Source organism: Vipera berus, assembly GCF_964194415.1.
Source record: "Vipera berus genome assembly, chromosome: W".
NCBI lineage: Eukaryota > Metazoa > Chordata > Lepidosauria > Squamata > Viperidae > Vipera > Vipera berus.
Window position 1 is genome coordinate 2041689 of NC_138210.1, and position 72089 is coordinate 2113777.

The window sequence follows — 72089 nt, forward strand, 5'->3', positions numbered from 1 at the left end:
CAACATCTTTTTTACATCGTGGTGACCAAAACTGGATGCAGTATTCCAAGTGTGGCCTTACCAAGGCATTGTAAAGTGGTATTAACACTTCGTGTGATCTTGATTCTATCCCTCTGTTAATGCAGCCTAGCACTGTTGGCTTTTTTGGCAGCTGCAGCACACTGCTGGCTCATATTTAAGTGATTGTCCACTAGGACTCCGAGATCCCTCTCACAGTTACTATTATTGAGCAAGGTACCCCCCCTATACTATACCTGTACATTTGGTTTTTCTTGCCTAAATGTAGAACCTTACTTTTTTCACCATTGAATTTCATTTTGTTAGATAGTGCCCAGTGTTCAAGTCTGTCCAGATCCTCCTGTATCTTAAACCAGGTATTGAGGTCAGGCTGATAGGTCTGTAATTTCCTGGATCCATTTTTTTCCTTTTTTGAAGATGGGAACTACATCAGCTCTTTTCCAGTCCTCTGGTAGTTCCCTAGTGCTCCAGAATCTTTAAAAAATATAGTTCAGTGGTTCTGAGATCACATCTGCCAGTTCCTTGAGAACTTTGGGGTGTAATCCATCTGGTCCTGGTGATTTGAACTCGTCTAGGCTGGGCAGGTGTTCACTTACCATTTTTTTGCCTATCTTAACTTGCGTTTCTATTCTGTTTTTTACGGCACTATTTTTGATAGGTTGGTCTGTTTTTTTCCCTTTGTGTAAAGACAAATGCAAAAATTGAGTTAAATAGTTCTGCTTTCTCCCTGCTGCTTGTCACCTTTTTGCCACTTTCACCCACTAATGGACCAATCATTTCCTTAACTTTTTTCTTGTTTTTTATATGTTGAAAGAATTTATCAGAGAGTTCTTTATACAGCCATTCTGGTTTCTTTTGAGAGCTGTTATTTTTCCTCTTTGTTGCTATTGTGCTAGACTCGGCGTTTATTATCTCACTTTTCAAAATTTGCCAAGCTTCTTGAGTTGTTTTCCCCTTCAGGATTCTCATCCATGGAATCCTTCCCAAGCCCTCTCTAAGTTTATTGAAATTAGCTCTCTTAAAGTCCAAGACTCTAGTTTGACTGTGTTCTATTGCTTGTGCTTCCATAATGTTGAATTCCAATATTGCACGATCACTTCCTCCCAAGGTTCCTGTGGCTTCAACACCTTCTATCATTTCATCTCTGTTAGTGAGAATTAGACCCAAAATGGCTAATCCCCTAGTTCCCTTCTCTACTTTTTGGGAGACAAAGTTGTCTGCTATGTTTGTCAGGAATCTGTTTGATCTTCCACTTGGTGCAAAGTTTGTCTCCCAGTTGATGTCAGGGTAGTTAAAGTCTCCCATTACTATTGTGATGTGCTTCCTACATACCTTAGTTAGCTGACTAGCAAAAAGTTCATCTATTTCCAATATATAAATCACTATATTAGAAATGCTTTGATAACAGTATGGCAAAAAATTAAAACTAAAATATGTCACTGCACGTTTTTTTTGTTCGTCAGAAAAGTTCATTTCTAACTGTACATTTCCCCTGCTCTCTGCACCTGTTGTGATAACTTATCTGGTAACCATAGTGAATCCCATATGACTAGTTATGTTATGGTTTCAGTCTGTTTAGTGCGCATGTCTAGAAAAAGTTCTCACAGTGTTTTCTTTATTGTCTTTCACTTTGCTGTTACTGTCTGTTACGTTAGGATGTAGTCAGCTAGCTCTCTTTATAATATATATTTAGTTTTTATATTTTAGTTTTTATATTTTTGTAATTAAAAGGTATTTAGTAAGATTATGCGTCGTGTTTTATTTCCTTCCTTCATGCACATCATGCATTCTCTGAAGCACGGTCCTTCGCCCTCTACTAAGGTGATTTATACCTTAACAAAATATATGTAAAAATTCCAGGGTGGCTTTCAACGATGGAAGCTTTCTCACATACAAACCTGGTAGACTTTGAAAAAATTTGGACATACAGAGATATTCTAAATACTGATGGGACATTAAAATCGAGGCAGGACAAGAACTGGAAAATCAGGGTATCAACCTGTCATGGTGGGTACAGCTACAAATGCAAAATAGATATGAGAAAGATGTGAAACTGTATGGGTTTTATAAAGAACAAACTGTATTTGATAAGATATTGTTAACCTCTGATGAGAAACTAATTAAGAAAATGTATACTTTTTTGTTAATTTTGGAGATGGAAAGTGAACAAAATAAAGAAACAATGACAAGGTGGGCGAAAAACTTTGGTTATAATATAGAACTAGAAAAATGGCAAAAATTATGGGAGAGAAATTATAAATTGACAATGTCAACTTCATATAAAGAAAATCTATATAAAATGTTTTATAGATGGCATTTGCCGCCAGCAAGATTAGCAAAAATGTTTAAAAATATGTCAGATAGATGTTGGAAATGTAAACATAACTCAGGCACGTATTATGATATCTGGTGGACATGTGGTAAAGCAAAGGCTTATTGGAAAAAAATACATGCCTGGTTAGAAAAAATGTTGGGAGAACATGTAGAATTTAATCCTGAACTTTTTCTATTAGGTATGATACCAGAAAAGATTAATAAACAAAGTTTATGTTTGGTTCTGCACATTATAACAGCAGGAAGAATAACCTGCGCGCAATACTGGAAAAATGAAGGAATACCACCAGAGGAAGAAGTAATTAAAAAAATATTGGAATGCGCAGAGATGGACAGATTAACTATGAGATTGAAAGATAAACAAGAAACAGAATACTACCAAACCTGGGAGTCATTCTACAAATGGCTAGTGGAAAGAACCAAAGATTAGGACTTGACTATGTATTAGCTCTTTTGAACCCAGACTACACGCTGGTTGAAAAACTAACATATGTATGTAAAGAAAAAAAACTAATAAAATCTCTAAAAAAAAAGTTCATCTATTTCCTCTGTTTGGTTGGGTGGCCTATAGTATACACCTATGGCAATGTCATTTTTTCTCCCTTTTATATTGACCCAAATGCATTCAAGTTTACAGTTTTCATCATTGTTGTGCTCTATTTCTGTAGAGATGTAGTTATTTCTTATAGAGAGAGCAACTCCATCTCCTCTTTTATATGGTCTGTTTCTTTTAAATAATTTAAATCCCTCTAGCTGTGTGTTCCATTTGTGGGTTTCATCCCACCATGTTTCCATAATGGCAACAATATCATATCTGCCCTCATTGACCTGAATTTCTAGTTCACCCTGTTTGCTGTTCATGCATTGGTGTATAGACATTTGAGTCCTTTATGACTGGCCCTGTGTTTACTTTCTACATAACCTGTGTGGTGCCTGAGTTCCCCTATTGTCTTACCACCTGTTTGGTTAGTGCACTTTGTGTGGCACTGGCTATTAGAAGCTTGATTTTGCTTGACAGCAAGGTTGATATTCTTGTCCACACACACATCTATGTTACATGCACTGATAGCCCTATAATTTTTAGATTGCCAGGGACAGGGATGTTCTGTATCAATTAACTCACTGTCCCCATTGTTCAGTTTAAATATTTCTCCAGAAAATCTGTGAATTTATTTCCAAGTAACTCAGTCCCTTTCTTTGATGTATGCAAACCATCTCTTTTGTACACTTTTTAATTGGACCAGCTACAGACATCATGACTAATATATCCAAAGCCTTCCCCTTTACACCACTCCTTTAGCCACATATTGAATTATGTTATATGCTGGCCTTTTCCATTTTGCTCCTTATACACTGGTAAAACCTCTGAAAAAGTAAGCCTACAGCCTATTCTGCTAAGTTCCTGCCCCAAACTCTGGAAATCATTCTGCACAGAGACTACATCTTTTTGGGACAAATTGTTAGTGCCAAGATGTACAATAGCCTCCACATCACAGTCCTTGCTGACATTCTTGATTATTTTAGAAATACGCTTCTTGTCCCTACTGGCAGTAGCACCTGGAAGACACCTGACCTCTTTCGAAACCTCTGTGTCCTTTCCTAAATTTACATCACTTATAATTGAATCACCAACCAGAAGGTGGCTTCTCTTTTTGTATGCCTTTCTATACTTGCATGACTGATGTGTAATACCTGATTCACACTTCTCCCTGTCAAAAACAAGTTCTTCATCTTGAACCACGATCCCCTGCTTATTTGAGTTATCATCACAGATACCTTTACCTGTCTCCTGTCAAGCCCTGTGGGCTTGCCACTTCAGGGAGGGGGGAGGTAGGCAGCCAAGGGAGCCTGCAGCCTGGTGGCAAGCTGCTGACATCACTGCCAAACTCCCGGGGTCTCCCTCATTTCGCCGCCGAGCAGCTGAGGCTCCTGGCGCCACGCTTTACTTCATTTCGGCCGCCGAACAGCTGAGGCTCCCAACGCTGCGTTAAACTGCCACGGGTGACGCCGGAACAGCCAGAGAGCCCCTGAAGCCTGGTTGCTGCCCAGATGGAGCCCTGTTAGCAGCAGCAGGAACGGTCCTACCTGGGTTGTCACGCTACTAGACAGCCGGGTGGTCGCGTTGCCAGCACACAGCTGATGACATGGACACAGGGGATTCTACAGCCAGCAGGAGGAAAGAGGAAGAGGCCAGGGTTGCTGTTTTTTAAAAAAAAAAGATTTATTGATTTTTTAATATTTACATATACATGTATTTGTGAAACAATATGGTGGTTGGGTAGTTGAAATAAGAAATAACCAGTTGTAAATAGTTCAGGTTACATCAACAGAGATTTATTTATTTATTTATTTATTTATTTATTTATTTATTTATTTATTTATTTAATTTCTATACCGCCCTTCTCCCGAAGGACTCAGGGCGGTGAACAGGGCAATACATAAAAACAAGATACAAAAATTAAAAATTATTAAAAAGTAATTAAACAGTGCCCATAATAAATTAATACAGATTAACAGTTAAAATCCATTTATAAAATCCAACCCCATCCCATCAGGCCAGGCCAGCTTGTTCAAAGAGATGGGTTTTAAGATCGCGCCGGAAGGAGCGGAGATCGGGCGCCATCCGGAGCTCGACCGGAAGATGGTTCCAAAGATCCGGTGCACCCACAGAGAACGCCCTCCCCCTGGGGGCCACCAGTCGGCATTCTTTGACTGGTGGCACCCTGAGGAGGCCCTCTCTGTGGGAGCGTACTGGGCGGAGGGAAGTTGACGCCGGCCGCAGGTGCTCCCCAAGGTATTCCGGACCCATGCCATGTAGGGCTTTATAGGTCATTACTAACACCTTGAACCTCACCCGGAAGACAACTGGAAGCCAATGCAGCTCGCGGAGCAAAGGTGTGACATGGGAGTGTCGGGAAACTCCCAACACAACTCTCGCGGCTGCATTCTGTACCAGTTGGAGCCTCCGAGTGGTCTTCAAGGGTAGCCCCATGTAGAGAGCGTTGCAGTAGTCGAGACGAGAGGTCACGAGCGCATGAGTGACCGTACGTAAGGCATCCCGGTCTAGATAGGGCCGCAACTGGCACACCAGGCGAACCTGGGCGAAGGCCCCCCTAGTCACAGCTACTATATGGTCTTATAAGGAAAGCTGTGAATCTAGGAGGACTCCCAAGTTGCGAGCCCTATCTACAGGGGGTAATGACTCAGCCCCCCATAGTGAGGGGTGGGATATCCTGAATATCCCGAGATGCCGGTACGCACAGCCACTCAGTCTTGTCAGGGTTGAGACAAAGCCTGTTCCTCCCCATCCAGACCCGGACCGCCTCCAGGCATCGGGACATCACGTCGAGGGCATCACTGGGGTGGTTTGGGGTCGAAATGAAAAGCTGGGTATCATCAGCATACTGATGATACCCAACTCCAAAACCACGAATGATCTCACCCAGCGGTTTCATGAAGATGTTGAACAGGAGAGGCGAGAGGACCGACCCCTGAGGAACTCCACAAACGAGAGGCCTCGCGGTCGACCTCTGCCCCCCTGCCAACACCGACTGTGAGCGTCCCAGGAGATAGGAGGAGAACCACTGAAGAACCGTGCCTCCCACTCCCAATCCCCTGAGGCGCCGCAGCAGGATACCATGATCGATGGTATCGAAAGCCGCTGAGAGGTCTAATAGGACTAGGACAGAGGAATATCCCCTGTCCCGAGCCCTCCAGAGATCATTCACCAGCGCGACCAATGCCGTCTCCATGCTGTACCCGGGCCTGAAGCCCGATTGGTACGGGTCTAGATAATCCGCTTCATCCAGGGCCAGAGGGAGCTGATGTGCCACCACACTCTCAACAACCTTCGCAAGGAAGCGAAGGTTGGAGACTGGACAAAAGTTAAGCACAGCCGGGTCCAAGGCAGGCTTCTTGAGGAGAGGTCTTACCACCGCCTCTTTCAAGGCGGCGGAAAAACTACCCTCACTCAAAGAGGCAGATATAACTGCCTGGAACCAGCCTCGTGTCCCCTCCCGGGCTGCATAAACCAGCCAGGAAGGGCACGGGTCCAATAAACATGTGGTGGAGCTCAGCCTCCCCATAATCCTGTCCACTTCCTCCGGAGTTACAGGATCGAACTCCTCCCAGGTAACATTGACAAGACCGCTCGTGTCCTGATCGTCCGACGCTGCCCAGTCGGAGTCCAAACCGGTCCGAATCCGAGCGATTTTGTCCGACAGATGTTGACTAAACTCCTCGGCACGCCCCTGCAAGGGTTCCTTACTCACCTCCTGATTAAGGAGGGAGCGGGTCACCCTAAACAGGGCGATTATCTGCGGACGCGATGAGGGCAGCGAAGTAGTTAGACCTCGCCACCCTTATCGCTGCGAGATAAGACCTAATATGGGTTCTTAGTCGCAATCGGTCGGATTCAGATCGGCTGGACCTCCAACCGCTCTCTAGGCCCCGTCTCCGACGCTTCATCTCCCGGAGCTCCGCGGAGAACCATGGAGCCCATTGGGATCTGCGCCGGGTCAGGGGCCGCAAGGGTACAACTCGGTCAAGTGCCTCCGTGGCCGTCCTTTCCCAGGCTTCCACTAAGGCATCTGCCGAGCTGTGAGCAAAGGAGGCAGGTGGGGACCCCAGTGCTGCCTGGAACCTCTCAGGGTCCATTAAGCCCGTGGGATGGAACCATCTAGTTGGCTCAACACCCCCACGGTGGGGAGTGGCAAAACGGAAGACCAGCCGTAGGAGATGATGATCGGTCCATGACAGGGGCATAACAATTGGGGAGCCCCCACCAAGATCATCTAACCACCGTCCAGATAAGAAAACCAAGTCAAGGGTGTGGCCTCCCTCATGAGTCGGTCCATGAATTACTTGCGTCAGGTCCATGGCCATCATGGAAGCCATGAACTCCCGAGCTAACTCAGATGATCCTCCCAGGGATGGTAGATTGAAGTCTCCCAAAACCATAAGTTTGGGGAACTCAATCACCAGCCCTGAGAGGATATCAAGGAGCTCAGGCAGGGCTGCTGCTGCGCGACTAGGCGAAAGGTACACCAGCAGCAAGCCCAACTGCGCCCTAGGACCAAACCTCAATAAGAGAGATTCGCACCCGACTATCTGAAGAACGGTGGCCTCCTGCGGACATAAGGTCTCCCTCATAACCACAGCCACTCCCCCACCCCTACCCTGAGTCCGAGGCCGGTGTAGCACCCGGAAGCCAGGTGGGCAAAGATCAACCAGGGGGATACCGCCCTTTGGGCCCAACCAGGTCTCCGTGATGCAGGCCAGGTCCGCATGCTCACCCTCGGCCAGATCCCGGACGAGAGGAGCCTTATTAGCGACGGACCTGGCATTCAGGTAAACCAGCCGGAGCTCAGGTGGCTGCACATCCCCGCTCCCGGGACCTCGGGTCGAAGACAGAGGGTCGGAGCGCCTCACCGCTTGTAAATAGCGGAGATGCCCTCCCGGAGGTCGGTACGGCCCTCTGATCTTACACCTGCTGCCATTCCCTATCGTCGTGGGAATAGGCACTCCCACGACCCGCTCCGGAGCTCCGGAGGTGGCGGACCCCGGCTCCCTCTCTATGCGATCTATCCTGGACCTGGCCTGAACAACAGTTGGTGGATTACCCCCCATCTCCAACCAACCACAACCCTCCCCCCTCCCTAACCCTACAAAAAAATTGGCTAAAAAAGTAACCAGGGGCCTCTTATTGAATTTATGTCTGAGGCCCCTGTTCCTGCCCAGCCATCTCTCAGGGTCCCGACAATCGGGCCCGTCATCAAGAGGTAGAGTAGAAGGTAAGGCGGGTCGCACCCAGGATGGGGGGGCACCCCTGAGGGCGAACAAAACCGTGCTGGGGTAACTCAGGCCCATGATAATAATTAGAAATCCAGCAAAAAGCAGACCCAGATCAGAATAAATAAAATGGGAGGATCTTAAAGTGGAAGGAAAATATCCAGACTGCAAACCCAGCTCCGCTGCCACTAGAGCTGGGTAACCCCGGAACAATCCCCGTCCTCTCACAACGGTCAGGACCGGGGAGCAGCCTGGAATATACAGCCGGGGAAAGAGATACCGCCTAGAGCTCTCACCTCTAGGATGGTAACAGGTGGAAACTCTAACTCTTAACCACTCTCCCACAGTGGTTATACACCCGGAACCTTCCAGAACCCAAGGGGAAAGGAAAAAGGGGGGACAATAGGGCAAACAAGTCAGCGAGATGAATTAGGGCTAAAAACCCATAAAGCCACAGAGTGGTAAGAGAAGCTCCGGTTTCAAGTTCCTTTTCGCGTCATGGAGGGGACCAGATGATAGTCGACCGATAGGGAGGAAACCAGGGCCCCATAGTACTTCAGTGGGGCCCAAAAAACATGGTCCAGTCAATTACAGTAGTTTATGCCTCCAAATTTCCAGGCATAGACGTCCACACTCCACCACCCGGCCATAGTCACCATACCAAAGCGGCCGCGGCGCTCCAACTCCCACACCGCCAACCGTCCCAGACGCCAACCAGGACCATCTCCACCACTCCACCACTTCAAACGCTGATGCTGCTCCAAGCCATGGTTCATAGTAACAGTCATAAATCGACCAGCATCCGGCTCCTCAAGCAGCTGGAAAGTTCTCCCCAGAGCCGCCAAGCTCCGTCGAGTTATCCCGGGCTCCGCAAGACTCCACCAGACTCCCGCAACAGCATAACAGCAACCACGGTCAGCCGGTTGGCGGGGCGCGGGGCGCGGGTCTCCCAAGATCTTCCAGGACCTCCACCAAACTCCTCCAGACTTCACTGGGTTCCCGCAACTCCGACAGCCAGCCGGTCGGTGCTGCACAAAGCAGGGCTCTGCCGGGTTCTTCCGGGTTCTTCCAGAGCCTCCGGAGGACTCCATCAGGCTTCGCTGTGCTCCCGCGGCCCGACAATCAGCTGGTCGGCGTGGCAGAGCACAGCACGGGGCCCAGCCAACTCCTCCTGGCCTGCACGGCCCTCCCAAACTCCTCCGAACAGCCGAGGGTCTTACAGAGCCAACGACAGGCAGCACAGCCGCTCCATCAGGCTTCGCTGAGCTCCCGCGGCCCCAACAGTCAGCTGGTCGGTGCGGCAGAGCACAGCACGGAGCTCAGCCAATTCTTCCGGGCCTGCACGGCCCTCCCAAACTCCTCGAACAGCCGAGGGCCCTCAGAAAATCCGGGCTTACAGAGCCAACGACAGGCAGCACAGCCGCTCCAGAAATAACTGCCAGAAGCTTTTCCTCGACCCTAATCCGAACCCCCGGCACAGAGAGAGTAACATTCCTGTGGGGCTCCCAGGGTCGCTAAAATTGCCAGAGCTCCTCGCGGAGCTCAGCCAAGCACATCCGCCATCTTGGGCATGCGCAGGTAGGAGGCCAGGTAGCGCTCCTACACACCCCCAATATGGAGGAGGAGGAGGAGCAGCCCTCTCTACTTCCCTTAGTTATTACATAGTCAAAATAGGCGAGTTAGTACATTTCTAGTTATAACCTAATCAATCAACAAAACTAAAAATATATTTTCAGTAATACATATCAATATCCTGTTTTTAAATTTTATCTAATTGCAATAGGATATTCTAGAGTGGCCTATAGTATATAGGAAAAAGCTTATTTTTTGGGTAAGCCACAATTCCCTATTTCAATAAAGAATAATTCTTTTGTCTACAAAACTTATACTGTATTGTTCATTACAAAGCATTCTTATGTTTTACCATTGAAGTCTAATTTTCATCTTAAGAAATCACCAGTTATTAGAAATATGTTTTTTGCCTTAACCATTCAACAATTATTAAAATACTATCTTTTATATATAAGATTCTAGATTCTATACTTCATGGATTACTGCCTTGTCGTGGCGAAGGGGCTTGCGTAATTCAATGAAGCTATGAGCTATACCGTGCAGGGCCACCCAAGACGGAAAGGTCATAGCAGAGAGTTCTGACAAAACGTGATCCACTGGAGAAGAAAATGGCAACCAACTCCAGTATCTTTGCCATGAAAACCCTATGGACAGTACTAAAAGGCAAAATGATATGACCCTGGAAGAAGAGCCCCTCAGGTCGGAAGGCGTCCAATATGCTACTGGGGAAGAGCAGAGGGCTAGTACTAGTAGCGCCAGAAAGAATGAAGCGACTGGGCCAAAGCCAAAAGGACGCTCAGCTGTGGATGTGTCTGGTGGTGAAAGGAAAGTCTGATGCTGTAAAGATATTTTCTCCATAGGAACCTGGAATGTAAGATCCATAAATCAAGGAAAGCTGGACGTGGTCAAACAAGAGATGACAAGACTGAACATTGACATCTTAGGAATCAGCGAATTAAAATGGACAGGAATGGGTGAATTTAATTCAGATGACCATCAGGTATACTACTGCGGGCAAGAATCCCTCAGAAGAAATGGAGTAGCCTTCATAGTCAATAAAAGAATAGGAAAAGCAATACTGGGATACAATCCTCAAAATGACAGAATGATCTCAGTTCGAATCCAAGGCAAACCATTCAATAAAACAGTAGTCCAAGTCTATGCCCCAACCACCAGTGCTGAAGAGGATGAAATTGACTGGTTCTATGAAGCCCTACAGCACCTTATAAAACTAACACCAAAAAATGATGTCCTTATCATCATGGGGAATTGGAATGCTAAAGTAGGAAGCCAAAAGATAACTGGAATAACAGGCAAGTTTGGCCTTGGAGTACAAAATGAAGCAGGGCACAGGCTGATAGAATTTTGTCAAGAGAATACGATGGTCATAGCAAACACTCTTTTCCAACAACCCAAGAAACGGCTCTACACATGGACATCACCAGACGGTCAACACAGAAATCAGATTGACTATGTGCTCTGCAGCCAAAGATGGAGAAGCTCTATACAGTCAGTAAAAACAAGACCAGGAGCTGACTGTGGCTCAGACCATGAGCTTCTCATTTCAAAGTTTAGGCTTAAATCATATCCCTGTTGAATATACAGTAGAGGTGACAAATAGATTTAAGGAATTAGATCTGATAGACAGAGTGCCTGAAGAACTATGGACAGAGGTTCACAACATTGTACAAGAGGTAGCAACCAAAATCATCCCAAAGAAAAAGAAATGCAAGAAAGCAAAATGGCTTTCTGAGGAAGCTTTGCAAATAGCTGAGGAAAGGAGGGAAGCGAAAGGCAAAAGAGAAAAAGAAAGATACGCCCAATTCAATGCAGAATTCCAGAGAATAGCTAGAAGAGATAAGAATGCCTTCTTAAATGAACAGTGCAAAGAAATAGAAGAAAACAATAGAATAGGGAGGACCAGAGATCTTTTCAAGAAAATTGGAGAGATGAAGGGAACGTTTAATGCAAAAATGGGCATGATAAAGGACCAAAATGGCAGGGACCTAACAGAGGCAGAAGAGATTAAGAAGAGGTGGCAAAAGTACACAGAAGAACTATACAAGAATGAGCTTAACGTCCCTGATAATCGCAATGAGGTGGTCACTGACCTTGAGCCAGACATCCTAGAATGTGAAGTGAAGTGGGCTTTAGAAAAGCTGAGCAACAACAAAGCTAGTGGAGGTGACAGTATTCCAGCTGAGCTATTCTAAATCTTAAAAGACAATGCAGTAAAAGTGGCAAATTTGGAAAACTCAACAGTGGCCACAGGATTGGAAAAGATCAGTTTACATTCCAATTCCAAAGAAAGGCAGTGCCAAAGAATGTTCAAACTATCGCACCATTGCACTCATTTCACATGCTAGTAAAGTTATGCTTAAAATCCTGCAAGCTAGACTGCAGCAGTATGTGGATCGAGAACTACCAGAAGTACAGACAGGATTTCGAAGAGGCAGAGGAACTAGAGATCAAATTGCCAACATACGCTGGATCATGGAGAAAGCTAGAGAGTTCCAGAAAAACATCTACTTTTGCTTCATTGACTATGCTAAAGCCTTTGATTGTGTGGATCATAACAAACTGTGGCAAGTTCTTAAAGAGATGGGCGTACCAGACCATCTTATTTGTCTCTTGAGAAACCTATATGTGGGCCAAGAAGCAACAGTGAGAACTGGACACGGAACCACTGATTGGTTCAAATTGGGAAAGGAGTCCGGCAAGGCTGTATACTGTCGCCCTGCCTATTTAACTTATATGCAGAGCACATCATGAGAAAAGCAGGGCTAGATGAATCAAAAGTTGGAATTAAGATTGCCGGAAAAATATCAACAACCTAAGATATGCAGATGATACCACTCTAATGGCATAAAGTGAAGAAGAACTAAAGAGCCTCTTGTTGTGGGTGAAGAAGGAGAGTGCAAAAGTTGGGTTGAAACTTAACATTCAGAAAACCAAGATCATGGCATCCGGCCCTCTCAATTCCTGGCAAATAGATGGGGAAGAAATGGAGGTAGTGACAGATTTTATTTTCCTGGGCTCCAAGATCACTGCAGATGGGGACTGTAGCCAAGAAATTAAAAGACGCTTGCTCCTTGGGAGGAAAGCCATGGCAAATCTAGATAGCACACTAAAAAGCAGAGATATCACCCTGTCAACAAAAGTGCATATAGTCAAGGCTATGGTCTTCCCAGTTGCAATGTATGGCAGTGAAAGTTGGACCATAAGAAAGGCTGAGCGCCAAAGAATTGAGGCCTTTGAGCTATGGTGCTGGAGAAGACTCCTGCGAGTCCCTTGGACTGCAAGGCGATCAAACCGGTCAGTCCTAGAGGAGATCAACCCTGACTGCTCTTTAGAAGGCCAGATCCTGAAGCTAAAACTCAAATACTTTGGCCACCTAATGAGAAGGAAGGACTCACTGGAGAAGAGCCTAATGCTGGGAAAGATTGAGGGCAATAGAAGAAGGGGACGACAGAGAATGAGGTGGCTGGATGGAGTCACTGAAGCAGTAGGCGTGAGCTTAAATGGACTCCAGAAGATGGTAGAGGACAGGAAGGCCTGGAGGAACATTGTCCATAGGGTCGCGATGGGTCGGACACGACTTCGCAGCTAACAACAACAGATTCTATACTATGATTCAAAAGTAACCACTGAATATTCTATAAGTCCGTAGTACCTAAGGGAGCACCTGCGGCCGGCATCAACTTCCCTCCGCCCAGTGCGCTCCCACAGAGAGGGCCTCCTCAGGGTGCCACCGGTCGGAGAATGCCGACTGATGGCCCCCAGGGGGAGGGCGTTCTCTGTGGGCGCGCCAGACCTTTGGAACTGTTTACCCGTTGAGCTCCGGATGGCTCCCGACCTTCGCTCCTTCTGACGTGATCTAAAAACTTATTTATTTGAACAACCCGGCCTGGTCTGATGGGTTTGGGGTTTTAATTACTGTTTTTAATTAATTTATTGTATTCGGGCACAATTGTTTAATTTGTTTTTAATTTTTGTATTTTGTACTTTAAGTATTTATTGCCCTGTACACCGCCCTGAGTCCTTCGGGAGAAGGGCGGTATATAAATTAAATTAAATAAATAAATAAAATAAATAAGTCATCTTGACCGTACATCAATTATTAAAATACTAACTTTTGATATGTCATTCCAGGTTCTAAAATATAGTTCGGAGTTATAGTCTAAAAGCTTACATTTGTTTTACTTTACAGATCTAAAAGCTAAATGTAAAATCAGTTATATTTTTAGGGATTCCCCTTAATCCATAAAAAAGATATTTTTATAGTGTATCTTTAGGAATCCCAAGAGAAACAAGTTCAGTTTTTTTAAATCTAACTCTTGCCTTCCTTTTGTGCCAGTCATGCTTCCCTCTTGGCATCTTTAAAATCTCAAATGTATCTTCCTTTCTTCCTATACCCCTTATTTGAATCCAGAGAGTGTATCCAAATGTCAGTTTTGCAAGGAAGATGTCTTCTTTGTAACCATTGTATTTTTGCTTTGATAATTCAGTTTTTTATGGTTGATATAATATAGTTGACATTAAATCAGTCAAATCTTTTTGTTCTTCCAATTCTACCTGGGTTAGGTAGAAAGTACTAGCTGGTATTATGATTGTCCCTTGATTAATTGAATTCTCAATATATTGTATTTGAAGGCCTTTAGTGTCTTCACTCTTAGTGTTGTTTTCTTTAGGTGCTGCTGCTTTTTGGGTTATAAGTTTTGTAGTTGCCATTAAAGTTTGGACTTTAAGGTCTTCTGTAAGTTGCTTTTGTTGTTTTTTTAAATCTCCTATTTTAGTATTAGTTTCCACTTCTTCTATTTGATTTTGGGTTATCTTTTCCTCATTTAAAGTCAAATTTTATTTATTTTATTTTATTTTATTTTATTGCATTTATATACCGCCCTTTCCCTGAGGACTCAGGGCGGTTTACAGGGAGTTAAAAATCAAACATACAAAAGTTAAAAGCCAAGTTAAAAAATATTAAATCAACCCTGTGCTATTAAAAACCCCAATTAAAATAATTTTCTCCTCAGCCTGGGCCCAAGAGCTCAAAGAGCCAGGTCTTCAGGCCCCGGCGGAATGATCGGAGGTCGGGGGCAGTCCTCAGCTCCACCGGCAGCTGGTTCCAGAGGGCAGGCGCTCCCACTGAGAAGGCCCTATCCCTGGGTGTCCCCCGCCAGCAATCTCTTACCGGCGGAACCCTGAGCAGACCCTCCCTGTGGGAGCGCACTGGGCGAAGGGCGTTTGAAGCCGGCAGCAGGTGTTCCCTCAAATACCCCGGACCCAGGCCATGTAGGGCTTTATAGGTAATAACCAGCACCTTGAATTTCACCCGGAGGGCAACCGGAAGCCAATGCAGCTCGCGGAGTAGAGGTGTTACATGGGAGTATCGGGAAACCCCCATTACAACTCGCGTGGCCGCATTCTGCACCAGTTGAAGCCTCCGAGTGGTCTTCAAGGGCAGCCCCATGTAGAGAGTGTTACAGTAGTCCAAACGGGAGGTCACAAGCGCATGAGTAACTGTGCGTAGGGCGTCTCGGTCCAGATAGGGACGCAACTGGCGCACCAGGCGAACCTGTGCAAAAGCCCCCCTGGTCACGGCTCCTATGTGATCTTCAAAATTGAGCCGTGAATCCAGGAGGACGCCCAAGTTGCGAGCCCTATCAACGGGGGGTAACACCTCACCCCCCATCGTTAGAGGTGGAATAACTTGGTTAACCCGAGACGCCGATATGCACAGCCACTCAGTCTTGGCGGGATTGAGACGAAGCCTGTTTCTCCCCATCCAGACCTGAACCGCCTCCAGGCACCGGGACATCACGGAGAGGGCATCACTGGGTTGGTTCGGGGTGGAAAGAAAAAGTTGGGTATCATCAGCGTACTGGTGATACCCCACCCCGAAACCACGAATGATCTCGCCCAGCGGCTTCATATAGATGTTGAACAGGAGAGGCGAGAGAACCGACCCCTGAGGAACTCCACAAATGAGAGGCCTCGGGGCGGATCTCTGCCCTCCTGTCAACACCGACTGCGAGCGGCCCTGAAGGTAGGAGGAGAACCACCGTAGAACGGTGCCTCCCACTGCCAACCCCCTGAGACGCCGCAGCAGGATACCATGGTCGATGGTATCGAAAGCCGCTGAGAGATCTAATAGGACCAGGACAGAGGAGCAACCCCTGTCCCTTGCCCTCCAGAGATCATTCACCAGCGCGACCAATGCCGTCTCCGTGCTGTGTCCGGGCCTGAAGCCCGATTGGTACGGGTCCAGATAATCAGTTTCCTCCAGGAACAGAGGGAGCTGATGCGCCACCACACTCTCAACAACCTTCGCCAGAAAGTGAAGGTTGGAGACTGGACGATAGTTGTTTAAAGCAGCCGGGTCCAAAGCAGGCTTCTTGAGAAGGGGTCTCACCACCGCCTCCTTCAAGGCGGCAGGGAAGACACCCTCCTTCAAAGAAGCAGTTATTACTGCATGGAACCAGCCTCATGTTCCCTCCCGAGCCGCATAAGCTAGCCAGGAGGGGCACGGATCCAACAAACAGGTGGTGGTGCTCAGTCTCCCCATGATCCTGTCCACATCATCAGGGGAAACAGGGTCGAACTCAGTCCAGATAACGTGCTCAAGACTGCCTGATTCCTCCACATCAGACTCTGCCCAGTCAGAGTCCAGGCCGGTCCGTATCCGAGCGATTTTGTCCGCCAGATGATGACTAAACTCCTTGGCTCGTCCCTGCAAGGGATCCTCTCTCACCTCCTGGTTAAGGAGGGAGCGGGTCACCCTAAACAGGGCGGCCGGGCGATTATCTGCGGACGCGATCAGGGCGGCAAAGTAGTTAGACTTCGCCGTCCTTATCGCCGCAAGATAAGACCTTATAAAGGTTCTTAACTGCAATCGGTCGGATTCGGATCGGCTGGACCTCCAACCGCTCTCTAGACCTCGTCTCCGACGCTTCATCTCCCGGAGCTCCACAGAGAACCATGGGGCCCAACGGGATCTGCGCCGGGTCAGAGGTCGCATGGGTACAACACAGTCAAGTGCCCTGGTGGCAGCCGTTTCCCAGGCCTCCACCAGAGCATCGACTGGGCTGTGGGTAAGGGTGATAGGTATAGGCCCAAGCGCCCTCTGGAACCGATCCGGGTCCATTAGGCGCCTGGGGCGGAACCACCTGGTCGGTTCCGCCGCCCAGCGGCGGGGGGTGGCATGACGGAAAACCAGCCTCAGGAGGTGGTGATCTGATCATGACAGAGGGGTGATGGACGGGGAACCCCCTCCCAGATCATCCAACCACTGTCCAGACAGGAACACCAGGTCGAGAGTATGATCCCCCTCATGAGTTGGGCCCTCAATAACCTGGGTCAGGCCCATGGCTGTCATGGAGGCCATGAACTCCCGAGCTAACTCCGACGACCCTCCCAGTGACGGCAGGTTGAAGTCACCCAGGACTATAAGCCTGGGGAACTCCACCGCCAACCCTGAGAGGGTGTCGAGCAGCTCAGGCAGGGCTGTTGCCACACAGCTGGGCGCCAGGTATGTAAGCAACAAGCCCAACTGAACCCGAGGACCACATCTCAAGAGGAGGGATTCACTCCCGGCCATCTGGACAATGGTGGCCTCTCGGGGACACAAAGTCTCCCGAATAACCACTGCCACCCCACCACCCCTGCCCTGAGCCCGTGGCTGGTGCAGCACCCGGAAACCTGGCGGGCATAACTCGGTGAGAGGCACCCCTCCCTCCGAACCCAACCAAGTTTCCGTGATGCACGCTAGATCTGCACATTCCTCCTCGATCAGATCATGGATGAGGGGAGCTTTGTTAACTACGGATCTAGCGTTAAAATAGACCAACCTGAGCTCAGGGGCCTGATCACCCTCATCCCCGGGTAAAAGGGTGCTAACCGGAGGGTCGGAGCGCGCCACCGCTCGGAGATAGCGGGGGCGCGATCCCAGATGTTGATATGGCCCTCCGCGCAAACACCTGCTGCCATTCCCTATCGCTGTGGGGATTTGAAGCCCCACCCCCACATTCCCAGAACCAGCAGCCACCTCCCCAGACCCGTCCCGTCAGGACCTCTAACAGGACCAGACTGAGTGCCGGTTAAAGATTCCCTCCCTACCCCTCCCTCCCTCCCCCTCCCTAACCTTTTAAAATAACCGGCTAAAAATTTTGATTTGGTGGCTTTAAATTGTCAGATTTTTCTTGCAATTTGGCTTTAATTTGCTCAGTCATTGCCAAAAGCATGTCCAGTATTAGTTTATAATCAAGTGGTGGGATGTATTCATCCATTTCGTTGTTGTTTGCAGTTAAATCTTCTATGGAGCCTGTTTTAGTAATAGTCAAAGATTTTCCACCTCCTGAAGAGTTGTATTCAGTGCCAGGTGTTCCCACCCTTATCTTAGTGTCAAGGTCAGCTGTGTTATTCAGTCAGCTCTCAGAACAAAAAAAGGAAATTTACTTGTTGTACCAGGTTTCGCCACAAGATGTCATCAGTAACATATAACATGCAATGTAGGAATTTTCTTTTCTTTTTCCAAATTAATATAGAACTTTTGTAGAATTAGTCCAAATTTTTTCCTTAATTCACAGCTTAGAGAAAAGATAGGGTAGTGGATTCCCAGCAACAAATAGAAGCTTTTTAGTAAATACAGATGGAATTACTTAATTTCTTTGCTGAATTAATTAAAGTTCTTTTGTAGCTTTGAGGCTTTAAGATTTGTTCCCAAAGTAGATATTCGCCGTTTTCTCAAAAAATGGGGAAAGAGATTTTCAGGAAAGTCCCACAGGAAGATGGTTGGGAAATAAGAAAGGTAAAAGCTCACCCAGGTCCTCCAGATTGCTTCTTAGTGCCAGGTAGTGCTTTGGCTTTCGGCAGAGAGAGGCTTAATGATCGGCCATCTTTATGGCCAGTCTTTTCTTCTTTGGGCCAAAGGAGATGATTCCGGATTCCAGCGGAGGGCTGCCACCCTTCTGCGATTGCAGGAAAGTCCTCCTCTTGGTAATCGCCCCTCCAGGGTGATTTTTGACCCTTTTCAGGGTCCTCCCAAAAAGAAACAGACAGCAGGAAGCAGGCTGTTCCTACACGTCCAGAAGCGCCGTGCACGCAAACCGGAAGCCGGGGTTGCTGTTTTTTAAGGACGGCCGCCGGATGTTGGCTGGCTGGCTGGGGGGTGGAGCCAAGGGGATTGCCTGTATGTAAGGCGCTGGGAGCAATTTACTCCTAGCGCTGACTTTATTTGCTGTTTGCTGTTACATGCCATCAATAAACGCTGGTCAGAACGTTCCTGCCTAGCCAGCTACCCTGTTGACCATCATTTGTCATCTGTGGGACCAGGGCTGGTAAGGACTCTGACATCTCCTTAATGTTCCTATTAAGGTCAGCAAGGGCACTGTATCTGTTGTGCAGGGACACAGCAAAAGCTTTGTGTTTATGGTTCACAGCTATCACCCTGCCAGATCCCACGGTTGTCCACACTGCCCTTCTCCTGCAGGATCTTTGTGGTAGAGGGGGCTGATAGAGCGGAGGCTCAATAGAGTAGAAGGGCTGAACTGGACACCTAATTTCTGCCTGAAGAGCACAGATTACAGACCCTACATAAATAATCTGTCCCTGTAGACTAGTGATTTGTTTACAGATAGGACAGTTTCCAAGTTTGAAAAGGGTACTGCAAAAGACAGCTGCAAAACAAGTGTTGCACTGAACTAAGCCAGACATTCTGAGATACAAGGAATCTCAGACACACTTGCCCTGAATGTACCGCTGCTGTATTTGATTTTTAGTTATATAGTTCTGCTACTTTTCTTCTCCAGCCTCCCCAAACTTACAGATTGTAGCACTTCCCAGCAGCTCTGGCCAGTTGAAATGCAGTTTAAAAACAATCCAGATCCAATCAGGGCCTTAAATGCAGTTTAAATACAATGCAGATCCATCAGGGCCTTAGCTACTTTTCTGTTCCAGCCTCCCCAAACTTACAGATTGTAGCCCAACAGCTCTGGGCAGTTGAAATGCAGTTTAAAAACAATGCAGATCCGGGCTTCCAGTTTGCGCGTGCAGTGCTTGCAGACATGCAGGAAGAGCTCTCTCCCTGCCATCTGATCTTTCTTCCTTGGAGGACCCTGAAAAGGGTTGAAAGTCACCCTGGAGGGGTGACCACTGTGAGGAAGCCCTCCTTGTGATCGCAGAAGGGCGGCAGCCCTCCGCTCGAATCTGGAGCAGCTCTTTTGGCCCGAAGAAGAGATTGGCCATCAAGATGGCCGATCATTAAACTGTTCCCTGCCAAAAGCCCAAAGCACCATCTAGCACAATGAAGCAATCTGGAGGACCTGGGTGAGACCTTACCTTTCTTATTCCCCTAACTACCTTCCTGTGGGACTTTTCCAAAAATTTCCTCCCCCTATTTTGAAAGACCGGCGACTGTATACTTGGGGAATAAATTTTAAAGCCTTAAAGCCTTGATTTCTTTTAAGAAATCAAATGGCTAAGCAAAGAAGTTAAGCAATCTTATTTTTATTTATTAAAAAGCTTTTATTTTTGTGGGGATCTACCACCCTATTTTCTGCTTAAGATGTGAATTAAAGGGAAAAAATGGACTAATTGACCAAAAGGTTTATATTAATCTGGAAAAAGATTTTACATCTTATTCTATATGCTATTGATGACATCTTGTGGCAAAACGTGGTATAGCAAGTAAATCTTTTTTTTATTGTGAGAGCTGACTGAATAACAGAGCTGTCCTTGACATTATGTTCAAAGATAAGAATTGGGAACACCTGGCACTGAAAACAATCTCCTGGGACGTTCGCAGTCGGTGTTGGCAGGAGGGCAGAGGTCGGCCTCGAGGCCTCTTGTTTGTGGAGTTCCTCAGGGGTCGGTCCTCTCGCCTCTCCTGTTCATCTATATGAAGCCGCTGGGTGAGATCATTCGTGGTTTTGGGGTTGGGTATCATCAATATGTTGATGATACCCAGCTTTTTATTTCTACCCCAAACCACCCCAGTGATGCCCTCTCCGTGATGTCCCATTGTCTGGAGGTCCGGGTCTGGATGGGGAGGAACAGGCTTCGGCTCAACCCTGACAAGACTGAGTGGCTGTGTGTGCCGGCGTCTCGGGAAATTCAGAATAAGCCATCGTTAATTATGGGGGGTGAGATATTACCCCCCGTAGATAGGGCTCGCAACTTGGGTGTCCTCCTAGATTCACAGCTCTCCTTGGATGATCGTATAGGAGCTGTGACTAGGGGGGCCTTCGCCCAGGTTCGCCTGGTGCGTCAGTTGCGGCCCTATCTAGACCGGGATGCCTTGCGCACAGTCACTCATGCACTCATGACCTCCCGTTTGGACTACTGCAATGCTCTCTACATGGAGCTGCCCTTGAGGACTACTCGGAGGCTCCAGCTGGTGCAGAATGCAGTCGCACGAGTGGTGGTGGGGGCTTCCCGATACTCCCATGTAACACCTCTACTCCGTGAGCTGCATTGGCTTCCGGTTGCCCTCCAGGTAAGATTCAAGGTGCTGGTTACGACCTATAAAGCCCTAAATGGCATGGGTCCGGGTTACTTACGGGAGCACCTGCTGCCGGCATCAACTTCCGTTCGTCCAGTGCGCTCCCACAGAGAGGGCCTCCTTAGGGTGCCGTCGGTCAAAGAGTGTCAACTGGCGGCCCCCAGGGGGAGGGCGTTCTCTGTGGGCGCACCAGACCTTTGGAATCGTTTACCGGTGGAGCTCCGGATGCCTCCCGACCTTCGCTCCTTCCGACGTGACCTAAAAACATATTTATTTGAACAAGCCGGCCTGGTCTGATGGGTTTAGGGGTATTTTAACGCTTTGTATTAATTTATTGAATTGGGCTGTTGTATTTAATATTTTTTAATTTTTATATATTGTATTTTATTGTATTGCCCTGTACACCGCCCTGAGTCCTTCGGGAGAAGGGCGGTATAAAAATTAAATTAAATAAATAAAATAAATAAATTAAATACTGGAGGTGGACAATCAATGACTCTTATTAAAATAGCCTCCATGAAAGACTTATCTGCAAACATCAACGAAATGGAAGAATACATCCCGCCATTTAACTACAAACTGATACTGGACACAATCCTGGCAATGACTGAGCAAATCAAAGACAAGCTGCAAGATAAATCTGACAGCTTTAAGCTACCAAATCAAACTTTGACCTTAAATGATGAATTGACAATCCAAAAACAAACAGAAGAAGTGGAAACTAACACTAAAATAGGAGACTTTAAAGAACAACAAATACCATTTACAGAGAACTTTGAAGCCCAAACTTCAACCTCAACTATAAAACCTACAACTCAAAAAACAATAGTACCCGAAGAAAGCAGCATCAAGAGGGAAGATATTAAAGGCCTTCAAATACAGTACGTTGAGAACCCAGCCAATCAAATGATAATCATAGCACCAGTTACTACTTCTTACCTAAGCCAGATGGAATCAGAAGAAGAAAAAGACCACACTGAACTAATGACAATTACATTACACCAAACATCGAAAATTGAGCTATTAAAGCAACACCTCAATGATTACAAAGGGGACACTTTCTTTGCAAAACTAATATTTGGATGGTCTCCCTGGATTTAAACAATGTGTGTAGGAAGAAGGGGAGACACATCTGAGAATCTAAAGGCACCAATATGGAAGCCTGATTGGCACAAAAAGAAGGCAAGAGTTAGATTTAAAAAATTAGACTTGTCTCTTTTTTGGGATTTGTAAGAATAGAGCTTAAAAAATTTGTTTTAATGGGCTAAGGGGAATCCTTAAAAAATATAAACTGATTTTATATTTAGGTTTTAGATTGTTAAGGGAAAACAAAATTAAGCTATCAGAACATAACTGAACTATATTATAGAATCTGGAATGATATAATAAAAGACATTATTTTAATAATTGATGAACTATTAAGATGACATATAGAATATATTTGTTGTAATGATATAGATATAAATTGATTTTATATTTAACTCTTAGGTGTATAAGGGAAAGGAAAGTTGGCTATTAGAATTGATTTATATTATAGAATTTGGAAAGATATAACAAAAGATATTTTTCTAATAATTGGTGAATTATTAAGATGACAAAAAGAATTTACTTGTAAAAAATAAGAATGTATTGAAATGTACAATGTAAGTTCTGTAGACAGGATAATTACTTTTTATTGAAATAGGGAAATGTGGGTTACCCGAAAATTAAGTTTTCTTCTATATATCATAGGCTATTCTAGGATTGTTATTGTTGTTGTTGTTGTTAGCTGCAAAGTCGACCCATCGCAACCCTATGGACAACGTTCCTCCAGGCCTTCCTGTCCTCTACCATCTTCTGGAGTCCATTTAAGCTCACGCCTACTGCTTCAGTGACTCCATCCAGCCACCTCATTCTCTGTCCTCCCCTTCTTCTCTTGCCCTCAATCTTTCCCAGCATTAGGCTCTTCTCCAGTGAGTCCTTCCTTCTCATTAGGTGGCCAAAGTATTTGAGTTTTAGCTTCAGGATCTGGCCTTCTAAAGAGCAATCAGGGTTGATCTCCTCTAGAACTGACAGGTTTGATCGCCTTGCAGTCCAAGGGACTCGCAGGAGTCTTCTCCAGCACCATAACTCAAAGGCCTCAATCCTTTGGCACTCGGCCTTTCTTATGGTCCAACTTTCACTGCCATACATTGTAACTGGGAAGACCATAGCCTTGACTATATGCACTTTTGTTGACAGGGTGATGTCTCTGCTTTTTAGTGTGCTGTCTGGATTTGCCATGGCTTTCCTCCCGAGGAGCAGGCGTCTTTTAATTTCTTGGCTACAGTCCCCATCTGCAGTGATCTTGGAGCCCAGGAAAATAAAATCTGTCACTACCTCCATTTCTTCCCCATCTATTTGCCAGGAATTGAGAGGGCCGGATGCCATGATCTTGGTTTTCTTAATGTTAAGTTTCAACCCAACTTTTGCACTCTCCTTCTTCACCCGCAACAAGAGGCTCTTTAGTTCTTCTTCACTTTATGCCATTAGAGTGGTATCATCTGCATATCTTAGGTTGTTGATATTTCTTCTGGCAATCTTAATTCCAACTTTCGATTCATCTAGCCCTGCTTTTCTCATGATGTGCTCTGCATATAAGTTAAATAGGCAGGGCGACAGTATACAGCCTTGACGGACTCCTTTCCCAATTTTGAACCAATCAGTGGTTCCGTGTCCAGTTCTCACTGTTGCTTCTTGGCCCACATATAGGTTTCTCAAGAGACAAATAAGATGGTCTGGTACGCCCATCTCTTTAAGAACTTGCCACAGTTTTTTATGATCCACACAATCAAAGGCTTTAGCATAGTCAATGAAGCAGAAGTAGATATTTTTCTGGAACTCTCTAGCTTTCTCCATGATCCAGCGTATGTTGGCAATTTGATCTCTAGTTCCTCTGCCTCTTCGAAATCCTGCCTGTACTTCTGGTAGTTCTCGATCCACATACTGCTGGAGTCTAGCTTGTAGGATTTTAAGCATAACTTTACTAGCATGTGAAATGAGTGCAATAGTGCAATAGTTTGAACATTCTTTGGCACTGCCTTTCTTTGGAATTGGAATGTAAACTGATCTTTTCCAATCTTGTGGCCACTGTTGACTTTTCCAAATTTGCTGGCAAATTGAGTGTAGCACTTTTACTGCATCGTCTTTTAAGATTTAGAATAGCTCAGCTGGAATACTGTCACCTCCACTAGCTTTGTTGTTGCTCAGCTTTTCTAAAGCCCACTTCACTTCACATTCTAGGATGTCTGGCTCGAGGTCAGTGACCACCTCATTGCGATTATCAGGGACGTTAAGCTCATTCTTGTATAGTTCTTCTGTGTACTTTTGCCACCTCTTCTTAATCTCTTCTGCCTCTTCTGCCTCTGTTACGTCCTTTATCATGCCCATTTTTGCATGAAATGTTCCCTTCATCTCACCAATTTTCTTAAAAAGATCTCTGGTCCTCCCTATTCTATTGTTTTCTTCTATTTCTTTGCACTGTTCATTTAAGAAGGCATTCTTATCTCTTCTAGCTATTCTCTGGAATTCTGCATTCAATTGGGCTTATCTATGTTTTTCTCCCTTGCCTTTCGCTTCCCTCCTTTCCTCAGCTATTTGCAAAGCTTCCTCAGAAAGCCATTTTGCTTTCTTGCATTTCTTTTTCTTTGGGATGATTTTGGTTGCTACCTGTTGTACAATGTCGCGAACCTCTGTCCATAGTTCTTCAGGCACTCTGTCTATCAGATCTAATTCCTTAAATCTATTTGTCACCTCTACTGTATATTCAACAGGGATATGATTTAATTCATACCTGACTGGCTTAGTGCTTTTCCCTACTTTCTTCAGTTTAAGCCTAAACTTTGCAAGGAGAAGCTCATGGTCTGAGCCACAGTCAGCTCCTGGTCTTGTTTTTACTGACTGTATAGAGCTTCTCCATCTTTGGCTGCAGAGCATATAGTCAATCTGATTTCTGTGTTGACCGTCTGGTGATGTCCATGTGTAGAGCCGTCTCTTGGGTTGTTGGAAAAGAGTGTTTGCTATGACCATCGTATTCTCTTGACAAAATTCTATCAGCCTGTGCCCTGCTTCATTTTGTACTCCAAGGCCAAACTTGCCTGTTATTCCAGTTATCTTGTGGCTTCCTACTTTAGCATTCCAATCCCCCATGATGATAAGGACATCATTTTTTGGTGTTAGTTCTATAAGGTGCTGTAGGGCTTCATAGAACCAGTCAATTTCATCCTCTTCAGCACTGGTGGTTGGGGCATAGACTTGGACTACTGTGATATTGAATGGTTTGCCTTTGATTCGAACTGAGATCATTCTGTCATTTTGAGGATTGTATCCCAGTATTGCTTTTCCTACTCTTTTGTTGACTATGACGGCTACTCCATTTCTTCTGAGGGATTCTTGCCCGCAGTAGTATACCTGATGGTCATCTGAATTAAATTCACCCATTCCTGTCCATTGTAGTTCGCTGATACCTAAGATGTCGATGTTCAGTCTTGTCATCTCTTGTTTGACCACGTCCAGCTTTCCTTAATTCATGGATCTTACATTCCAGGTTCCTATGGAGAAAAAATCTTTACAGCATCGGACTTTCCTTTCACCACCAGACACATCCACAGCTGAGCGTCCTTTTGGCTTTGGCCCAGTCGCTTCATTCTTTCTGGCGCTACTAGTACTAGCCCTCTGCTCTTCCCCAGTAGCATATTGGATGCCTTCCGACCTGAGGGGCTCATCTTCCAGTGTCATATCGTTTTGCCTTTTAGTACTGTCCATAGGGTCTTCATGGCAAAGATACTGGAGTGGGTTGCCATTTTCTTCTCCAGTGGATCACGTTTTGTCAGAACTCTCTGCTATGACCTTTCCGTCTTGGGTGGCCCTGCACGGCATAGCTCATAGCTTCATTGAATTACGCAAGCCCCTTCGCCACGACAAGGCAGTAATCCATGAAGGGGTTAGAAACAATAGTATTAGAAACAATACTCCAACATCAACCACAAAAAAAGAATGTAAAACAACAAATGGACTTAAACATAAACTTAACATCTTAGAAAAAGAAAAATTAGCACAACAGATAAGATGTATAAAACAGAACTTTTTCGAAAATGCAAACAAACCTGGTTGATGGCTTGCACACAAATTGGAAAAACAAAAGGAGAAAAGTTGGATTAGTAAATTACGAGATAACAAAGGGAGAATACACTATCAAGAAGAGGAGAAAAAAAATTATAGCCCAGGAATTTTATGAGAAATGATATAAGGAAGATAGCCAGGAAAATGAGGAGAAAGCGTAGGAATGTTTCAAAAAAAGCAACACTACCAAAAGTTACAGAGGAAATTAAAAATATGTTGAATGAAGAAATTAGGATGTCAGAGGTGATAATGGCGATTAATAAACAAAAAAATAAAGCATCGGGTCCTGACGGCCTCCCGATAGAAATTTATAAGGAACAACAAAACATTTTGGGACAACCTTTATTGGATGTGTTTAACGCAGTCCTGGATGAAGCAAAAACCCCAAGGTCATGGTCAGAGGCAAATATTGTCCTGATTCCAAAAGATAACACAGACCATACATCCATTCAAAACTATAGACCAATATCTTTACTTAATTCTGACTATAAGATATTTACAACAATTATAGCTGAGCGATTAAAAAGGTTTTTAAATAATTTTATACATGTGGACCAGAATGGATTTCTAGCCAAAAGACAAACTAAGCACAACATTAGGATAATATTGGACACCCTAGAATATTACGAAATACATAGTGGACAACAAATGGCATTATTATTCCTAGATGCCTAGAAGGCCTTTGATAATGTTAAGTGGCCATTTATATATCAACAACTGGGTGAAAAATTTATAAATATAATAAGGGCAATATATACTAATCAGGAAGCTAAAATAATAATAAATGGGGAAACAACCAGGAAATTTCAAATACAAAAAGGAACACGACAAGGATGTCCTTTATCCCCATTACTATTTATACTGACGCTAGAGGTCCTAATGAGGATAATTAGAAATGAATCGCATATAAAAGGATTAGAAATTTAAAAAGAAATTTTTAAACTTCAAGCATTTGCGGACGATTTGGTCTTTATTATGGAGGATCCACAACAATCAGGACCAAAACTGTTGGACGAAATAGATAAATATGGAGAAGCCGCTGGGCTGAAAATAAACAAGGGTAAAATTAAAATGATTGTTAAAAATATGATGAATAAACAGAAAGAAAACTTGGCTAGGATTATGGATATACAAATAGTTAAGAAGATAAAATACAGGTGAAACTCGAAAAATTAGAATATCGTGCAAAAGTTCATTTATTTCAGTAATGCAACTTAAAAGGGGAAACTAATATATGAGATAGACTCATTACATGCAAAGCAAGATAGTTCAAGCCGTGATTTGTCATAATTGTGATGATTATGGCTTACAGCTCATGAAAACCCCAAATCCACAATCTTAGAAAATTAGAATATTGTGAAAAGGTGCAATATTCTAGGCTCAAAGTGTCCCACTCTAATCAGCTAATTAAGCCATAACACCTGCAAAGGGTTCCTGAGCCTTTAAATGGTCTCTCAGTCTGGTTCAGTAGGAATCACAATCATGGGGAAGACTGCTGACCTGACAGTTGTGCAGAAAACCATCATTGACACCCTCCATAAGGAGGGAAAGCCTGAAAAGGTAATTGCAAAAGAAGTTGGATGTTCCCAAAGTGCTGTATCAAAGCACATTAATAGAAAGTTATGTGGAAGGGAAAAGTGTGGAAGAAAAAGGTACACAAGCAGCAGGGATGACCGCAGCCTGGAGAGGATTGTCAGGAAAAGGCCATTCAAAAGTGTTGGGGACTTTCACAAGGAGTGGACTGAGGCTGGAGTCAGTGCATCAAGAGCCACCACACACAGACGGATCCTGGACATGGGCTTCAAATGTCGTATTCCTCTTGTCAAGCTGCTCCTGAACAACAAACAACATCAGAAGCATCTTACCTGGTCTAAAAAAAAACAGACCTGGTCTGTTGCTCAGTGGTCCAAAGTCCTCTTTTCTGATGAGAGCAACTTTTGCATCTCATTTGGAAACCAAGGACCCAGAGTCTGGAGGAAGAATGGAGAGGCACACACTGCAAGATGCTTGAAGTCCAGTGTGAAGTTTCCACAGTCTGTGTTGATTTGGGGAGCCATGTCATCTGCTGGTGTTGGTCCACTGTGGTTCATTAAGTCCAGGGTCAACGCAGCCGTCTACCAGGAGATTTTGGAGCACTTCATGCTTCCTTCCGCAGACGAGCTTTATGGGGATGCTGACTTCATTTTCCAGCAGGACTTGGCACCTGCCCACACTGCCAAAAGCACCAAAACCTGGTTCATTGACCATGGGATTACTGTGCTTGATTGGCCAGCAAACTTGCCTGACCTGAACCCCATAGAGAATCTATGGGGCATTGCCAAGAGAAAGATGAGAGACATGAGACCGAACAATGCAGAAGAGCTGAAGGCCGCTATTGAAGCATCCTGGTCTTCCATAACACCTCAGCAGTGCCACAGGCTGATAGCTTCCATGCCATGCCGCATTGAGGCAGTAATTGCTGCAAAAGGGGCCCAAACCAAGTACTGAGTACATATGCATGCTTATACTTTTCAGAGGTCCGATATTGTTCTATGTACACTCCTTGTTTTATTGATTGCATGTAATATTCTAATTTTCTGAGATTGTGGATTTGGGGTTTTCATGAGCTGTACGCCATAATCATCACAATTATGACAAATCACGGCTTGAACTATCTTGCTTTGCATGTAATGAGTCTATCTCATATATTAGTTTCCCCTTTTAAGTTGCATTACTAAAATAAATGAACTTTTGCACAATATTCTAATTTTTCGAGTTTCACCTGTATCTAGGAATTACTATTATGGCCAGATGCACTTCAATCAAAGAAGACAATTATGACAAAATAGTGAAACAAATAAAAGAAGACCTGGAAAGATGGGGAAACTTGAGCCTTTCATTGTTAGGGAGAATTGCTGTCATAAAAATGAATGTATTACCTAAAATCCTATTCCTCTTCCAAAATATTCCTATACAACTTGATCAAAAAATTTTTGGGAACCTGAACAAATTGACATTAAATTTTATATGGCAAGGGAAAAAACCAAGGATTAAAATGAAACATCTACAGGATGTTAAAGAAAATGGGAGTTTTGGACTACCAGAATGGGAAACATAGTACCAGTCTGGTTGTCCACCCTTGAAGCGATAGTCTACCCAAATTTGGTTAATTTGGAAAACAATACCACATACAAGGATATTACGAATGAAATGGGAGAATTGAAATCTAGACAGGAACTAGAACAACAAGGGACAAAATTGGAATGGTGGGCTTACCTACAGATACAAACATGATATGGGAAAGATAAGAAAGAGTGGGGGATAAATATTCAAGAAACTGCATTGGATAAAATTTTATTGGGGCCAGATGAGAAACAAATAAGGAAATTGTATAGTTTGCTATTGGGGTACAATATGTTTGAGGAACAAGTTAAAGAACCAATGCTGATATGGGCTAAAAATTTGGGACATGGCACAGATTTTGATATTTGGCAAACTCTCTGGGATAGAAATAAAAAAATAACGCTGGCCTCAGCTTATAAAGAAAATGTATATAAAATGTTTTACCGGTGGCATCTCCCCCCAGCACGATTAGCCAAAATGTACAAGACAATATCCCCTAGCTGTTGGAAGTGTTCCAAAGAATTAGGTACTTATTTTCATGTTTGGTGGTCCTGTAATAAGATGCAAAAGTATTGGCAAAGGATTCAGATATGGTTAGAAGAAATATCAGGACGGAGTGGAGATTATAGACCAGAATTTTTCCTACTAGGCATAATAACAGAGAAGCATACTAAAGAAGAGTTATATATAATGATACACATCATCACAGCAGCGAGAATGACATTCGCCCAGAAGTGGAAAAACAGTGAAATACCGGACGAGAGTGAAGTGATAAATAAAATTTGGGCATGCGCAGAAATGGACAAGATAACTTTGGAAATTAAAAATAAAGACCAGTCAGATTACTACAAAATTTGGAATAAGTTTTACTCATGGTGGGAACAGAAAGGAAGGTCACAACAGAAACACACAGGATGCTGATTTCACAAATTACTAGAATAAGGTGGTTGATAAGATTGAATATTCTATAACTGTATAGAAATGATATGTACATAAAGTGTATATATGTATATAAAACACAAAAATGATGTAAGACAAGAAGGATTGTCAGACTGTTAACACCTTGTCCAAAGTTTCAAATAATAAAATTTGCTATATAAAAAAGTCATAGATACTTCATGACTGGAGGTTTTTAAGAAAAGACTGGACAGCCACCTGTTTGAAATGGTATAGGGTCTTCTGCTTGAGAAGGGGGCTGTATTAGAAGACCTCCAAGGTCCCTTCCAGATCCTATGGTCTCAGGAGAGGTGGCTGTGCAGGAAGAGATATCGGCATGGCCTCATCAGATCCCGGTTTGGAGGAGGAGCAGGAGGAGTTGGAACTGGGACCATCCGACGGTGATAGCACGTATCCCCTGTAATGTCTAGAGATTCCAGGGGCTGAGGACAATGCTGTCCCAGGCCCTTCTGGCATTGGGGGAAGTGGTCAATCAGATGTGGAGCTGCCTGTCTTCGCAACCTCAGGGGAGGATCAGCTGCAGATGGGCAGTGGTTTAGTTTAGTTTAGTTTTATTTGATTTCTATACCGCCCTTCTCCCTAGGGACTCAGGGCGGTTCACAGGGCATATATAAGTAACGATACAAAAGTTAAAAGGAAATTAAACCAGTGCCCAGTTAAAAATAACAATAATAAAATACTAAAAATCAATTTAAAAACCCATATTCCCCCATCAGGCCAGACCAGCTAATTCAAATAAGTGGGTCTTCAGCCCGCGGCGGAAGGATCGGAGGTCTGATGCCGTCCGGAGCTCAACCGGCAGTTGGTTCCATAATGCCGGAGCGCCCACAGAGAAGGCCCTCCCCCTGGGGGCCACCAGTCGACATTCCCTGACCGGAGGCACCCTGAGGAGGCCCTCTCTGTGGGCACGTACTGGGCGGAGGGAAGTTGACGCTGGCAGCAGGTGGTCCCCGAGGTAGCCCGGACCCATGCCATGTAAGGACTTAAAGATCATAACCAGGACCTTGAACCTCACACGGAAGACAACTGGTAGCCAATGCAGCTCGCGGAGCAAAGGTGTAACATGGGAGTACCGGGAAACTCCCAAGACAACTCTCGCGGCCGCATTCTGTACCAGTTGGAGCCTCCGAGTGGTCTTCAAGGGAAGCCCCATGTAGAGAGCATTACAGTAGTCAAGGCGAGAGGTCACGAGCGCATGAGTGACCGTACACAGAGCATCCCGGTCCAGATAGGGCCGCAACTGGCGCACCAGGCGAACCTGGGCGAAAGCCCCCCTAGTCACGGCCACTATATGATCTTCCAGAGTAAGCCGTGAATCTAGGAGGACTCCCAAGTTGCGAGCCCTATCCACGGGGGGTAAAAGCTCACCCCCCATAGAAAGAGATGGAACATTTTGAATGTCCCGGGATGCCGGAATGTACAGCCACTCAGTCTTGTCAGGGTTGAGTTGAAGTCTGTTCCTCCCCATCCAGACCCGAACCGCCTCCAGGCAACGGGACATCACAGCGAGGGCATCACTGGGGTGGTTTGGGGTCGAAAAGAAAAGTTGGGTATCATCAGCATATTGATGATACCCAACTCCAAAACCACGAATGATCTCACCCAGCGGTTTCATGTAGATGTTGAACAGGAGAGGCGAGAGAACCGACCCCTGAGGAACTCCACAAACGAGAGACCTAGGGGCCGATCTCTGCCCCCCTGCCAACACCGACTGCGAGCGTACCAGGAGATAGGAGGAGAACCACTGAAGAACTGTGCCTCCCACTCCCAATCCCCTGAGACGCCGCAGCAAGATACCATGGTCGATGGTATCGAAAGCCGCCGAGAGGTCTAATAGGACTAGGACAGAGGAATATCCCCTATCCCGAGCCCTCCAGAGATCATTCACCAGAGCGACCAATGCCGTCTCCGTGCTGTACCCGGGCCTGAAACCCGATTGGTAGGGGTCCAAATAATCCGCTTCATCCAGGACCAGAGGGAGCTGATGCACCACCACACTCTCAACAACCTTCGCAAGAAAGCGAAGGTTGGAGACTGGACGAAAGTTGTTCAATACAGCTGGGTCCAAGGCAGGCTTCTTGAGGAGAGGTCTCACCACCGCCTCCTTCAAGACGGTGGGGAAATAACCCTCACTCAAAGAAGCAGATATAACCGCCTGGAGCCAGCCTCGTGTCCTCTCCCTAGCTGCATAAACCAGCCAGGAAGGGCACGGGTCCAATAAACATGTGGTGGAGCTCAGCCTCCCCATAATCCTGTCCACTTCATCAGGGGTCACAGAATCAAACTCTTCCCAGATAACATTGACAAGACCGCCCGTGTCCTGATCGCCAGACTCTGCCCAGCTGGAGTCCAAACCGGTCCGAATCCGAGCGATTTTATCCAACAGATGTTGACTAAATTCCTCGGCACGACCCTGCAAGGGATCCTCCCTCACCTCCTGATTAAGAAGTGAGCGAGTCACCCTAAACAGGGCGGCCGGGCGATTATCTGCGGACGCGATGAGGGTGGAGAAGTAATTACACCTCGCCACCCTCATCGCTGCGAGATAAGACCTAATATGGGTTCTTAACCGCAACCGGTTGGGTTCGGATCGGCTAGACCTCCAACAGCTCTCTAGGCCCCGTTTCCGACGCTTCATCTCCCGGAGCTCCACGGAGAACCATGGAGCTCGCTGGGATCTGCACCGGGTCAGGGGCCGCAAGGGTACAACCCGGTCAAGTGCCTCAGTGGCTGCCCTTTCCCAGGCTTCCACTAAGGCATCCGCCGAGTTGTGAGCAGTGGAGGCAGATGGGGACCCCAGCGCCGCTTGGAATCTATCAGGATCCATTAAGCGTCTGGGGCGGTACCATCTAATTGGCTCCGTACCCCCACGGCGGGGGGTGGCAAAACGGAAGACCAGCCGCAGGAGGTGATGATCGGTCCATGACAGGGGCATAATAAATGGAGAGCCCCCACCAAGATCATCCAACCACCGTCCAGATAAAAAAATCAGGTCAAGGGTGTGGCCTCCCTCGTGAGTAGGTTCAGAAATTACTTGCGTCAGGTCCATGGCCGTCATGGAAGCCATGAACTCCCGAGCTAGCTCAGATGAGCCTCCCAGGGATGGTAGATTGAAGTCTCCCAAAACAATAAGTTTTGGTGATGAGACGCAACAGATCCCCTCTAATGCAGAACAGCTGCCTCACCCACCTGTTCTGAGGGCATGGAGTGGAGTGGAGGGAAGCTTAGAGGATGTCTGCAAGGCTGCTAGCAAGGAGGTCGCCCCACCCCTCCTCACAATGAACACCTGGCTTGGTCTGATTTAACCAGAGCCTGGGGGAGGGTGACTTCATTGGGAACAATTGTTTGCTTTGACATGCACTTCCTCCGCCTTTGTAAACTTTGCTTCTTTGACTTCGAATTGTGTGCCCTGTGGACTCCGAACCTTGTTTGTGGACTACGGACCTTGCCTTTTGGACTTTGAACCTTGGACTACAGACTACAGACTTCCTCCTTGCCTTGTGAATCGGCTCTGGGGACTATTAGATTTAGTTTGTGGGACTGGGTTGCACTGACTGTGGGTGGCTGCCTTTTGGAAAGTTTGGGGTGGAGCTTTACCGGCTGTTGTTGGTCCATTTCTCATGGGATAGCAGTGCAATAAAGGACTTTATTGAAGCCTGCATCTACCTGGCTGACCTGGGTCATAACCCATGAACTTTAAAAACCCTTCGTACATAGTACGCTGTTTGTTTGGCCGAAGTGCATGCAATACAGCGTGCATGCCCTCGTACCTCTTTGCTGGGATCACATAAAGCTGAGCAAAGAGTTTGGAAGCAATTGCAAAAGTGCCATCCACATACCAGGTGTCAGATGACTGCACAATGTACAAGAAAATCCTTCTGCCAAATATTAGGATCCTGTTAGATCCCTCTCTGAAATCGCCAAGTAAGAATGGCTGTCCTATGCCCAGTGTTGGTGAATAGATCTTGTATTAATCGGGTAATACAAGGTCATCCAGGCTGACTGGTTCCGAAGGTGCTGCCTGTATTTGGTTTCGCCTCTGCTGGATAGTTTTTCACAACACTTAAGTTTCATGCATTGCAGCATAGACCGTTGGGATGTCCCTTCCACTGTCTCTTCAGCTCAGTGCTTCATCCCGGTCATGAATCTTGCCACTTCCACATTCGCTGCTGAAGGACAGTGGGAATGCTCATTGATCCATTTTATTACTTCTCTGCTTGTGGTGTGAATTCTGGCCTTGCATTTTCCATGCTGCTCACAGCAACAAAATGTAACGAACCAATCATCTTTGCTTAGCTTATCAAATACATAGAGGTATCCACCAGAAACAAACTTTTCTCTTCTCCAGCTTATAACAGTGACATCCATCTCACATGTAGCCATCGTCATCTCGCTTGCTTGATCACTACACTCAATGCCTGTTTCCATCATGTATGTAATATATATTATTCTAGTGCATGGGTGTCAAACTCGCCATGTCACATGATGTGTTGCGATGTATCACGTCTCTTTTTGCATTGCCAGCAATGGGGTGGGTGTGGCTTCAGTATGATGAAACCGGCCCATGGGCCGGCAGTTTGACACCCCTGTTCTAGTGGCATTAGAACATTAGAAATTAAAAGCCTTTGATTTGCCTCCCCCCTCCCATTTAGCAACCTCTGTCCCATGAATAAACAGACAATCCTAACACTTAGACTAGCACCTCCCTAGCTCCATCACACTTCTAGATAAGTGAAGACATCAGATCCCTTCATAATAATCCACACCTAGGAAGGATCTTCCTTTCTGGACTTAACACATTATCATGGCAATCACAGTCAAAGCCTAGGGCAGGAACCTCAATCTGCATATCTAAACATCAAAGCCCACTTGTCATAACATATACCTGTAGTAGTACATCTCTAATGTTGTAGACTACCTTCAATCATTGTACATGGCTGAATGAATAAACTCTACTTCTAGCAGCTGCCCATTTGTGTTTATTGTGTATTCGTGACCCGGGTCAGAAAATCGGACCAAGTAAAAACTTCCAGCAGCCATTTTCCAATTACCATGTCCAGAAGTGTGTGTATGTCAGAACCCATATCTTTCTTGCTTTCCTGTGTCTCCGTCCTATTGTTTCCCTGACCCAAATTCCATTCTCTTCTCTCCCTGGGCTCTGCCATACTCGTGGAGGGGAGGGGGGAGTGATTGCGGGTTTATTGCCTTGGCTTCCTCTATTGCTACAATGTAACACTTTGCTTTCCTGCATTGTTTCTTTCTGAACTTTCTTCTCCCTAAACTGTCAGCTAGCAAAGGCAGGAGGAAGAAAGGAATGTAACCTCCGGCAACTGGCTTATCTCTGCGCTCTCAAGAGAAGGTGCGAAGAGCCACCTAAACATCACTGTTACAACCAGAGCTGGCCTGATGTTATCTCCCCTTTCCCATGATGGATTTAACACCTGGGGATTGGCCGATTTGAAACGACTGGACAAACTATGGGGTGGGATTTGCTTAGGGACACATTAACCTATCAATTCACGTGGGAAGACCTCAGATCCTGTCTATTATGCCTGCTATCAGCGTCTCCTAATAAAAGTTCCTTTTGGAAGAGTTTGCTTCCATGAGTTCTGCTTTCTTGGGATGAGGTAGTGAAGTGGGCCTTGACATTAGACAAGATCTGCAGTGATAGCCCAGAAGGAAGACCCTTACCGGGGGACTTGGCAAAATCCACTATGTCAGACACTGGTGCAGGGAAGGAAGAAGCTGCCGCAAAGGGGGAGCCCTCCCTCCGGTCAGAATCTGCCATCTGTCGGACTCCGGGACATCCTACACCTCAGAGGAAGAAGTGGTGGAGACGCACAGCCACAAACCTCAGTGGTCGATGGGCGTCAGGAAGAAAGACGAGTGGGAAAAGAAGTCGAGAAAAGTGACACTGAGATGAGGCAGCCATCAACCGGGGTGGAAGCAAGAGATGGAGAGGTCCCTTCACCTGAGCAAAGATGAAGGAGATAGCATGGAGCAGTCGAGCTGGATTTTGTAGAAAGCCATCAACCTAATGAAATCAACCCTTGGCTCCCTCAAGGATGAGAAACCCGAACCCGATGCACCATTACCTTAGGCTGCAGCAAGAGGGACACAAAGGGGGAGTCCAAAGCCAAGGTCCCAGGGACATCCGCTGGTACCACCGAAACTGCAGCTTTCGCTGCAACAGCCCCCACTCCCCACCGCGCTGCAGCTGCTTATTGAGATGGGAGACATCACAGATGGCGTCGAAGACACTGATCCATCCAAAAATTTCCACCATTGGGTGTGAAGTTCCGAGGGGAATCGTGACACCTGGGATTGTTCCTAACCCAAGTCCTCAGCTATATGGAAGAATATGGCTGAGACATCCCAAACGACAAGGCCCGGATCCACATCATGCAGGCGGCCCTGGACAGAGTGGCAGCTGACTGGGTGGTGGACCTGCACAACTCCGACGCTCCGGAGCTCCAGAATTTCAACCAGTTCATATTCTCCCTTAGATGATGGTTCGAGGACCTGTTGGCAGACCAGAAGGCCTGCAAAAAAATTAAGACAGTGAAGCAAGGCAGACGCCCAGTGGCTGAATACACCCAGGAGTTCCAAGCCATCGCTAGCAAACTGAATTGGCCGGAAGATATCAGGCCCAGCCATTTCAAGGATGGCCTGAATTACGACCTCTACGATGCCTGCCTTCCCCGGGGAGACCCACACCGACTACATGATTGGTACGTCCTGGCAGAGGAAGCCGAGATCGACCTGCTCAACAGACATCACAAAGGGAAGCCGTGGAGCTGATCACCATCTGAGCCATCACGCAAGCCAGCGAAGTCACAACCCACTGCCAAGAAGCCCACCGGCTGCTTCAAGTGCAGAAAAGAGGGACATTGTGCCGCAGAATGCCGCTCGAAGAACCCCAAGGAGAAAACAGACTGGACCCCAGCCAGAAAATCGGGGAAATCACCAGCCAAACCATGAGAGCCACCCATGAAAGGCACTGAAGCCGTAGAGTTCCCCGCCCTCCGCCCAACGTGGGAAGGGAACTCCAGCCTACACTGCGGGAGCGTCCAACTCGTCAGATGACAACTCCGAGGACGAGCCCCTGGTAAGTGGACCCATCATGCCCCTCACCCGGACAGTGACTATACTAGCCCCCTCCATGCCCGAAGCTGTCAAGGTTAGAGCCCTAATAGACTCTGGCTGCACGCATTGCCTTATTAGTCCAACGCTGGTGGGAAATCTGGGCATTCCGGTGAGGAGGCTGAAGAAACCAATCTCGTTCAGTCAATTAGATGGGTCCATAGCAGGGGGAATGCCAGCCACCCTAGCCTCATTACCAATCCACCTTACCCTGGGGGACCATGAGGAGACTATAACCTTCATGGTAACCCCAGGCATGGAGTGCCCAATAATATTAGGGATAGCGTGGTTAGTGAAATGGAACCCCCGAGTGGACTGGAGGACAGCTGAACTCAGATTCCCAAAGAGAGATCAGTTGAACCTGCCATCCCAGGGAATGCCAGAAAACCCTGCCACAGAAAAGGCAGTGGTGGGAGAAGAGAAAGCATTACCCAAGATACCTGAGGAGCACAGGGATCTTGCTGAAGTTTTCAGTGAGGAGAGGTTGGACGAGCTACCACCCCACCGACCCACAGACTGTGCAATAGAAATTAAGCCGGGAGCAAAGCTCCCAAAACCCAGATTGTACTCCATGAGCCCTGAGGAGCTATTGAAAATGCAAAAGTTCATAGATAAGAATATGGAGAGGGGATTCATCAAGCCAGCTTCTCCTAAAGTAGTGGCCCCAGTCCTATTCAGAGACAAAAAAGACAGCACCCTGCGCCTGTGTGTGGATTACCGCACTTTGAACGCAATAAGCGAAAGCAACCTGTACCCTCTCCCCCTCTGGAAGGACATGTTGTCCCACCTATTGAAGGGAAAATTTTTCACCAAACTGGACTTAAGGGAAGCTTATTACCACATTAGAATCAAAAATGGGAATGAGTGGAAAACCGTGTTCAACTGCCCTATGGGATGCTACCAATTTAAAGTCCTACTGTTCGGACTACAGGGAGCTCCCGCGGTTTTCATGCAGTTAATCAATGATGTTCTGAGGGAACACCTATATAAGGGGGTCCTAGTCTATCTAAAACTAGTTAGGCCCATTTTGAAAAAAACTACGAGCCGCTCACCTTTATGCCAAACCATAAAAATGTGAATTCCACAAGGAAAGAATAGATTATCTGGGCTACTGCATATCAACCGAGGGCATCAAGATGGAGCCCGGAAAAGTTTGAGCGGTACTGGAGTGGGCGCCACCCCGCACGAGAAAGCAATTACATGGGTTTCCTGGGGTTCGCCAACTTCTACTGTCAGTTCATCCCTTCCTTCGCCCAGATAGCTTTGCCCATCACGAAGTTATTAAAAACAAAAGGGGGCCCCCAACAAAACCTAGCCAACCATTAAATTGGACAATGGAATGCCAAGCTGCATTTGAGAGACTAAAAAGGCTTTTTTCAGCTGAGCTGGTTTTAAAACATCCTGATCCGGACAAGCCGTTCGTGATCCAAGCAGGTGCCAGCGACATGGCGGTAGGGGCTGTGCTACTACAAGAAAATGACGAAGGGGCATTGCAACCCTGTGCATACACATCCAGAAAACTCTCTGACACGGAACAACGTTGGACGGTGTGGGAAAAGGAGGCATATGCTGTGAGGTGGGCACTCCTCACCTGGCAGCATTTTTTAGAAAGAAATAAAATACCAATCCAGGTCTGGACAGACCATAAGAACCTGGAAGCCCTCAAGGCACCCAGGAAACACCCCCAAACAAGCCCGGTGGTTCCAGAACTTCCACCGGTTTACATTCACTATCAAACACTTGCTGGGGGGGAAGAACTTCCTAGCGGATGCCCTGTCCTATATGACCCAATACAATAGCACCCGACCCACTATCTCCAAACCACTCATGCCTGAAATGCAAATGGCAGTGCAAGTAACCACCAGAGCTCAAGCGAAATTAAAACAGCCGCTGTCTAGCCCAATGAGGATTGAATTCAGGAAAGCTTTAGAAACCAATGATTGGTTTCAGAGTCACAACAACCTATGCACAATCACTGATGGCTTACCATGGGTAGGGGAGAAATTGTACATCCTGAAAACCCAAAGGATTACATTCATGCAACTCTGCCATGATACAAAGTCAGCGGGTCACTTTGGGTTCGTGAAAATGCTGCACCTAATCAAGAGACAATTTTGGTGGCCGTCTATGAAAGAAGACATTGAAAGCTATGTGGCCAGTTGTCCAACTTCCGCAGCAGCCAAGAGACTGCAAGGGAAATCGCCTGGACTACTGCAGCCAGTGGCGAGTCCCTTGGTACCATGGAAAGAAATCTCCATGTACTTCATAGTAGAGTTACCAGAGAGTAATGGAAACACAATTATCTGGGTGGTCATGGACCTATTCTCAAAACAAGTGCATTTCATCCCTTGTCAAAAAATCCCCACAGCTAAGCTTTAGCAAAGCTGTTTTTTCAGCACATTTACAGACTGCATGGGGCACCTCAACGCATAATATCAGATAGGGGGGTGCAATTCACATTGGACTTTTGGAAAGAGTTCCTGTCCCTTTTGGGGACCACCCAGGGGCTGTCATCTAGTCATCATCCTCAGACAAATGGTGGGACGGAATGTTCAAACTCAGTACTTGAACAATATTTAAGATGCTTTATAAATTTCCAACAGACAAACTGGACAGATTTGCTCCCCTTCACAGAAGTCACATACAACAACGCAGTCCACTCCAGCACAGGCTACACCCCATTTCAAGTGGCTACTAGCCAAAGTTTCAACCCCATGCCAGAACTAACCCCCACCAAACCAGCCATTCCCTCTTTAAAAGAATGGATTACACAACTAAGGAACACCTGGCCAGTAGTTAGAAACCCACTGGACAAAGCCAGACAAGCATATAAAACACAAGTAGATAAGAAAAGGGTCGAACCGAAGCTGTTCTCTATAGGAGAGATGGTGTACCTGTCCACAAAATACCTGAAGTCCTTGCAACCATCCAAAAAAATAGGACCAAAATACATGGGACCATTCCCCATCAAAAGAATCATAAACCCAGTGACAGTAGAATTAGAATTACCAAAAACCCTCAGACAAATTCACCCAATTTCCACTGCAGCCTGTTAAAATGGGAGCAGCAATCACCTTTAAGACCAACCATTCCCCCACCACCTCCTCCCATCATGGTCGAGGGGGAACAACATTTCAAAAAAAAGAAATCCTAGATTCCAGGAAATACCACTGTGCAACCCAATACTTAGTAGTATGAAAGCACCTTCCCTCCTCCGAAAACAAGTGGGTTCACAAACGCCACATTAGAGCTCCTAAACTATTTAAAAAATTCACACTGACTATCCAAACAAACCTGACTAACCACTGTACATTTGTTTTGTCTCTCAACAGGTGGATCTCTCATATTTTTAAGGGGGGCAGGATGTCAGAACCCATATCTTTCTTGCTTTCCTGTGTCTCTGTCCTATTGTTTCCCTGACCCAAATTCTATTCTTTTCTCTCCCTGGGTTCTGCCATACTCCTGGAGGGGAAGGGGGAGTGATTGAGGGTTTATTGCCTTGGCTTCCTCTATCACTACAATGTAACACTTTGCTTTCCTGCGTTGTTTCTTTCTGAACTTTCTTCTCCCTAAACAAGGGGTAGGCAACCTCAGCTCTTTTATGACTCGTGGACTTCAACTCCCAGAATTCCTGAGTCAGCATAGCTGTCTCAGGAATTTTGGGAGTTGAAGTCCACGAGTCATAAAAGAGCCGGGGTTGCCTACCCTTGCCCTAAACTGTCAGCTAGCAAAGGGGGGAGGAAGAAAGGAATGTAACCTCCGGCAACTGGCTTATCTCTGCGCTCTCAAGAGAAGGTGCAAAGAGCCACCTAAACATCGCTGTTACAACCAGAGCTGGCCTGATGTTATCTCCCTGTAAGGTTTTACACTTAGCCTCACAATTGCCCCAGCATTACTGAGGAATTTAAAAGAGCCAAAAGAAACTCCTGAGCTGAGGTTTCAGCAAGCAAACAACTTTTATTTTGATCAAAATAGTTAGTGACTTGTTTGACATATTCCTTAAGTGCAATATCGGATTGGGGTCTAATAATACAATTTAGGGCTACAATGACGAAATAGAGGACCCATTTGGTTGGACAGTCCTTTTCTTTCCAAGTCAAATGAAAATAAGAAGTGATGTTCTCTCAAGCTTCACATTTAAAAATGAAACAATTCTTTTGGGCCAGATCAATAAAAAAATGTCTTTGATACTGAGGGAATCTCAAATGTGGTTTCCAGTTCAGGAAGGTCAACTTGGACCCATATTTATATCTGGTTCAATTGATAGCAAGTTCAAATGATGCTGAGAAATCCGTTGGTCTGGTTATCTTGAAGCATACCGGGTTGCAGAAATCCTTTGATTATGCCAGGTTGGGTAGGATGTGCAAACATATTTGGCATTTAATGAGTAGGCCTGTCTCCACACTTAGTCCATTTAGCTTGATTATAGTCAATAGCTTTACATGCATCAAAAAAAAAAGATTCTGGCACTTGTCCATAAGTCTCGTGTTATTCTTCCCCAAAAGGTAATGTCTGTATGTTCCTCCATATGTCCAGATTTAAAGTTATTGGTAAAGCTGCACTGTATTGACAGGAGCATAACAAGTGACCTTGTTGCCCCATTGCAAGTGGAATAGTAGTCTTGTTATAAACACAACTCCCTTTTCTTCCATAAAGTATTGGGCCTGTGGTCCTTCCTTCTACCAAAGAAGGTACGAGGGAAACAACAGTAGCAGAAGAAAAATATTGCAATACATAGTCCAGGTTCCAGGAACATGATTTCCAGGGTAGTCCAGTCCATTGATGTTTTTCTTGTACTTGGATGGAAACAATTCAACAGGCGAGGCAGGTTGAAATTTCATTTGCAGGCCGTCCAGCTGTGGAGCTTGTCACTGGAGAGGGAATGATGGGACTTTCCATGGACTCACGCCTTGATTCCTTAAATCAGGACGACTTGGCATGGTTGAGACCACTCAGGACTGGTATTTCTAGGTGACAGTTCTTTTCACCTGAACCCACTCTCCAGGAACAACAACGGGCAGAGACAGGTGGTAGGGCAGCCTGGGCCTGTACTGAGATAGAAGACAAAACCTGCGCCAGATTAAATATTGAGTAACATTATACTCTTCCTCACTGACATTCTTGAACCTTCATGTAACAAAAGCCTCCCATACATCATTTGAAAGGGACAAAGACAGCTTTCCAATTGAGGCCTATATTGAAATGGCTTCAGCACCAAATTTTGTAAAGCTTGTAATTTACTTATTTCTATCACAGATTTGTTTAACTAAAATATAAATACAACCATTTTTTTATCTGTAAATATCACACAGATATTTCCACTTTTACAACACAATTTGAAGTTCACATTCTTCATGGCAAAAATCCCAGAAGTTTCTGATAAAGCAAACCAGTCTTTCATTTATTATACATCCAATGAGGTGTTGAGTGTTCATTACTTAGTACCATCAGCATTGATCCCTTGCTACCCCGTTAGTGGCTGCTTCTGTGTTCTAGCTATTGCTTTCTTTTTTCTTTTCTTTCTTTCTGTCTTTTCAACATCCATGTCCCATCATGCAACATCCACCTCTCGCTTTTTTCTACTTCCCATGTTTCTCTTTTTCCATATTTCTATAGTACATTCTTGTTCCTTCAACATTCTACGGCTTGTGTTAAGGCATACAATTCACACGTTTGAGCTGACCTCATTAGTGGCAGTCTCTCTGCTTCCTACAATTTTAATGCATGCAATTCACAGGTCTGTGCAAACCAACTTAAAAGCAACTTTCCTGTTTCTTCCTCCTATTATCCATTCCTTCCCTTCTCTTCTGCCACTCTGGCCTAACCTCTGTCCTTTCTACTTCCACTATCAACTTTACATGAGACAACTGTGTCCCTTTACTATTAATGAATCCTTTACATTTCTCTTCTACAAAGTATTCCATAAGCATACTTGGAGTCAGTGTATATATTCTGCTTCTCCCTTATTAACAACCTCAGAGCCTGCTGTAAAGCATAAAATCCACAGGTTAGTGCTGACCAAGGGAGGAAAATTCTCCCAGATATTACCCTCCATCAATGTGTCCTGCACACAGACACAAAAACATAAAAAACAAAACAAAAAAAACAACTCCACAAAAAGACAAACCAGCTTAATGAGATATTCTGAGTTACTGAAATAGTTTTATATCAAACTTTAGTATTGCTTTTAATAAAAAGTTAGTCAAATTCCAATTTAATCAGATTCCAATCAGATGGAAACAAATTTCCATTAAGTAGGTTAAAACTTACAAATCTAAACAAAACAATGCAGAATAATTTCTTTTAAAACTCAAAGATTTCAAAAAAATAAAAATAAAATTGTCCAACAATTACTGTGTCCTCTTTCCAGGAAAAAAATTGCAAGCTGAAACTGCAAGAGTGGGTATTAAATTTCACATCCACCCGCCCTTCCTCAGACCAGAATTCGAAGCACAAAAAAACCCCAGTTAAAACGACCAGCCCCCCCCTTCTGTCTGTCTCTGTCACTCTTAAAGTAATACAGAGGTGGGGGGGAGAGAGAGAGACAGGAAAAAAAGTAAAAGAAATTTTACAAAAATCTCACCACTAAAAAGAAATAGTTTGCTCTCCTTCACATGCATTTTCCATAAATTCACTCACACATCCTTGCTATTGCTTTTCCATTTATAACAATAAAACCAGCAATTTACTGTTCCTTTCACAGCCTGGGACCGGGGTGGGGGTGGGGGTGGGGGGGGTGGGTTTTGAGGGCTAACACACACACATTTACATATCAGCAAATTAACTCATTCACGTCCATTCCAACTGCTTGCATAAACAATTTCACATACAAAAATTTCATTTCATACTTTCTCCAGGCAAACCATACATTTTTAAATAAGGTCTTTTTGTTTGGTGTTATCAGAGAGGATTTTAACCCTCTTCCAAGTCTTGGAATAACACAGAACAACACAGACAGACATATATTACCCCCCGTAGATAGGGCCCGCAACTTGGGGGTCCTTCTAGACTCACAGCTCTCTTTGGAAGAGCATATTGGAGCTGTGACTAGGGGGGCCTTTGCCCAGGTTCGCCTGGTGCGCCAGTTGCGGCCCTATCTAGACCGGGATGCCTTGCGCACAGTCACTCATGCGCTTGTGACCTCTCGTCTAGACTACTGTAATGCTCTCTACATGGGGCTGCCCTTGAGGTCCACCCGGAGACTCCAACTGGTGCAGAATGCAGCCGCGCGAGTTGTCTTGGGAGTTTCCCGATACTCCCATGTTACACCTTTGCTCCGCGAGCTGCATTGGCTACCGGTTGCTCTCCGGGTGAGGTTCAAGGTGTTAGTTATGACTTACAAAGCCCTTCATGGCATGGGTCCGGATTACCTACGGCAACACCTGCGGCCGGCGTCAACTTCCCTCCGTCCAGTGCGCTCCCACAGAGAGGGTCTCCTCAGGGTGCCGCCGATCAAAGAATGCCGATTGGTGACCCCCAGGGGGAGAACGTTCTCTGTGGGCGCGCCAGACCTTTGGAACCGCTTACCGGTTGAGCTCCGGATGGCCCCCGACCTTCGCTCCTTCCGGCGCGATCTCAAAACATTCTTTTTTGAACAAGCTGGCCTGGTCTGACAGGATGGGGTTGGGTTTTTAAAACTAGTTTTAACTTTAATATGTATTGATTTTATGGGCATGATGTTTAATGGCTTTTTAATTTTTGTATTCGATTTTTATTGTGTATTGCCCTGTTCACCGCCCTGAGTCCTTCGGGAGAAGGGCGGTATAGAAATCAAATTATTAAATTAAATTAATTAAATATATACACAGATACTAGTAAAACAACATTTATTTAGACATATGGCTTGTCCTGCAAGAAGCGAGAAAAATCATGAGGTGATTTCAACCAAACATGGTTTTTATAGGGCCCTTTAACCATCTCCTATTTTTCTCACCATTCCAAGTCCAAGCTTAATGTTCCAAATGTCCAAACATATATAAAACAAAACAAAACACACATCAATTTGGAGTTTGAGGCCAAAACAGGCCTCCCCTTTTAATTAAAAGGAGGGAAACATTTATGGTTACTTCCAATTTATCCCACCAACTTCAAAAGACAGTGGGGAAAGACTAAAAGGAATATTGAACATGGGGTCTTTTGCAGGTGTGAAGAGGTAGGGGAAAAATAGCAGCCTCCTCTCCTCACCTCTGACAAAAGGGAATCTAATAGTTCAGAGAGCCAGATTAAAAGAAAAAGAGAGGGGAAAAAAACTTGCTTTCATTTCCTTGAATCTTCTTTTCTTTTCTTCCGTGGCTTTAGCTGTTATCAGATAAACTAGCCAACCGGAGGTTTACAAAGTTTTTCAAAGTTGCCTTCTGGAAGATGATTTTTACTGCTATAGAGTATGAAAAAAAAAAGCACCACCAGACATTGTCTGACAGGGTTAAACTTCACAGCCACTTGAGGTTTCAAAACCTCCGAATTGTTCAAAACAAATTGCAGAGGAGTACATTTTGATTTATTTCTTTTAAATTACTCAGATGATTCCCCATATTTTTCTCTTTTTTTCAAGATAGTTTCTCGGCTTCCTCCCTTTTCACTTAGTTAATTTGTAATTTAGTAATTAATTTTTGCTCTAGAGGACTAGTTGAGGAGATCAGCCCCCTATCTTATTTCAAAATTACCAAAACCTCTGCAAAAAAATACATTCCAATTTAATTACTTTCCTTAAATCACTCTCTATCCTGTATTACAAGACAGTTTCTTGGCTTCCTCTTTCTTACTCATGTATTCATTTATTTTTATGCTTACCTCTAGAGGACAAGTTGGAGTGATCAACCTCCTGTCTTATTCCAGGATTTCCAAAGCTTTTTTTTATCTCTTTTACTCACCAAGGCGCCTGTTGCAATTTCTCCCATCAGTAGAGAAGCATGAAACCTCGTTGAATTCAGGCATTCAGGTTCTTCAGACATGGATCCACCAGCAAAGGTGAAGCATAGGAGTCTTCTAGGTCAACTGCCCAGGAGCGCTCTAAGACTCACATTTCAGTCGCTGTTGGTGTCCTCCCACTGAGAAATGAAAGCTCATGGGACCCTAACAGGGATCTCCAGATGTGGGGGGGAGAGAGCCTTTGAAGCTTGCCCCCACGTTTGGGCGCCAGGATGTAAGGTTTTACACTTAGCCTCACAATTACCCCAGCATTACTCAGGAATTTAAAAGAGCCAAACGAAACTCCTGAGCCGAGGTTTCAGCAAGCCAACAACTTTTATTTTGATCAAAATAGAGTTGGGTGGCCACATCTCTCTTCGTGGCTGGTAGAGAGATGAAGGCAACAACCAACAAAGATGTCTTCCACCTTTTATACCTTTCCAGAACAAAGAGATCTGGTCTTGGTACTAGGAACCAAAAGGTACAGAAAAATAATTCCTAGATGATGACTCATACACAACAACCCAGGTTCCACCATAACTCCTTTTCCCCTTCCCCTTACCATGCTCTTTTCATGTAAGCAATCCCCTGTGCCTAAAGCATGAAACATTTGCTTTTATATAACTAATTTCCCAATATAAAGCACCTACAAAGCTGCTTGCACATAAACAAAGATGATTACAAAGTATCATTACTAATATCAATCAGCTTCTCCTAATAAAAGTTCCTTTTGGAAGAGTTTGCTTCCATGAGTTCTGCTTTCTTGGGATGAGGTATTGAGGTGGGCCCTGACAGTGTGTTTTGGAGAACAGGGAGAGGAAGCCTGATTAGGTGCCTAGGCAGTGGGGAAGCAGAGGGAGGTTTAATGAGCCTGAATTTAGACCCTTCTATTATTTAAAGGAGTCTCTGGGTGTTGTAAGATGACAGTGGAGACAAGAGAGGTGAAACCCTATCCTGGGCACTCACTGATTTCTGATGGAGCTGCCATTTCCAGTGGGGCCTGCGGAGCACAATTGCAGAGCCAGGAGGGATGGAGCTTGGATCTTCATCCCGGCAAAAGATAACCACCTGATTAAAATGAGGCCCTTGTTCTCTTGGTCACCCAATCATTGTGTGAACTCCTGTCTTGCTTAATAGGCTGGCTGCCCTAGCTTTGAAAAACCCCTGTCCGGTTTGCCTCTCCTTGGAGCCTGCTAACCAGGGAGCGGTCAGAACCTCCCTGAAGGTGTGGGCTAGCCCTAGAGGGACCCAGGTTCAAGGCCACCCTCAGCCACTGAAGCTACCTGGGTGATCTGAGACTGATCACTCTCTCTCCCAGCCCAACCAACATCACAGGGTTGTTGTCAGAGTGAGAAGGGGCTCTTATGTAGGCTGGCTTGAGCCTCTGAATGAAAGGTGGATAGAAATCTAATCCATAAAGTCAATTAAAAACCTAGTGGTTTCATGGGCAGTATTTCTACCCTGCCTGTTTTCATGTAAGTCTATCATGTTTTCTCAGCAGTCACTCCTATTATGAACCAATTTAGATCCAAGGCATTCAAGCAATCAGAAGCTGCTTCCGCAAAAAGGGAATGCTGTTTTATTTCTGATGTCTAAATATCACGTTGCCCAATGTTATTTCTATGATGTTTTCTAGAAGTGTGACAATTAATCCAGATGCAAGGGATCAAACCAGATTCTGATCTCCTTCCCTCTCCTGCCCCTCATTCTGTCTCTTGAACAGAAAGCAGCTCCTACCACCATCCCATTCCAGAAAGGATCTAGGGCAACTCATCCAGATCATTTTCTGAAGAAAAACAAAACTAAAAAATGTAAAAAGGGGGCCTAAAATGCAGGGTTTCTCTCTCCCCCGCCCCCAGTAAAATTTGTTTTCTTTTGTTATTCTAACTTTATATTGGCGGACCTCCTATTCAACCTTGCAAAGAACTTGGTGCAATTGCAAAGCTTACATGACTTCAACAGGTGAAGTGTTGACATTTAACTTAAAATGGGGATCCTTTTAGTAAGAAATATGGGCATCTTAAGTCAGAAAACAGTTTATTTCAGTGGGATATCATTGAAAAAGTGGTGAGGGCTTTTCCCCCAGGAAGTTCTCATAAGGAAAAAAGGCAGCTCAAAGTGACTTTCATAATTATTTACTGTACATTAGATCAGGGCTTTTCAACCAGTGGTATGCGTACCACCTGTGGTACTTTGCCACGTGGCAGGTGGTATGCGACTGCTAGCCCAGTGTAGCAGGGGAGGGGAATGAGCCGAAGCAAGCTAAGCCTGAGGGAGAGGCAGCTGCAGCTGCAGGACTGGCTGGGCTCGGCAGACGCCCCAGGAGCTGGCAGGGCTCTAGCTGATTGGTGCTTGCAGAAAATCAGCCTAATCACAGATTGTACCACTTTTAGGACATGACAATATTTGAGTATCACCAGTGTTTAGCAAGGTGTCAAAAACTTGATGACTAAAAAAGGGGGGGTATTTGGGGTTTTACTAATTAGATTCATTTGTTGTTATAGAAATGGCTAGTTTATAATAATATGGAAAAGTAAAAAGTTGAGGTTCAATGTTAATGCTTCCTTCTACTGCAACAGAGGAAGTCTTTTCTTTTTCTCTTCTCCCCCTCACTTTTCCCCCTTTTTCCTCCCCATTGTGTCCTAGTATTTGCTTATGTATTTTTGTATTTTATTCTATAATCTAATAAAATATTACAAACTGTAGGAAAAAAGGAAAAAAGTACCAGTTTTAATTTCTTTGGTGGCTGTTCCTTTGCTGAATCACTTTCCCTTTGCACTGACAAATGTATGATGAATTTATCCATGTTTATTAATATGCACCACTACCAGCTAGCTCAGGGGTTTTCAAAGTTGGCACTTTTAAGACTTGTGGACTTCAACTCCCAGAATTCCTCAGCCATCATGGTAAGCTGGCTGGGGGGTTGGCCGAACCGTCCACCAGGGCGGATGACCACTCATACTAGTCTTCTTACCTTCCAGGTGGAGCCCTTGAATAACCCCTGGCATCAACTGACGTTGCTCCTGTATACTGGCGATTAGGGGGGGGTACCAGAAAAGGACGCTTCTAGCTACAACCCTACCTGGGGTCTGCTCCGAGGAGTAATCCGCTGCGTGCCTGGTCCGAGGGAAGGAAGCGAGGGCCTGAACTGCCGCTTATGTGACCTTCTTGCCAGATGCTGGCTTGCGGAATGGGAGTGGGGCTATGATTCAGGATGGCTATGTAAAGCGCTGGGAGCAGTTCACTCCCAGCGCTGACTTTTTCCTTGTACAGAATAAACCGTCTGTCACTCGTACCTACCTACTGGTTGTTGCTTTCAAACCGAGAAGGACGTTGTGACACACAGTTCTTAAAGTTGCTAAGTTTGTAGACCCCTGAGCTAGCTGGTCGGCCCTTCTTAGCTCTCCTTACACAGTGTAATAAGAATGGCCCCCCAATCCCTTCCCTGTACCCTTAAAGACACAGGAATCAAGTGCAAAGCAAGAGAGGCTCACAAAATAAACACATAAACTCCAGGTTTTTTTTTCTTTAAGCTGCCTCAGGGGGTGTCACATGTCACAATGTTGCAACCCACAATGAAAGGCTCCTGCAATTGCAAAAAAGCTTTAGCTTTAAAAATAATCCTGTTTACCTTCAAAGAAAACTTTCTAAAAGCCATAGACAGACTCAAGATAAGGGGGTAAAACTAATTACATTTGTTTAAAGGGATTAAACCTACAGAAGTCAACACTTTGGATTCATTGCTAGTCTAAAATATGGACTAAAATATTCCAATAACCAAAGCACACAAAGGAGCCTCTGAATTACAAAACGCTGTAAAAACTGTACAAAAAACCTTATGGTAACCCAATCAAGCTGCCAGCTGATCCAAAACTAAATAAACCCACCTCCTTTCCGACATGCCGGCTTTTCATTTCATCAACGCTGTTTGCATTATCCTGGCTGGAGAAAACAAACCAGGGGACCTTTTCTTCCAGCAACAGCTGCTGCTTCTCTGTCCCTGTTTCCTCCCTGCCGGCTGACCTCTCCTTCTCTTTCCCTGTTGTCTTTTTTTTCGATTTTCTGCCCAAACCACCTCCTTTTATAGCCTCTCTTCTGCTCCCCCCCTTTTTTCTTCAGTTCACCTCCAGCTCCGTGCTGCTTCTGGAAGCACCAATCAGCTGGAGCCAATCAGCTGGAGCCCTGCCAGCTCCTGGGGCATCTGCCGAGCCCAGACTGTCCTGCAACTTCAGCTGCCTCTCCCTCAGGCTTGGCTCCCTTCAGCTCATTCCCCTCCCCTGCTACACTGGGCTACCAGTCGTGTACCACCTGCCACGTGGCAAAGTACCACAGGTGGTACATGTACCACCGTTTGAAAAGCCCTGTATTAGATGACACAGAGGTGTGTACCTTTTCCAGTGCTTGATGAGGAAATTAAATGAGTTTGGGGTTTTAGTGGGTCTTAAAATAAACAAACAGAAAACAGCAATGCTTCTTAAGAATATGGCCACACAGGACTGTGATATATTGACTATATTGACTATATATTGACTATATTGACAAGAGCCTTGGTGGAGCATATATATATATTGACTATATTGACAAGAGCCTTGGTGGAGCAGTGGGCTAATGCCTCCTTAAGTAACACCAGCTGCCTGCAATTAGTGCAGGTTCGCATCCCACCAGGCTCAAGGTTGACTCAGCCTTCCATCCTTCCGAGGTAGGTAAAATGAGGACCCAGATTGTTGGGGGCAATTAAGCTGACTTTGTAATAATACCGCTTGGTGTGTGTGTGTGAAAGCCCTAATAAGCAGGCATATACATAGAATGAAGGCTACTGCTAAGCTTGTAAGCCGCCCTGAGCCTTCGGAGAAGGGCGGGATATAAATGGAATTAAAAAAAAGTCTGGTTTTAGGGTTGAGAAAAGGGTGAAATATTTGGAGGTCATATTAACAAATACAAACACAAAACAAGATTAAAAAAAATCCAGCACATTTATCATTCTTTCTATACATTTGGCTTGAATGGGAAAGTGGCACAACCCATGTCAATTTTACCTGGTTACATATATATAGAATAACAGAGTTGGAAGGGACCTTGGAGGTCTTCTAGTCCAACCCCCTGCTCAGGCAGGAAACCCTATACCATTGTAGACAAATGGTTGTCCAATCTCTTGTTTAAAACTTCCAGTGTTGGAACATTCACAACTTTTGGAGGCAAGTTGTTCCACTGGTTAATTGTTCTGTCAGGAAATTTCTTCTTAGTTCTAGGTTGCTTCTATCCTTGATTAGTTTCCATCCTTTGTTTCTTGTCCTGCTTTCAGGTGCTTTGGAGAATAGCTTGACTCCCTCTTCTTTGTGGCAACCCCCGAGATATTGGAACACTGCTATCATCTCACCCCTAGTCCTTTTTTTCATTAAACTAGACATACCCAATTCCAGCAACCGTTCTTTATATGTTTTAGCTTCCAGTCCCCTAAACATCTTTGTTGCTCTTCTCTGCACTCTTTCTAGAGTCTCGACATCTTTTTTACATAGTGGTGACCAAAACTGGATGCAATATTCCAAGTGTAGCCTTACCAAGGCATTATAAAGTGGTATTAATACTTCATGTGATCTTGATTCTACCCCTCTGTTGATGCAGCCTAGAATGGGAATGGGACAACTTCCCACAGCCAACTCACTGCAGCCAACTTGCCATGGCTAACTCACCATGGCCAACTTGCCACGGCCAACTCGCCATGGCCAACTCGCCTAAGGACAACTTGTCACATCCAACTCACCGCGGGACAAATCACTGCAGGACAATTTCACAATTCTATTTAATTATTTAAAATAAATTAAACTTTATTTTAATTTTTATCATTCACATTTCATTCTGTCCTTCCTTTTGCATCCTTTCTTTAATGATTCTTTTCCATCATTTCTTTGAGAGTAGTGTAAATTTTGTCCTGAAATGAGTTGTCCTGGGGCGAGTTGGCCGTGGCTTGTTGTCCCACAGTGAGTTGGTTGTGTCAAGTTGTCTGTGGCGAGTTGGCTGTGATGAGTTGGTCATGGCAAGTTGGCCGTGGTGAGTTGGCCACGGCAAATTGTCATAGACCCGCCTAGAACTGTGTTGACTTTTTTGGCAGCTGCAGCACACTACTGGCTCATATTTGTGATTGTCCACTAGGACTCCAAGATCCCTCTCACAGTTACTACTATTAAGCGAGGTACCACCTATACTGTACCTGTGCATTTGGTTTTTCTTGCCTAAATGTAGAACCTTACTTTTTTTCACCATTACATTTCATTTTGTTAGATAGCGCCTAACGTTCAGGTCTGTCAAGATCTTTCTGTATCTTAAGCCTATCTTCTGGAGTGTTGGCTATTCCTGCCAGCTTGGTGTCATCTGCAAATCTGATGAGTTCCCCATCTATCCCCTCATCCAAACCATTGATGAAGATGTTGAAGAGTACTGGGCCTAAAGCAGTGGCGTACCTTGAGGTACCCCACTGCATACTTCCCTCCATGTAGATGCAGTTCCATTGAGGACTACACGTTGAGTGCAGCTGGTCAGCCAGTTACAAATCCATCTGGTGGTGATGCTGTCTAACTCATATTTTTCTATCTTATCAAGTAGTAGGTTGTGGTCTACTTTATCAAATGCCTTACTGAAATTATATCCACAGCATTCCTCTGATCCACTAATTTTTATTCCCAGTTGATGTCAGGGTAGTTAAAGTCCCCCATTACTATTGTGATGTGCTTCCTACATACCTTAGTTAACTGACTAGCAAAAAGTTCATCTATTTCCTCTGTTTGGGTGGACGGCCTATAGTATACAAATAGACAAATAGATTTAAGGAATTAGATCTGATAGACAGAGTGCCTGAAGAACTATGGACAGAGGTTCGCAACATTGTACAAGAGGTAGCAACCAAAACCATCCCAAAGAAAAAGAAATGCAAAAAAGCAAAATGGCTGTCTAAGGAAGCTTTGCAAATAGCTGAGGAAAGGAGGGAAGCGAAAGGCAAGGGAGAAAAAGAAAGATACGCCCAATTGAATGCAGAATTCCAGAGAATAGCTAGAAGAGATAAGAATGCCTTCTTAAATGAACAGTGCAAAGAAATAGAAGAAAACAATAGAATAGGGAGGACCAGAGATCTTTTCAAGAAAATTGGAGAGATGAAGGGAACGTTTCATGCAAAAATGGGCATGATAAAGGACCAAAATGGCAGGGACATAACAGAGGCAGAAGAGATTAAGAAGAGGTGGCAAAATTACACAGAGGAACTATACAAGAATGAGCTTAACGTCCCTGATAATCACAATGAGGTGGTCACTGACCTCAAGCCAGACATCCTAGAATGTGAAGTGAAGTGGGCCTTAGAAAAGCTGAGCAACAACAAAGCTAGTGGAGGTGACAGTATTCCAGCTGAGCTATTCAAAATCTTAAAAGACGATGCAGTAAAAGTGCTACACTCAATTTGCCAGCAAATTTGGAAAAGTCAACAGTGGCCACAGGATTGGAAAAGATCAGTTTACATTCCAATTCCAAAGGAAGGCAGTGCCAAAGAATGTTCAAACTATCGCACTATTGCAGTCATTTCTCATGCTAGTAAAGTTATGCTTAAAATCCTACAAGCTAGACTCCAGCAGTATGTGGATCGAGAACTACCAGAAGTACAGGCAGGATTTCAAAGAGGCAGAGGAACTAGAGATCAAATTGCTAACATACGCTGGATCATGGAGAAAGCTAGAGAGTTCCAGAAAAACATCTACTTCTGCTTCATTGACTATGCTAAAGCCTTTGATTGTGTGGATCATAACAAACTGTGGCAAGTTCTTAAAGAGATGGGCGTACCATACCATCTTATTTGTCTCTTGAGAAACCTATATGTGGGTCAAGAAACAAGAGTGAGAACTGGGCACGGAACCACTGATTGGTTCAAAATTGGGAAAGGAGTCCGGCAAGGCTGTATACTGTCGACCTGCCTATTTAACTTATATGCAGAGCACATCATGAGAAAGGCAGGGATAGATGAATCAAAAGTTGGAATTAAGATTGCCAGAAGAAATATCAACAACCTAAGATATGCAAAACTTGGGTGCAAAACTTGGGTTGAAACTAAACATTAAGAAAACCAAGATCATGGCATCCGGCCCTCTCAATTCCTGCCAAATAGATGGGGAAGAAATGGAGGTAGTGACAGATTTTATTTTCCTGGGCTCCAAGATCACTGCAGATGGGGACTGTAGCCAAGAAATTAAAAGACGCTTGCTCCTTGGGAGGAAAGCCATGGCAAATCTAGATAGCACACTAAAAAGCAGAGATATCACCCTGTCAACAAAAGTGCATATAGTCAAGGCTATGGTCTTCCCAGTTGAAATGTATGGCAGTGAAAGTTGGACCATAAAAAAGGCTGAGCGCCAAAGAATTGAGGCCTTTGAACTGTGGTGCTGGAGAAGACTCCTGCAAGTCCCTTGGACTGCAAGGCGATCAAACTGGTCAGTCCTAGAGGAGATCAACCCTGACTGCTCTTTAGAAGGACAGATCCTGAAGCGAAAACCCAAATACTTTGGCCACCTAATGAGAAGGAAGGACTCATTGGAGAAGAGCCTAATGCTGGGAAAGATTGAGGGCAATAGAAGAAGGGGACGACAGAGAATGAGGTGGCTGGATGGAGTCACTGAAGCAGTAGGTGTGAGCTTAAATGGACTCCAGAAGATGGTAGAGCACAGGAAGGCCTGGAGGAACATTGTCCATAGGGTCGCGATAGGTCAGACATGACTTAGCAGCTAACAACAACAACAAATGGCAGTGTCAGTTTTCCCCCTTTTATATTGACCCAAATGCATTCAAGACAGCTTTCATCACTGTTGTGTTCTATTTCTGTAAAGATGTAGTTGTTTCTTATAGAGAGAGCAACTCCACCTCCTCTTTTATGTGGTCTGTTTCTTTTAAATAATTTAAATCCCTCTAGCTGTGTGGTCCATTTGTGGGTTTCATCCCACCAAGTTTCCGTAATGGCAACAATATCATATCTGCCTTCATTTACTTGAATTTCTAATTCACCATGTTTATTGCTCATACTGTGCATATTTGTGTATAGACATTTGAGTCCTTTTTGACTGACCATGTTTACTTTCTACAAAACCTGTGTGTTGCCCGAGTTCCCCTACTTCCTTACCATATGTTTGATTAGTGCAGTTGTTGTGGCACTCACTATTAAAAGCTTGATTTTGCTTGACAGCAAGGTTGATATTCTTACCCGCACAAACATCTATGTTACATGCACTGATAACCCTATTAATTTTAGACTGCTGGGGACAGAAATGTTCTATATCAATTAACTCACTGTCCCCCACTGTTTAGCTTAAATGTTTCTCCAGAAAATCTGTGAATTTATTTCCAAGTAACTCAATCCCTTTCTTTGATGGATGCAAACCACCTTTTTTGTACAGTTTTTCATTGGACCAGCTACAGACATCATGGCTAATATAACCAAAGCCTTCCTCTTTACACCATTCCTTTAGCCACACATTGAAGCCTGCTTTACACTGGCCTTTTTCTTTTTGTTCCTTATATACTGGTAAAACTTCTGAAAAGTAACACTACAGCCTATCCTACTAAGTTCCTGCCCCAAGCTCTGGAAATCATTCTGCACAGAGAGTACATCTTTTTGGGACAGATAATTTGTGCCAAGATGTACAATAGCATCAACCTCACAGTCCTTACTGGGATTCTTGACTATCTTAAAAATACGCCTCTTGTCTCTGCTGGCAGTAGCACCTGGCAGACACTTGACCTCTTTTAAAACATCTGTATCCTTTCCTAAATTTACATTCCTTGCAATTGAATCACCAACCAGAAGGTGGCTTCTCTTTTTGGATGCCTTGCCCTTCTTGCATATAAAAAGGTAAAGGTTCCCCCGCACATGCGTGCTAGTCTTTTCCGACTCTAGGGGCCGGTGCTCATCTCCGTTTCAAAGCCGAAGAGCCAGCGCTTGTCCGAGGACGTCTCCGTGGTCATGTGGCCGGCATGACTAGACGCCAAAGGCGCACAGAACGCTGTTACCTTCCCACCGTAGTGGTCCCTATTTTTCTACTTGCATTTTTTACGTGCTTTCGAACTGCTAGGTTGGCAGAAGCTGGGACGAGTAACAGGCGCTCACTCTGCTATGCGGCACTCGGGATTCGACCCTCCAAACTGCCGACCTTCTGGTCGACAAGCTCAGCGTCCTAACCCACTGAGCCACCACGTCCCTGCATATACCTGATTCACACATCCCAATGGAATTTGCAAACAGGGGTGTCCATTTGAAATGGCACCAATGGTGGGTTTGGATTCTCATCTTTTGATTTTTCCTGGGGTTGGCGGCATCTCATTGATATACTTCTACTCGGAAGTAAACTCCTATTGAATGCAGTAGTTTTAAGCAGCAGCATCTGCTCCTTCCTGTCCTTTCAGTCTGGTCAATATCTAGGGGAGAAAAAAAATTAGGGAGCACCATGCAACACCATTGCAATGATGGGAAATGTAGTTGAGGGGGGAGCTCTATGTTTGAAAAGTTGAAAGAGCCTCCTTCAGCTTCTTGGTAGAAGAAAAGAAGGATGGATTGCAATGGCTAATTTATAATTAGGGTGGGAAGGGAAAATTATTTTGGAGCCCCGCATCTGTTCTCATCTGTATTCTGGAGCCTGCTTGTAAAGTGCTAAGATCTTTTCTTGGCTTTGACGTTAGTTAGCTAGTTAGGCGAGTTTGGGCTGAGGTATTCAAATTCCCTATGCTTCAAGCCCAGCCCTGGAAAAGTAGCTCAGGGTGCATCCTGCCTTCTCCCTTCGCCTCAGTTTATAGAAGTGAAATTGGCCAAGTCAATCAATCAATCAATCAGAATAGAGCTGGAAGGGACCTTGGAGGTCTTCTAGTCAAACCCCCTGTTCAAGCAGGAGACCCTATACCATTTCAGATAGGTGGCTGTCCAGTCTTTTCTTAAAAACCTCCAGTGATGAAGCACCTACAACTTCGGGAGGCAAGCTATTCTGATGAAGCCTCTTGAGAGGCACTTTAACTGTCCCACCCCCTTTCACCTCTCGCATTTGGCAGTGAAAATGATAGCTCCGTTTAGCTGCCACCACCACCGTTGCTCTGCCTTTGCTGGGACTTGAGGCATGGGGACGGGGGGGGGGAGGTCAGAGGAAAAGAGCAGAGGAGGAAAGGTGAAGATTTACTTGTGTCATTAACAAATGCTAGAGGAGCTGGGCAAGTTTAAAATTGCAGAAGAGATCCAAGAGTTAAAGTGGGGAAAGGGGAGGGAGGAAAGGGTGGAGAGACCCACCTCTCCTTAGAAAAGAACACTCTGTTCCTGTATACATCTGCCCAAGAAATGAAGGACAACAACACATACACACACACATATTGCCTCTTCCCTGCTTGCTAATGAGAAAGGGACAGAGATAAACTTTTCAGAGGAGCTGGGCAACTTTAAAATTGGGGAAGAGATCCAGTGGATAAAGGGAGGAAAGGGAAGGGAGGAAAGGGTGAAGAGACCACCCCTCCCCTTAGAGATGAATGCTCTGTTTCTGTATACATCTGGGCAAGAAATGAGGGACAACATAGACACACACACAGACACACACAACCCTCCTCTTCTCCTGTTGCTAATGTGAAAGGGCCAGAGGAGTTTCTTCCTTGCCTCTGGCATTTGGCGAGTTGTCCCATGCAGTGAGTTGTCCTGTGCAGTGAGTCGGCCATGGTGAGTTGTCCTATGGCCAGAAACAGTGTTCTTCTCTAAAGGAATTTCTCTGTTAGCAGTCAGGGGTGGCTGGTGGGGGGAGGGGGGTTCGAATGGCTGATTGCAGTGAGAAAGACAATGAGGGCTATTGAAGGCAATAGACTGGTTTTTCCACCTAATAGTGGGGTCATGATGTTGCAACCAAGTACTTTCCAACACCAGAAGGAGATCAATGTGGACTTGAGGTACGTCCGGACTCAATATCAACGTCATCTTGATATTAACTCAATACCATCTGACTACCCATTTGTTTATAATTGCCCTATGTGGATATCTTTAGCACTATATGGCTTGTCTGCGTTACTGTAGTGCTGACCTGTACGCCCTCAGGGGGGCTCCTCCCTCCTGGGTACGACCTGCCGCCTTTTTCTGTAATTCCCTTAATGACGGGCCCAATTTTTGGGACCCCGAGAGGTGGTTGGGCATGGATAGGGGCCTCTGGTGGAAATGCATTAAGAGGCCCCTAGTATGTTTTTTAGCCAGTTGTTTTAAAGGGTTAGGGAGGGGGGGAATGGTAGGGTTGGGAGGGAATTAGGATGTGCTTCCTCAACCGGTTGTCAGTCTGGGCCTGAGATGGTTCCCGGCAAGATGGGGTTGGGGTTGGGGTCTTCTGGTTTTCCTGGCATTGGGGTGGGGTCTCAAATCCCCACGACGATTAGGAATGGCAGCAGGCGGTCACACGGAGGGCCATATCGACATCTGGGATAACGCCCCCGCTGTCTTCAAGTGATGGCGTGCTCCGACCCTCCGGTTGGTACCCGTTTATCCAGGGGTGAGGGGGATCAGGTCCCTGAGCTCAGGCTGGTGTACTTCAACGCCAGATCCGTGGTGAACAAGGCTCCCCTTGTCCACGATTTGATCGAGGAGGAAAGCGCGGACCTGGCATGTATTACAGAAACCTGGTTGGGCTCAGAGGGAGGTGTCCCTCTGACTGAGCTTTGTCCTCTAGGTTTCTGTGTGCTGCATCAGCCGAGGGCTCAGGGCAGGGGCGGTGGGGTGGCGGTAGTTATACGGGAGACCTTATGTCCGCGGGAAACCACTGTTATACAGATAGGCGGGAGTGAGTCCCTCCTCCTGAGGTGTGGCCATGGGGTTCAGTTGGGCTTGTTGCTAACATACCTGGTGCCCAGCTGTGTGGCAAGGGCCCTGCCCAAGCTTCTTGACACCCTCTCAGGGTTGTCGGTTGAGTTTCCCAGACTTATAGTTCTGGGCGACTTTAACCTGCCTTCCCTGGGAGGGTCATCTGAGTTAGCCCGGGAGTTCTTGGCCTCCATGACGGCCATGGACCTGGCCCAAGTAATTCAGGGTCCGACTCATGGGGGGGGACACACTCTCGACCTAGTTTTCTTATCTGGGCAGTGGCTTGATGATCAGGGAGGGGGCTCACCAACTATTGTCCCCCTGTCATGGTCTGATCATCACCTCCTGCAGTTGGTCTTCCGTTATGCCACACACCCCCGCTGCTGGGCTGCAGAACCGACCAGGTGGTTCTGCCCCAGGCGCCTAATGGATCTGGAACGGTTCCAGACGGCGCTTGGGTCTATACCTATCCCCCTCACTCACAGCCCAGCCAACGCCTTGGTGGATGCCTGGGAAAGGGCTGCCACCGAGGCGCTCGACCGTGTTGTACCCTTGCGACCCCTGACCCGGCGCAGATCCTGGTGGGCTCCATGGTTTTCTGTGGAGCTCCGGGAGATGAAGCATTGGAGACGGGGTCTAGAGAGCTGTTGAAGATCCAGCCGATCCGAATCTGACCGATTGCAGTTAAGAATCTTTATAAGGTCTTATCTTGCAGCGATTGTTGTGATTCAGGGTCAGCCTGTGGGTTCGGCAGTTGGGTCAGACGAATCAGAGGAGGAGGGGGGTGTTGAAGACCTTGCTGAGGGGGTTGAAGATCTTGCTGATGATAGCCCTCAGGCAGGCCCCTCCCACTTGGTCACCATGGAGACCCAGCTGTGTGAGCCTGACAGTGTGGATGAAGATGACCCACAGCTGGCCCTGTTAAAGGACGCCCGATGCAGGAGGCAGTCAAGTAGGAGTAAACAGAGGAAGGCTGTGGGGCTTCTCGGAAGGAGGCAGAGAGAGGCCACGCCCTGAACTCTTTATAAAGGGAATGTTTGGGGAGGGCTAGTTTGCTGAAAGCAACCGCTCAGATAGTGTTTCAAAGCTCCTGAATCTTGGTTCGTGTCTTGTTTGTTTTTTGTAGTAATAAATTTGGCAGACGTCATTCCAGCCTCTTGCCGTTTATAAAGGGGTTGCCTTTTCTGCAGGGCCGGTAGCAGGCTGGTACAGAACAGTTTGCTTTCAGCCTCCCACCCCTTACTAATATTATGGAGCAGCTACGTGCTGAGAATGCCCAGCTCACCCAGCAACTCACTTTGCTGGCAGCTCAGGTGCCTCAACTGCAAGCTCAGGTTCATGCTGCACCCCCACCATCACCCCCACCCAGGAGAAAATGCCAAGTTGCAATGCCGGATAAATTTACAGGCACTCCAGAACTGTTTCCTGCTTTCCTGGGACAATGCCAGCTCTTTATCAGCGTGAGAGCAGCTGATTTCCCCACTGACCGGGATAAGGTGGGGTTTGTGTTAAGCCTTCTTTCAGGTGATGACGCTCGTTGGGGCACGCCTCTGCTGGCTCAACCTAGCCCATTGTTGGACAACTTTGTGGGGTTTTGTGATCATATGCGTCTGATGTATGAGGACCCTATTAAGACGCAGACTGCTACTCGACGCCTGAAAGCTCTGAGGCAGGGTCAACGCCCCCTACAGGGCTATATCAGTGATTTTCGGCTGCTTAACCAGGATTCCGCCTGGAATGAGGCTGCGCTTGTGGATGCCTTCCAGGATGGATTGTCGGAGGAGATGTTGGATGAGCCGGCCCGTGTGGATATTCCCTCAGACCTGAATGGGCTGATCCATCTCTGCCTGCGGATCGATGCTCGGTTGCAGCAGCGAAGGAGTCGCCGTGCCACCCCACAGACCCCTGCAGCCCCTGTTGTGCGTGAGCCCCCAGTTCAAAGGGAGGAGCCAATGGAGCTGGGTGCCGCCAGGTCTCGTCTATCGGTGACTGAAATGAACAGACGACGATCGGGGGGGTTGTGTTTTTACTGTGGGGACCCTGGGCATTTGGCTGCTTTTTGCCCAAAGAAGCGACAGCGGGCATCAGTGACCGAGCCTGCCCCGAGAAAGTCCCCTACTTTTCTGTTGGGAAACGCCCCGAGCCCGATCTAGACGGTGTGATAGATCGGGCGTCCCACAACAACACTGAGCGATGTCTTTCCGATGCTGCCTGTGGACCTCCACGGCATCTGATATTGGAGGCACGTCTGATCCTTCCTGGCAAGCCAGAGGGGATTCCAGTCCATGCCTTAATTGACTCTGGGGCCACCACAAATTTTATGGACTCAGCATTTGTGGCCAAATGGGCTGTTCCCCAGTGCCCGGTGGATCCGCCCATGTTAGTGGAGACTATCGATGGTCGAGTGCTCCTGTCTGGGCCTATTACGGCCGCCATGCAACCATTATGTATGGCCATCAGTTCCCATGTGGAGGCCATCCAGTTCTATATCACCTCAGATCTGCATTTCCCTGTGGTCCTGGGACTGGCGTGGCTCCGGGCGCATGACCCACAGATCTATTGGTCACAGAACTTGGTCACCTTCCCAAGCTTGCAGTGTGTGGACCACTCCCGCCATATCTGTGCCGGCCAGGTGGAGGGTTCCCCAGGGGTTTCTTTGCCTCCTGAACTGTCCGACTTTGCTGATGTGTTCAGCGAGACAGAGGCGGATCAATTACCCCCGCACAGGCCCTATGACTGCCCCATTGATTTAGTCCCTGATGCGCCTCTCCCAGTGGGGCGTTTGTACTCCATGTCGGACCCCGAGTTGGCTGCATTGTGGGACTTTCTGGAGAAGAATTTGGCTCGCGGTTTCATCCGGCCCTTGTCCTCGCCAGTGTCTGCACCCGTGCTCTTCGTCAAGAAGAAGTCGGGCGAGGACTTCCGGTGGCTGCGCGGCGCCGGAGACAGCCTTCCCGGGCTGCCCGTGGCTCAGCTGAGTAATTTTCACCCGAAACAGCGCCGATCAGCTGTTCGGGTGAATTTGAAGCCCCCTCCTCGGGAGAAGAGGAGGGGGTGAGGCCCCAGGTAGGGGTCGAGTTCTCCGGGGCCGCCTGAGCTTGTAGCTCGGGCGGCTGAAGGATTGAACTCCCCCGTAGCTTGGGTCGCTCCCAGCTGGTCAGCGTCTCTGCTCCGGATTTCTTGGAGCAGAGCCAGGCGTTTGCGACCACCCCTGCCTGAAGGAAGGACTATGGAATAAAAGGAGCAGGCAGAGCGGTACAAGAGGAAAAGGTGAAGAGGATTATTATATTTTACTCTCAAGCTTGATGGACTTTTTAAACTTAAAGTGAAAGTGCGTCACAAGTGAAAGTAAAAGATGGCGGCTAAACCTCCCCCAAAAACTCTTCGGAGTGGTGGAACTTCTCCGGTGCAACAATCATCATTGCAGGCGTTGCATCCTCCTGATGTATTGACACCGAAGCATTTACAAGATGCTCTTGAAAAACATGCCCAGGTAATTTTGGAATCAATGGGTGATAAATTTGTACAGATGGAGGAGAAATTGGAGAAATTGGAGGAGAGAATGGAAGAGAGGATGGAACAGAAGTTCAGCGTGATGAAGGTAGACATTTTGTCTTCAGTGCATAAAGTGGCTGAATGTGTGGAAGATCTGGATGAAAAAGTGGAAGATTTGACTCAAAAGAATGCCATATTAGAAGCAAAAGTATTGGAGAATGAAGATTTAAGAGACAAAATGGACAGAGAATTGAGTCTTGCTCAATATTACCAGATGCAGTTTGCTGTTAGAATCAGAGGCTTAAAAGAGAATATTAAGGAAGATTTAAAGCAGCTGATTTCTGAGGCTCTGGAAGTGGTATTGAATCAGCCAGCATCTGAAATAAAGGGAGGCATGGATAAAGTGTTTCGTGTGAATTCATGGATTGCTAGACAGAGAAAGCTGCCTAGAGATGTGGTGGTTTATTTTGCAAAGAGGGAAATTAGAGATGAAGTTATACAAGCTGCCTATGATTCTAAAGTGGTGATTGCTGATCAAGAAGTTTTGGTTCTAAAAGAAATCCCTCCAAAGATTTTAAGGAGGAGGAAGGATTTTACATTTCTTGTGCAAGAGCTCAAGCAACGAGATATAAGGTTCAGATGGGAGATTCCAGTTGGGTTGATGGTGATGCATGAAGGTAAAAGGTACCGTCTGGTTACTGTGATGCAGGCGCGTGATTTTTACAATAACGTTTTAAAAGCAACCTCATTATCACTTCTGGAAGCTGCAAAGGGATCTGGAGAAGGAGAACATCAAAAGGCTGAAGATGGACAGACAGAGGAGAACGGTGCTGGAGGAGATCAAGCTACAACTTCTTTGGATGATCCTAGAGAGCAGAGGGTGACGCGTGCTGCTTTAAAACGATCAAAAAAAACAAAAGAACAAGATCAGCAGAAGTCTATGGAACTTCCACAACGTACTTACAGCCAAGCAGTGGGAGGAGCACGGCCTAAAGAAGATAGTCCTATCAAAGCTGTGCTCCAAGAGCTTTGGGATGATATGCATGGCAACTAAATTTTTAACTTGGAACGTTAATGGACTGAATTCACCACAGAAGAGGAAGAAAGTTTTTCAATATTTAAAACAATTCAAGATAGATGTTATATGTTTGCAAGAAACGCATATTAGGGTTGTGGATCAAAAGTATTTATCGAACTCAAGGCTGGGTACGCAATTTGTTGCTTCTGCAATGAATAAGAAAAATGGAGTGGTTGTTTATGTTAAAAGTGCTTTAACAGCAGACTTAATTGAAGCAGATAAGCATGGAAGATACGTTATGATAGAGCTGCTGCTAGAAGGTAAAAAGACGCTTTTAGTTGGATTATATGCTCCTAATCAACAACAAGCTGACTTTTTTAGTTTACTTCATACAAAGCTTACCCAGTTGGATTATAAATCTTTTATTTTTATGGGGGATTGGAATGGTGTTTTGGATGTACAGATGGACAAGGCTGGAGCTTTTAAGCGCGTCCCAAGTCATGCTAGACTGCCTAAATCCTTTTTTGAAATGAAGGATGACTTGGAACTGCGAGATATTTGGCGCGAGAGACATTTGCAGGAAAAGGACTATACTTTTTTTTCTGACAGACATCAATCTTTTTCTAGGATTGATTTTATTTTGTTGACTAATGATTTTTTTTTAAGGACTAAGAAGGTGAAGATTTGTGCAAGAACTATTTCTGATCACAGCCCAGTTTGGCTAGAGATTGATAAGGAGAATAGAGATAGGCGCTCGTGGCGCGTAAATGAGAATTTGTTTAGAAATCAGAGAAATGTGGGAGAATGCAAACAGCGGATGAAGGATTTTTTTGAAATTAATATGAATAAGGGCACCTCTATGGACATGGTTTGGGATGCTAGTAAGGCCTATATGAGAGGGGTGTTGATATATATGAATAATAAACATAGACGTGCTGTGGAAGCTAGGAGGAAAGAACTGGAGAATGAAATAAAGAAAAAAGAAAAGGCTTTGATTTTGAATTCAGAGGATGTGAAGATTAAGGAGGCTATTAAACTGTTAAGAGGACAATTTGATAAATTAATGGCTGACCAAGTGGCAACCAATTTGCGGTTTGCCAGGCATAATACCTTTTGCAACGCCAACAAACCAGGTAGATGGTTAGCTTATAGATTGAGGAAAAAGCAAAGGGCTTCTAATATAGACAAAATTGAGCATAAAGGAAGGGTTGTGTTTCAACAGGACCTTATTAAGGATGCTTTTGTGGATTTTTATTCTAAATTATATGCTAAGGAGAAGATTAATGAAAAAGACATTGATATATATTTGGAGAATGCTAGCATCCCGGTTCTTACGCAAGTACAAAAAGAGGGGATTAATCAATTAATTACAGAAGAAGAAATTTTTACAGCAATTAAGGAATTGAAGATGGATAAAGCACCAGGTACGGATGGTTTGTCTGCGGCTTATTATAAAAATTTACAATTAGAGATGATGAAACCGTTAAAGGAACTGTTCCAGACAATCCAGAGGGGGGGAAAGGTGCCACCGTCTTGGAGAACAGCTTTTATTTCCTTGATTCCGAAGGAAGACCAAGATGCTACTCAAGTTAAAAATTATAGACCGATATCGCTTTTAAATACAGATTATAAGATATTTGCTAAGGTGTTGGCTAATAGACTGATGAGGGTTCTGCAACAGGTGATTCATGGGGACCAAACGGGGTTTATTAGTGGTAGGCAAATGAAAAATAATGTGAGGCATATAGTTGATGTGTTAGAGTTTTTGGAAAGGAACAACCAGATCCCTGCGGCGCTAATCTTTCTAGATGCTGAAAAAGCTTTTGATCAATTGAATTGGCAGTTTTTGATGAGAGTTTTAGACAAAATGGATTTTGGGGAAAATTTTTTACAACCGATTAGGGCATTATATCAAAAACAAGCTGCCCGAATTATAGTTAATAATAGTCTGACAGAAGCATGTAATATTGAGAAGGGCACAAGGCAAGGGTGTCCGTTATCGCCCTTGTTATTTGTATTAACATTAGAGATATTATTGGTTAAAATACGGAATTCGGAAAAAATTAAGGGTATACAAATTAGAGATCAGGATTATAGATTGAGAGCATTCGCAGATGATCTGGTTGTTACAGTGACCCAGCCAGAGAACTCTGTTGTGGACCTGATGGAGATAATAACACAATACGGGAAGGTTTCTGGATTTAAAGTTAATATACAGAAAACCAAAATTCTGGCTAAAAATATGACAGTTTCGCAAAAGGCTCTCTTAGAAGGATTAACTGGATTTGAGATTGTTAAAAGGGTAAAATATTTGGGGGTGCTTTTGTCACCCTCTAATACAAAGTTATATAAAAATAATTATGAAAAACTGTGGGGGAAAATTCAAAAAGAATTGGAGAGTTGGGAAAAATTGCAATTGTCCTTGTTGGGACGGATCGCAGCAGTGAAAATGAACGTCCTGCCTAAATTTCTATTTTTATTTCAAATGATACCCATTCTTAAGAAAGATTCTAATTTGGAGGAATGGCAGCGAGGTATCAATAAATTTGTTTGGGCAGGGAAAAGGCCACGAGTTAAACTTAAGATTATGCAGGATACTCGTGAGAGAGGTGGTCTTAAAATGCCCAATCTTAAACTATATTATGAAGCTGCTGCATTAGTAGGAATAAGTGATTGGATTAATTTGACACAAGAGAGATTATTAAATCTTGAGGGCCATGATTTGTTGTTTGGCTGGCATGCATATTTGTTGTATGACAAGAAGGTAGACAATGTGTTTAGAGTGCATATTCTAAGACAGGCATTGTTGAGAGTTTGGAAGAAGTATAGACATAAGCTAGATTGTAAAATACCACTGTGGGCAATTCCAAAACACGCAATAGAAAATATACATGCTGGTTTCAAACATGATGTGACTACGTACAAGGAGATTCTGAGCTTGGAAAGAAATGTCTGGAGTTTGAAATCATATAGCCTCTTGCGAGAAGAGAAGGTTGTTCAAAATTGGTTTCAATATACTCAGCTACGGGCCAGGTGGAAAGAAGACCAGAAAATTGGTTTTACAATGACTGATGAAAATTTGATAAAACAAATTAGAAATCAGGGTTCCGCACATATCAAACGGATATATCTTGCATTGATAGAAATTGACTCAGAAACAGAGCTTGTTAAAGATTGTATGATTAAATGGGCCCAAAATATTCAAGAAGTAGTTACAATGGATACATGGGAAAGGATTTGGGTGAGGAACGTAAAATTTACACAAGCTCAAAATCTAAGAGAGAATTTTTACAAAATGTTTTATAGATGGCATCTAGATCCTAAAAAGCTTGCAAGTATGTATCCAAATTATCAGCCTAAATGTTGGAGGTGCGGTGACGAAGACGCAACATATTTTCACATATGGTGGACTTGTAAAAAGGTTAAGGCTTTTTGGATTAAAGTCTGGTGGAGGATGCAGAAGATTTTTAAACAGAGGATAAAGTTTTGTCCGCAACTTTTTTTGTTGGGAATAATTACTGATGCTACAGTTGTGGACACTAAGCTGATGTTGAATTTAATTACGGCAGCAAGACTCTTAATAGGTCAGTATTGGAAGAAGGAGGAACTGCCGACTATAGGAGAATGGACTTTAAAGGTTTCTGACCTGGCAGAGATGGCAAAGATATCGGCCTATTTGAAAGATCATTCGCAAGAACGTTATATTATGGAGTGGAGAAAATGGATTGAGTATATCCAGAACAAATATGGGACTAAAAAGTTTCATGTAGCATTTGAATAAGTCTTCCCTTCTTTTCTCTTTTTTTCCCTCTTTTTTTTAATATATATTTTATATTAATAGTGTTTGTAGTTATCCTATATGAGCTAGAGAGTGATAGATTTTAGAGTTTACGGTTGTTAGCATATGGTTGTTTATGATTCTTTTTTTTTTGTTTTTTATACCTTGTACTTAGCTCTGGGAAGTCGGGGGGGAGGGGGGGAGGGGTAAGGAGGGAGGGATAGGGGAGGGGTAGGGGGGTTTGTTAAAGATAAAATGTATGATAAAACTTTTCAATTAAAAAAAAAAAAGAAGAAGTCGGGCGAATTACGGCTTTGCTGCGATTATAGGAAACTTAACGCCATCACGGTGCGCAATCGTTACCCGCTGCCCCTCATCCCCGAACTCTTGGACCGACTCCGGGAGGCTAAGATCTTCACGAAACTGGACCTGCGTGGAGCTTACAACCTCGTCAGGGTTCGGCCGGGTGATGAGTGGAAGACGGCGTTTGGTACTCGCTATGGACATTTTGAGTACACGGTGATGCCATTTGGCCTGACCAATGCCCCCGCCGTGTTTCAACATTTCATGAATGACATTTTCCGGGATTTGTTGGATCAGTTTGTCGTGATCTACTTGGATGACATCCTGATCTACTCCCCGTCGCGTGAGGTGCACCATCAGCATCTCCATCAGGTCCTGCAGCGACTCCGAGAACATCGGCTGTTTGCCAAGTTGGAGAAGTGCCAGTTCTACCGGGTGACCATCGATTTCCTGGGTCACCGCATTTCTCCTGAGGGCATCGCCATGGAGCCGAGTAAGGTTGAGTCTTTGCAGAGTTGGCAACCCCCGCGTCGCGTGAAGGATGTTCAGCGACTTCTTGGTTTCGCCAACTATTACCGAACTTTCATCCCTGGGTTTGCTGCCTTGACAGCCCCCCTCACCCGGCTCCTGCAGAAGAAGACTCGGTTCCAGTGAAACGCTCCAGAACAACAGGCTTTCCAGATTTTGAAGGAAGCCTTCATGAAGGAGCCCATCTTGAAGCATCCTGACCCGCAACGGCCGTTTGTCGTGGAGGCGGACGCCTCTGACATTGCCATTGGGGCGGTGTTACTCCAGGCAACGACGCCCAGCGGTACCCTCTTCCCTTGCGCGTACCATTCACGAAAACTGAACCCTTCGGAGTGCAATTATACAATCTGGGAGAAGGAGCTGCTGGCTATCAAAGCGGCGTTCGAGGCCTGGAGGCATCATCTGGAGGGAGCGCGGCATCAAATTGAGGTCCGGACGGACCATAAGAATTTGGAAAGCCTGCAGACCACTCGGAATTTGAACCAACGCCAGATCCGGTGGTCTCTTTTCTTTGCGAGGTTTGACTTCCGGGTTCGGTACATACCAAGCGGGCACAATCAAAGAGCGGATGCTCTGTCCAGGAAGCCCGAATATTCCCGAGTGGAAGACAAGCTTCTGCCCAGGACAGTGATCCCCGTCGAGTCTTTTGCTGTGGTGCGGGAGCCGGTTGATATATGGGCTCGGATCCGGGAGGCACAGCAGCAGGAGGTGTGGGTGGCTCAGCGGATGGAGGTGGGGCCAGATTGTCCTTGGACGGTCACGGATGGACTCTTGTATTATCGTGACCGGCTCTACGTTCCAGGAGGGCCACTCAGGGGACTCATCCTCAGCCAGTGTCACGATAACCCGGCGGCGGGGCATTTTGGCCTGTTCAAGACCCTGAACCTGGTCTCCCGTACTTTCTGGTGGCCCCGAGTCCGACACGACGTCCAGTCCTATGTTACCTCCTGCATCCCATGCACGCAGGCCAAGTCAGCGACAGGGGCCCCTCCTGGATTACTGCAGCCTTTGCCGACACCCAAAAGACCCTGGGGGGCTGTGTCCATGGACTTTCTGACGGATTTACCCCCATCCTCTGGTTTTACGACAGTGTATGTGGTGGTGGACATGCTGACCAAGATGGCGCACTTCATCCCCTGTCGCGGCTTACCGTCAGCCCGCGCCACTAGTCGTATGTTCATTCAGCAGGTGTTTCGGCTGCACGGCCTCCCTGATAGAGTCGTCTCTGATAGGGGGGCCCAGTTTACAGCCCGCTTCTGGCAGGAGTTGATGCATGCGTTGGATATCAAGATTTGCCTCTCATCCGGGCATCATCCTCAAACTGACGGGGGAACCGAGAAGGTCATTGGTATCCTGGAACAATATCTGCGCTGCTACGTCTATCTGCAGCAAAACAATTGGGTGGACTATCTGGCCATAGCTGAGTTTGCATTTAACAATTCGCAGCATACCTCCACACAGATGACACCGTTCTTGGCTAATGTGGGATATCACCCCCGGTTTTTCCCCCTTTCTCCCGTGGACTCACCGGAGCCGGCAGCGAACGACTTCATGGCAGAGTTACAGGCGATCCATCGATTGGTGCGACGTCAGTTAGAGAAGGCCAAGGCCGATTAGAAAAGATTTGCTGATCGGTCAAGACGGGATACGCCTCCACTATCGGTGGGAGATCGGGTCTGGTTGTCCACCAGGAACCTACCGTCAACACGGCCGGTGAGAAAGTTAGATCACCGATATTTAGGACCGTTCCCAGTCGAGGCTGTCATCAATCCGGTCGGCTATCGCTTAACTCTGCCACGTTCCCTGCGCGTGCACCCAGTCTTTCATCGGTCTCTGTTGGTCCCCGAGCAACCGGCCTGTCCACTCCACCGAGCGGAACCTCTCCCATCAGGACCTCGTGATGGAGGCAGCACCCCCGAGTACGAGGTCGCCAGCATCAGGGATTCCCGTTGGCTGAAAGGTCGTTTCCAGTACCTGATTGAATGGAAAGGTTACGGACCAGAGGACTTCACCTGGGAAGACGCGACCGCCGTTCATGCCCCTGCGTTGGTGACCGCTTTTCATGAACAATTTCCATCCCGACCGCATCCGGATCGGCAGACCCGGGGGAAGGGCCCTGCGGTGTGGGATAGTGTTGTGATTCAGGGTCAGCCTGTGGGTTCGGCAGTTGGGTCAGACGAATCAGAGGAGTAGGGGGGTGTTAAAGACCTTGCTGAGGGGGTTGAAGATCTTGCTGATGATAGCTCTCAGGCAGGCCCCTCCCACTTGGTCACCATGGAGACCCGGCTGTGTGAGCCTGACAGTGTGGATGAAGATGACCCACAGCTGGCCCTGTTCAAGGACGCCCGACGCAGGACGCAGTCAAGTAGGAGTAAACAGAGGAAGGCTGTGGGGCTTCTCGGAAGGAGGCAGAGAGAGGCCACGCCCTGAACTCTTTATAAAGGGAATGTTTGGGGAGGGCTGGTTTGCTGAAAGCAACCGCTCAGATAGTGTTTCAAAGCTCCTGAATCTTGGTTCGTGTCTTGTTTGTTTTTTGTAGTAATAAATTTGGCAGACGTCATTCCAGCCTCTTGCCGTTTATAAAGGGGTTGCCTTTTCTGCAGGGCCGGTAGCAGGCTGGTACAGAACAGCGATCAGGACGGCGAAGGCTAATTACTTCGCTGCCCTCATCGCGTCCACAGTTAATCGCCCGGCCGCCCTGTTTAGGGTGACTCGCTCCCTTCTTAACCAGGAGGTGAGGGAGGATCCCTTACAGGGACGGGCCAAGGAGTTTAGTCATCATCTGACGGACAAAATCGCTCAGATCCGGGCCGGTTTGGACTCTGACTGGGCAGAGTCTGACGTGGAGGAATCGGACGGTCTTGAGCATGTTATCTGGACTGAGTTCGAGCCTGTTTCCCCTGATGATGTGGACAGGATGATGGGGAGGCTGAGCTCCACCACCTGTTTGTTGGACCCGTGCCCCTCCTGGCTGGTTTATGCGGCCCGGGAGGAGACACGAGGCTGGTTCCAGGCAGTAATAACTGCTTCCTTGAAGGAGGGTATCTTCCCCGCCGCCTTGAAGGAGGCAGTGGTGAGACCCCTCCTCAAGAAGCCTGCCCTGGACCCGGCTGTTTTAAATAACTATCGTCCGGTCTCCAACCTTCGCTTTTTGGCGAAGGTTGTTGAGAGTGTGGTGGCGCATCAGCTTCCTCTGTTCCTGGAGGAAACTGATTATCTGGACCCATACCAATCGGGTTTCAGGCCCGGGCACAGCACGGAGACGGCATTGGTCACACTGGTGAATGATCTCTGGCGGGCTCGGAACAGGGGTTGTTCCTCTGTCCTAGTCCTATTAGATCTCTCAGCGGCTTTCGATACCATCGACCATGGTATCCTACTGCGGCGTCTCAGGGGGTTGGGAGTGGGAGGCACCGTTCTACGGTGGTTCTCCTCCTATCTCCTGGGCCGCTCGCAGTCGGTGTTGACGGGAGGGCAGAGATCTGCCCCGAGGCCTCTCGTTTGTGGAGTTCCTCAGGGGTTGGTTCTCTCTCCCCTCCTGTTCAACATCTATATGAAGCCGCTGGGTGAGATCATTTGTGGTTTCGGGGTGGGGTATCATCAGTACGCTGATGATACCCAACTTTTTTTCTCCACCCCGAACCAACCCAGTGATGCCCTCACCGTGATGTCC